The 72,089-nt window shown below is 43.6% G+C and overlaps 1 protein-coding gene across 7 annotated transcripts; it reads left to right on the top strand.

The window, feature by feature from the left end:
* Positions 1-41,317: 41,317 nt before the first annotated feature.
* Positions 41,318-69,756, top strand: LOC148055478 (endogenous retroviral envelope protein HEMO-like). Of its 7 annotated transcripts, XM_087760407.1 has the most exons (5): positions 41,324-41,353; positions 41,620-41,861; positions 51,754-51,866; positions 54,086-54,223; positions 57,025-58,946. In XM_087760407.1, exon 5 carries the CDS (start codon positions 57,195-57,197, stop codon positions 58,368-58,370), a length of 1,176 nt encoding a protein of 391 aa, XP_087616533.1. In that variant the 5' UTR covers positions 41,324-41,353; positions 41,620-41,861; positions 51,754-51,866; positions 54,086-54,223; positions 57,025-57,194; the 3' UTR covers positions 58,371-58,946. The 7 variants fall into 7 exon arrangements, 5 of the variants coding, with proteins under 5 accessions (XP_087616530.1, XP_087616531.1, XP_087616532.1 ...); XM_087760404.1 differs by lacking the exon at positions 41,620-41,861 and having other exon boundaries at positions 41,318-41,353; XR_015705365.1 differs by lacking the exons at positions 54,086-54,223; positions 57,025-58,946 and adding an exon at positions 68,895-69,756.
* Positions 69,757-72,089: the final 2,333 nt, after the last annotated feature.

Raw genomic sequence — 72,089 nt, 5'->3', positions numbered from 1 at the left:
GACAGTTCTGGAAGTTATTAGCTCACCATTAATCTTCAGTGCTGTATATTTCATTTTCCTGCCTCACTGCACAGTTTTACCAGAAGTTTTACATTATTTTCTCTTCATCTATATAACTACAAACCATTTGCCAAAAAATTCCACACAAGAAGAGGCGCTACCAACATCACTGATTGATTGATTGGCTCATCTTTGGCCAGTGGCGGGTCTGTCTTGGAGCCAGCTGGAACTGGCTCTGTCCAACATGGGGGCAGCTTCTGGTGTCTTCTCACAGAAGCTACCCCTGCAGCCCCCCGGCTACCAAAACCTTGCCACGTAAACCCAATACAGCCTTTCATTCCATCCTCAGGTAAATTCATTGTAAAGACATTCCACATAGAATAGCTCCTGTGTGTTTTTAAATTGGTGGGATATATTCATTGTTTTTAGGTTTAAGATGTTAATGTTTAAGCAAAGTTCCTTAAGTAATAGTACCTACTTTTAAATATAATATAGTTAAATATGAATATAATTATTCTTTTTTATTTTATGAGCACTTTCTCAAAATATTTAACTTGAAAGTGTTTAAAATTCTGCCCGTCTGTAGAACTTGCTCTGATTTTCTTGTGTATTTTCCTAGATTTTTCCACAGTAGATAGGTTGCTAAATTCTTGCTATGGATGTTTTATGTTTATTTCCATTGCTTGTATGCTGAAGGGAAAAAAACTTCCACAAAAACACAAACTATTTTAGTAAATTTATGTATCTTAAGAACTAACCATACTTTCAAGTTCAGTTATGAAGATGTGAAATAGTTCATGACTGGAGCAGCCATAGTCTCCTGTCTCCAAACAACTTAAATGCTGATATGGAAAGGTACAGAACTGCAAGAAACTCCAGTTTTCGGATTACCACAAAAAGCATATATCCATATGAACTCCATACATAATAACTAGAAACAGCAGCTGCTTAGGTTAGGCTGCCCTATCCTAATATAAGAACTCTCAGAAGAGTAACAATGCTTCTCTGCCTCTCAGTTTCTCCATCTACATCATTGAGATTTCAATTTTTTTTAAAGCACTTTTTGAGTACTCTCTATTAGATGATAGCCTGGTCCCTACTCTGAGCAGGGGTTTGTACCAGATGACCTCCAGAGGTCCTTTCCAATATGTAAATTATTTTATGATTCTATGACTATACACCACTACCATGTCTAATCTGTGATACTTTCCTAACTGTAAAAAAGCCAGAAAAGTCTGTTTACTCATATTCTTTGCATACGAGAACCAGTAAACAAAGGGGAGGAAATGAAAGGAGACATCATTCATGGAACAGAAGTTGAGAGAGAGATAATAAAAGAAGAAAAAAGAATATATGCAAGACCAGGGCTGCATATTGTAGCACTTGAAAACTAAGACAAGAAATGTGGGCTCCATGACTTTGGGCTCCATCTGTGATGGTGGTCACTCAGGACAGGAGAGGTGGTGTGTTGCATGGAGTTATTGGGCACCAAAGCCAGCTCAGATTGGGTCACTGCTGCACTTGCACTGCTTCTTGTAAGGCTCATCCTCCATTGGTTCAGGTGGTTCCTGCTATAGCACTTCCTATGACATGCAACTCAAATCCCGGGTTACAACAATTTAAAGATATATCCAATACAATCTCCACCCCTGGCCCCTTTGGACCAGGTTATAGGGTTTAACATCGCAATGAACACCTCCCCTTGCCCCTGCTTTGGCATGGACTTATCCATGTACCACAGTCCCTTAGGGGAGTACCTGCTCCAATGTGGCCTTATCTATGAGCCAGTCTCTTCAGGGGTCTACCTGCTGCAACATGGACTTATCCACAGCCACAGTCACTTAGAGGTGTACCTGCTCTGGCATGGCCTTACCCACAACCACAGTCCCTTCAGGAGTAAACCTGCTCCAACATGGCCTTACCCATGGCCACAGTCCCTTCAGGGGTGTACCTGCTATGTTGTGAACTTATCCACGGCCACAGATGCTTCAAGGTGTTCCAGCATGGCCTCATGCACAGCTACTTACGCTTCAAGGTGTATGTGCTCTGGCATGGACTCATCCATGGCCACAGACGCTTCAGGGTGTCCTGCTCCCGTGTGGACTCATCCACAGGACAGTCCAGAGTTCCAGCCTGTCCAGTACAGCAGCACAGAAACAGCAGAGATGCCCTAGCCATCTGCCATCCCAGGCACATGGCCATTGCTGTTATCAGAATGTTCCCAGGCACAGCAGAGTAAGATGATAAGCAGTACATTAAGCAGCAAAAGCAAAAAGCAGCCACTAACGAGCACTAGACTCTAATATACAGTAAGGCAAGCAAGCCCCTTAGCAAGCACAGGAGCCTGCCGATTAAAAGCTAAACAGCAATAACAGCTATAAATTCGATCTAGCACATTCCAATCAAATCTGCCCTTATCCCAAACCCTTCGAGCCCCACGTTGCATGCCAAAAAGGAGTGTTTTGGGTTCAGCCCTGGCCAGCAACTAAGCACCACACAGCCACTCGCTCACTCTCCCCCACAGTGGGATGGGGGGGTAGAATCAAAAGGGTAAAAGTGAGAAAACTCATGGGTTGAGATAAAGACAGTTTAATAGGTAAAGCAAAAGCTGCATGCACAAGCAAAGCAAAGCAAGGAATTCATTCACTACTTCCCATTGGCAGGCAGGTGGCCAGCCATTTCCAGGAAAGCAGGGCTCCATCACACGTAATGGTTACTTGGGAAGACAAACGCCATAACTCCGAACATCCCCCTGTTCCTTCTTCTTCTCCACAGCTTTATATTGCTGAGCATGATGTCATATGGTCTGGAATATCCCTTTGGTCAGTTGGGGTCAGCTGTCCCAGCTGTGTCCCCTCCCAACTTCTTGTGCACCCCCAGCCTACTCACTGGTGGGGTGGTGTGAGAAGCAGAAAAGGCCTTGACTCTGTGTAAGCACTGCTCAGCAATAACGAAAACATCCCTGTATTATCAACACTGTTTTCACCACAAATCCAAAACATAGCACCATACAAGCTACTATGAAGAGATTTAACTCAATTCCAGCCCAAACCAGTACACCTAGCAGTCAGTAATCTTGTCACTTCCACCTTCTGCTTGTGAATGGTAACCAAGTCTCTATATAAATTGGTCTCTGTAACTTTTTCTTGCTTTTATTCACAAATAAAAGGAAATTCAAATTCAGAATGAAAGAAAATGAACATTTTCATTAAGAACATATAAGTTGTTTGAATGGTGGTGTTTGTAATAAATCTATTTTAAAAGTATCTCAGAACTGACAGACTAGCCTGCAGCTTTGAATTAATTCTCTGTAATAAGAGCAATTAAACAATTAAATATACTGGCCTGGATAAAGCTAGTAATATTGCTCCTATACTTTAAGTTTAAATATGTATTTCATAATATAACAGTCTGATTATCTGACAAATATTTTAAGACAAGTGGAAATATTTTAAGTTGAGTGATAAATGGCAGTTAATTCCCACATAAAGCATTGAAGATTCTAAAATAAAAATACCTTCAACCTCTACTCATTAAAGCTACAGGGATGTTTCTGGTGAACTTAGGTGCCAAGTGCAGACTCACTGCTGTAATTAGTGTGGAACTTAGTTGTCCTGGGACATTAGATATTTTTCTTTATTTTACCAGAGTGGAAAAACATATTGGAAACTAAAACTTAACTTTTCACTCTACTAATAATTAATTAATAATGCTTATGGATTAATTTAGATACTAAAAGTAACTGTCACAACTCCAAAATATTAACTCATTACATGCCGAGGTACTGCTTCTGAATATTGTCAAAGTTTTTAAGGACTAGGTGACCTTTTTTGTGTGGTTCCCCAAAACATGAATAATATTCATTCTCTCTGTTCTTTGTGTCATTTTCAAGTTGCTTCTGGCTTCTTTCTTTGTATCCCTTTCTTGAAAATCCATCTGGTGGTATTATTCTTCCATGTATCTTGCTTCATTCCATTTCCTTCCATTCCTTAAAATAATTTTTAATGAAGTATTTTGCCCGTTAGGCTAGGTATGAGGAACACAAGAACATGAACTTTAAGTCAGGGTGTCGTGGTTTAACCCCAGCCAGCAACTAAGCACCACACAGTCACTCGCTCACTCTTCCCCGGTGGGACGGGGGAGAGAATCGGAAGAGTAAAAGTGAGAAAACTCACGGGTTGAGATAAAGACAGTTTAATAGGTAAAGCAAAAGCCACGCGCACAAGCAAAGCAAAGCAAGGAATTCATTCACTACTTCCCATGGGCAGGCAGGTGTTCAGCCATCCTCAGGAAAGCAGGGCTCCATCACGCGTAACGGTTACTTGGGAAGACAAATGCCATCATGCCCAATGTCCCCCCCCTTCCTTCTTCTTCCCCCAGCTTATATACTGAGCATGATGTCACATGGTATGGAATAGCCCTTTGGCCAGTCTGGGTCAGCTGTCCTAGCTATTGTCCCTCCCAGCTTCTTGTGCACCTGGCAGAGCACGAGAAGCTGAAAAGTCCTTGACTAGTGTAAACTCTGCTCAACAATAACCAGAACATCAGTGTGTTATCAACATCATTCTCATCCTAAGTCCAAAACACAGCACTATACCAGCTACTAAGAAGAAAACTAACTCTATCCCAGCTGAAACCAGGACACAAAAAAAAAAAACCTGTGGGAAATAGGAAAGAAAAGGGGAAGCCAAAGAATATTCCATTTTCAAGTCAGCTTCTGTTGTGACTCATGTCTTACCAGTCTCTGAATTCCTTTGTTTAGGGTCAGTTCAGGCCTAGAGGAAAGAGATTTCAGAAGAATAAATAAATGAAAACATATGTAATTGCAGAAAGGAGCAGAAAGGTTGAGATTTCACTGTGCAACAACATCCTAATGCTAGTGCATGCTAAAAATTATATGTTCTTCTTAAAGTTTTGTGGCTTGCTAACCTCTTTGGTGCTATCAATTCATAACTGGTTATATCAGTCCTGTGGAAAGAACATTATCAGCCTCCATTTAAAAGGGCTGTCTTGTAGTTGCAAGACTTGAGCCTAGGAAGAGCTGGCCTTCAAGAAAACAGCTAGGTTTCAAATACTTTTGCTCCTAGCAAAAATAGCTGTGGTTCAATAGACAAGATTTTCTCCCCCTGAAGGGCATAAACCACAAGTTTTCCTCTCCACCTGTGATCTTATTCAGGCTCTCTAAAAATGTTGCATTGTAAATTTTTGATTTAACATTCATTTGATCCTCTGCAACTTTATTTCCACCTTAACCTTTTTGTTAATGCCTCTTCCGCTCCCCCACCTCCTGTGCACCTTCTCTTCCTGCATCATTCAGTCAGGGCACATAGCAAATAGCGGAACTGGTTTCATTAGGTGAGTGCATTCTGCCTTGCTGTTTAAATGTAATGAAAGATAAAAGCCATTGTGAATGAACATAGATATTTGAAAAATTGCTTCCTGAGAGTAAGAAGTTTTATGAGATTGAAGATAATAAAATGAAAGTTTGCAAGTCTCCCAATTTTGGGGACAGAGATAGAGATTAGTGTAGCAAATCTATTAGAATTGTTTTAATTTAAACAAAAATCAATATTCAGAGAAAAAACAGAAGACAGGACATAATTTTTATATATTTATCAAAAATTTACTGCTAATTTCCATCTCAGTTTTATGGCATTACTGTTGAACTGCTTGCTTCTACAGGAAATAAATACTTGAAATGAATTGATCTGTCAAATAGTAGGGTATGCTATCAAAGGTAATAAACAATTGCTTGGTTTTTGCTTAGCCAGAGAGCTCCTGTACTAGGTCTGGCTGGGATGGAGTTAACTTTCTTCATAGCAACCTGTATGATACTGTGATTTGAATTTGTGACCAAAACAGTGTTGATAACGCACCAATGTTTTGGTTATTGCTGAAAGGTACTTGCACAGTATCAAGGCTTTCCCTTTTTCCCACTCTACTCCCCTCAAGGAGTAGGCTGCAGGTGGGCAGGATATTGGGAGGGGACACAGCGAGGACACCTGACCCAAATTGATTAAAGGGATATTCCATACCATATAACATCATACTCGGCAATAAAAGCTGGGGTAGAGGAAGAAGAAGGGTGAGGGCATATTTGGCTTCCATGATAGCCATTGCTCAGAGACTGGCTGGGCATTGGCCTGTTTGTGGGAGGTGGTGACTGATTGCCTTTACGTTGCTTTTTTTCCCCCTCTTTCCTTCAAGTATTAAACTATCTTTATCTCAACCCACAAGTTTTATTGCTTTTGCTCTTCCTATTCTCTCCCCTACCCAGCTGGGGGGGAGGGCAGTGAGTGAGTGGATGTGTGGGTGCTTGGCTGGCTGGGGCCAACCTACAACAGCTGTTAATAATCTCTTAGCATCCTCTTTTGTTCTCACATACTCACTATCATCAGCGTATTACAGAAGTGATTGCCTCCTGCTTTTAATTTAAATGTTAATACCTGAAGAGTATATTTTTTGAATTTTAGTTTTATATTTCCTGGTCAAAGCAAATTCTCTTTAATTCTGTTTTAAAGAGATTTAGTGCAAGTTAAGGATTTTGAGAACAGAACAATTCTATTTACCTATGGCCTTGCTTAAAGGGGAATGACTTGATATGCCTGGTAAAATTATACATTCAGGAGCTTTGCCAAGATATCTGTTGACGTCCATCTTGTTTGAAAAAATAAAAAGAACCAAAGCTATAAAATTAGCCCAAGTAACTTTTGATGTAAAGAACAGATCACTCTTAATGTGTGCAGTTCCCAAAGAGTCCTTTTTATTCTCAGGAAAGACCTCCTATATTTTCAGTATAGGAATTCTAGTTATGATATGCATAACAGTGCATGAAAGTATAGTAAATTATATGAATCGCTGCAGTTCTTGGAAAACGCTTGATGGCAATCTCCCCCCAGATCTGATTAATTTAGACAGTGACCAAACCACCAGAACATGCAAGATGATAGGGGATTTCCACTTAATTAGATGTCTTTTCCTTTCACGCTGAACCAATATGCCCACTGAGAGTCTTTACACACACTCCAATCTGAATGCTGAGAAGACTGACATTTTTTCAAATTCATTGATGTGGGCTTTTTTGTAGCTATTCTATATGGAATTTCTTTACAATGAATTTACCTGAGGATGGAATGAAAGGGTGTATTGGGTTTACATGGCAAGGTTTTGGTAGCTGGGGGGCTGCAGGGGTGGCTTCTGTGAGAAGACACCAGAAGCTGCCCCCATGTTGGACAGAGCCAATTCCAGCTGTTGTCCCAAAAAGCAGGGTTCTTTTACCTGGTGTGCAAAGAGCCGAATAACACACAAAGTCGAGATATTTGTTTATTTCATGTCTGCACAGAGATGGGTGCTAGGTGGCAACTCCACAAAGCTAGCACACCTTGGTTAACATACAGTGACATTTTATACGTTCTAAGTATCTGTTATCAGTGTTTTACAATTCCTCATATTCATTCTTGCTTCTCTTGGTTCTCACAAGCCTCATCTCCACTTAAAGGTACAGTGTGTTTTAAATTTACAGAGCATGCTCAGTGGGTATGGGGTCTTTGCTTGGGCTGGGGGCTTTATTGCTGGGGGTGTGGTTTTTACTGTGTTAATTAGGATAGTTCACTCATGGTTCAAATGGCCTTGTTTTCTCATGCTTATCTTGGTATTTCCTTGCTTGACTGTCTTATGGTGTCCTCCTTGTTTCTTCTCTCAGGCCAGGTCTTGTTAACTGTTTACGGAGGTTGATTAACGTCCTCTGCCTTAATGTCGCTGACTCGGTCGGCGAGGCATGTGGCAGCAGCAACGGTAAGTCCTGCGACTGGGCACTAGATTGGGGTAGAAAAGGGGGTTTCCTGTGCCGGGGAACCTGATAAAGAGCCTGGTGGGGCCCTCACGCCAAAGAAAAACTGGCTGCTCTCGTGAGCGAGGCAGACAGGGCTTGGGCGTTGCTGGGGCAACCGCGGGAGATTTAAACGGGCCCCTAGGGAGCGCGAGCAACCAGGAGCGTGCCGACCAGGACAGGCAAACAGGGCATGGCACGTCAGAAAGGAGGTGGTGCGGCAGTTTGCGCGGCAGTTTGCGCAGGCAGAGCAAGCAGGCAGCTGGCGAGCTCTCCTTGTGGTCTACACCCTCCCGGAAGAGACTTAGCCATGGTTTCCACTCGGACAAGAGCCATCGCCAGAAGGGATGTTGCAACGCATACAGAGCTCCCACTAAAACATGCAGCCACCCAGGTCTCTGGCTGCAGGGAGTGCCAGAGCCTTGCTCTGATGACGGAGGGCTGCCAAGACAACACCTGCGTGAGGTGCGAGCAGGTGGAGGATCTGCTCAGCATGGTGGCAGAGCTGAAAGAAGAAATAGAAAGATTGAGGAGTATCAGGGAGCACGAGAGGGAGATAGACTGGTGGAGCCACTCCCTACCATCCCTGAGACAAGCACGTCAGATAGATAGAAGCATCAAGAGAAGGAGAGGCTCCCCTACCCTCTTGCCACCAGGCAGAAAGAGGGGACCTAAGAGAAGGAGGAAGATGGAAACAGATCCCTGCTCAGCGCAGCAGGCAAATCCTCTCCTGGCCTGCCTCGCCCTCCCAGGTGCCCTTAAACAATAGGTATGAGGCTGTGGAACTTGAGGGCCAGGAGGATGAAGATAGGGGCAGTGATCCATCCAAGGGGTTGACTGGGGGGAACCAGTCAACCCCACGCATTACAATGGCCACTGGTAAGAAAAAAAGAAGGGTAATTGTTGTAGGCGACTCCCTTCTGAGGGGAACAGAGGGCCCGATATGCTGACCAGACCCATCCTATAGGGAAGTTTGCTGCCTCCCTGGGGCCTGGGTCAGAGACATTACCAGGAAGCTCCATAGGCTGGTACAACCATCTGGTAATTATCCACTATTGGTTGTTCAGGTCAGCAGCGATGAGGTAGCTGATAGTGGCACAATGACGATCAAAAGGGTCTTTAGAGAACTGGAGTGATTACTTGAAGGATCAGGAGCGCAGGTAGTGTTTTCCTCCATCCCATCAGTAGCCGGGAGGCATATGGAAAGGAACAGGAAGACCCATTTCATTAACACATGGCTCAGAGGCTGGTGCCAGCAGTGGAATTTTGGGTTTTTCGATCATGGGGCAGTTCACATGGCACCAGACCTGCTGGAGACAGATGGGGTTCACCTGTCTCAAAGGGGGAAAAGGATCCTGGCCCAGGAGTTAGCAGGCCTCATTGAGAGCGCTTTAAACTAGATGCGAAGGGGGAAGGGGATAAAACCAGGCTTGCTAGGGATGAGCCTAGGGGTGGCATGCCTGTGTTGGTGAAGAGATCTATAGCCCAACTGAAGTGCATTTACACCAATGCATGCAGCATGGGCAATAAACAGGAGGAGCTGGAAGCCATTGCACAGCAGGAAAACTATGATGTGGTCGCCATCATGGAAACATGGTGAGATGACTCACGCAACTGGAGTGCTGCAATGGATGGCTACAAGCTCTTTAGAAGGGACAGGCTAGGAAGGAGAGGTGGAGGGGTAGCCTTGTACGTTAGAGAGTGTTTTGATTGTATAGAGCTCAATGATGGTAATGATAAGGTTGAGTGCTTATGGGTAAAGATCAGGGGGAAGGCTAATAAGGCAGATATCCTGGTGGGAGTCTGTTATAGACCACCCAACCAGGATGAGGAAACAGATGAAGTATTCTACAAGCGGTTGGCTGAAGTCTCACAATCCCTAGCCCTTGTTCTCGTGGGAGACTTCAACTTACCAGATATCTGCTGGAAATACAACACAGCAGAGAGGAAGCAGTCTCAGAGGTTCCTGGAGTGTGTGGAAGATAGATAACTTCCTGACGCAGCTGGTAAGCGAGCCAACCAGGGGAGGCGCCCCACTGGACCTACTGTTTACGAACAGAGAAGGCCTGGTGGGTCATGTGGTGGTCGGAGGCTGTCTTGGGCTCAGTGACCATGAAATGATAGAGTTTTCAATTCTTGGAGAAGTAAGGAAGGGGGTCAGCAAAACCGCTACCCTGAACTTTAGAAGGGCCGACTTTGGATTGTTTCGGAGTCTGGTTAACAGAGTCCCTTGGGAGGCAGTCCTGAAGGGCAAAGGAGTCCAGGAAGGCTGGACATTCTTCAAGAAGGAAGCCTTAAAGGCACAGGAGCAGGCCGTCCCCATGTGCCGTAAGTCGAGCAGGCTGGGAAGAAGACCGGCCTGGCTGAACAGAGAGCTTCGGCTGAAACTCAAGAAAAAAAAGAGAGTTTACTATCTTTGGAAGAAGGGGCAGGTGACTCAAGAGGACTACAAGGATGTTGTGAGGTTATGCAGGGAAAAGATTAGAAAGGCCAAGGCCCAGCTAGAAATTAAACTGGCCACCGCCGTTAAAGATAACAAAAAATGTTTTTTTACAAATACATCAGCAACAAAAGGAGGGCCAGGGAGAATCTCCACCCTTTGTTGGATGAGGAGGGAAACATTGCCACAAAGGATGAGGAGAAGGCAGAGGTACTTAATGCCTTCTTTGCCTCAGTCTTTACTAGTCAGACTGGTCATCCTCGGGGTTTTCAGGCCCCTGAGCTGGGAGATGGAGATAGGATGCAGAGTGAAGTCCCGGTTGTCGAACAGGTGGCAGTCACCGACATGCTCCTCCACCTGGATGCTCACAAGTCCATGGGGCCAGACGGGATCCACCCGAGGATACTGAGGGAGCTGGCAGAGGAGCTTGCCAAGCCACTCTCCATCATTTCTCAGCAGTCCTGGTCAACCGGGGAGGTCCCAGATGACTGGAAGCTAGCTAATGTGATGCCCCTCTACAAGAAGGGTCGGAAGGAGGATCCGGGGAACTACAGGCCTGTCAGCCTGACCTCGGTGCCGGGGAAGGTCATGGAGCAGATCATCCTGAGTGCCATTGCGCGGCACATGCGAGACAACCGGGGGATCAGTCCCAGCCAGCATGGGTTTATGAAAGGGAGGTCCTGCCTCACTAACCTGGTCTCCTTCTATGACAAGGTCACCCGCTTAGTGGATGAGGGGAAGGCTGTGGATGTTGTCTACTTGGACTTTAGTAAGGCCTTTGACACAGTCTCCCACAGCATTCTCCTGGAGAAGCTGGCTGCTCACGGCTTGGATGGGTGCACTCTGCGCTGGGTTGAAAACTGGCTGGACGCCGAGCCCAGAGAGTGGTGGTGAATGGAGTCAAATCCAGTTGGCGGCCGGTCACGAGTGGTGTTCCCCAGGGCTCAGTACTGGGGCTGGTCTTGTTCAACATCTTCATTGATGATCTGGATGAGGGGATTGAGTGCACCCTCAGGAAGTTTGCAGATGACACCAAGTTGGGTGGAAGTGTCGATCTGCTGGAGGGCAGGAAGGCCCTGCAGAGGGACCTGGACAGGCTGGATCGTTGGGCCGGGGCCAACTGTATGAGGTTCAACAAGGCTAAGTGCCGAGCCCTGCACTTGGGTCACAACAACCCCATGCAACGCTACAGGCTGGGGGAGGAGTGGCTGGAGAGCTGTCTGGCTGAAAAGGACCTGGGGGTGTTGGTTGACAGCTGCCTGAACATGAGCCAGCAGTGTGCTCAGGTGGCCAAGAGGGCCAATGGCATCCTGGCCTGTATCAGGAATAGTGTGGCCAGCAGGACCAGGGAGGTGATAGTGCCCCTGTACTCGGCATTGGTGAGGCCGCACCTCGAATACTGTGTTCAGTTTTGGGCCCCTCACTACAAGAAGGACATTGAGGTGCTGGAGCGCGTCCAGAGGAGGGCAACGAAGCTGGTGAAGGGTCTAGAGAACAAGTCTTATGAGGAGAGGCTGAGGGAGCTGGGGTTGTTTAGTCTGGAGAAGAGAAGGCTGAGGGGAGACCTTATTGCTCTCTACAACTACCTGAAAGGAGGTTGTAGCGAGGTGGGGGTCGGTCTCTTCTCCCTAGTAACAAGCGATAGGACGAGAGGAAATGGCCTCAAGCTGCACCAGGGGAGGTTTAGGTTGGACATTAGGAAAAACGTCTTCACCGAAAGGGTGGTCAAGCATTGGAACAGGCTGCCCAGGGAAGTGGTTGAGTCTCCATCCCTGGAGGTATTTAAAGGATGGGTAGACGTGGTGCTTGAGGACATGGTATAGTGATGGACTTGGCAGTGATAGGTTAACGGTTGGACTCGATGATCTTAAGGGTCTTTTCCAACCTTAACGATTCTATGATTCTGTGATTCTATGATTATAGATGTTTGCATTATAAACATAAATACATAATCCTTCTTGTCTCCAGCTGAACTCTTAAATTTGATGGCATTTTGAATTTTAAAGGTTAATTATACACTTTGCAAAAAAATGTTTTGTTACTAATTTAAAATTTTCTTTTCATTATTGGATACAATCAGTCCTAAAGTTCATAACTTCAGCTATTCACTCTGAAGATTCCCACACTTGTGAATTCCCTTTCCCTACCCCCCCCAGCGTGTCCACAACATAGTCCCAAGCAACATGTCAGTGTTACAATAGTCACTAAGTTATATCAGAAGGGAAGAAAAGTTCACCAAATCTGCAAGGAGAGCTGTTGTTTTCACTGTCCTCCATTGTGCTCTCTAGAAAAGATGATTAATTCAGTACTGAGAAATCAAAATGTATTGAGAAACTGTTGCCAGGCAAAGAGCTGCTACATTTGATTTTCATCATCACAGGACTGATGAGATTCACATTGAGCTGCACTTTTTTCCATTGGCACTGAGCCCCAGTGATAAGAATTCTTGTCTTTCTGCTTGTTATATTTTAACCTACCTGTTGATTTTCTCATTTGAGAAGTTAAATGGAGTAGACTTTGCAGGAAAGTCTGAAGTAACTTTACACTATTTCAAAGACTTATCTTTAGAGCAAACTGTTGGACACTTCTGCTGCTGTACATCCAACCCATTGATCGTTAACGCTTTAATGCTGTGACCAGTATCCCCTGTTCCTGACCCCTGTTAATATGGTTAGCATAACTAACACCATTTTATAAGGCAAGCGGCCATTCTCTGTGACCAAGCTGGTCATGTATTTGTTCCCTTTCCCCTCCTCATCAGGTCCTGAAGGTCCTGTGAACCAAGTAGACAAACCAAACAGTTTTCTTCCTCCCCTCCCTACCAGCCTTAAGATTCCTGGGCACCAGGCCGACTACTCCCCTTCTTACCAACTTTGAAGGTCCCAGGCACCCGGCCAACCAGGTGGTGGTGATGACCCCATCACAGAACAGGGAAGCGTAACAGCACACAGAGCACTGTCTATAAAATCAAGCAGTTACAGGTACTAAATGGGACTTGGACCATAACTGCTGCTGGACAGCAAAACCCGTGAACCCCTGGTGGCTCCACCATCGTCTGCTTCCTCCAAGGATTGAGTCGGTGACTCGCATTCTTTTATATGTTTTCAAGTCTAGATTAGGATTGTTATGCTGATATGACAAGCCAAGTATTAAGATTTGACCCAATCTGCAGAGGGTCCAGGTGATTAGAAACCATAAGCTAAGTGCTGCTATAAAATTCTGTGCTACGCTACTTATAAAATTGTACTACACTGATTCTACTTATAGAGATCTTGTGCTATTCTGATCATAAATTCTATGCTATGCTAATCATAAAATCCTGTTAAGAAAATAAAGCTTTAATTGTAACTACAACTTAGCGCCATCATCATTCTGCCAAGGATCCTTAAAAGAACCTGTCTGCCCCTTAATGTCGGGTGACAAATGCATGTAATTGACTTATGTAATGTGGAAAAATTAATTAACAGATGTTCTGGGGACTTTACTGCCTCATTTAAAGTGGACTCTTTCTGCAGATAAATGTACTGTGAAACTCAGAGCTTTCATGCAAGCTAGAGCAATGATCTCAGCTGTGGCTATATTAGCTGTCACTGGAAAGCTATTTTTAGACCTTCAGCTATTTAGATAATTGAAGCTTTTCCCATTTTCAGCTAATGCATTCTGTGTTGTGGAATTCAGCTGGCAACCAGCTTCGTGCAAGGGAAGTAGCCAAATAAGGCTCTGTGGAGTATGTTAGAAGAAATAACAAATTATCCCCAAGTTTGGGCATTTAGTGGCCATCAAAACAGAGAACTAGAGCAAATACATGTGTAAGTGTAGGTTTCATTAGGTAACTTACAAAGAGCTATGTCCTGGTTTCAGCTGGGATAGAGTTAATTTTCGTCTTGGTAGCCGGTATGGGGCTGTGTTTTGGGTTTAGGATGAGAACAATGTCGATGATGCACTGATGCTTTGGTTCTTGCTAAGCAGTGCTAAGCTGCTGCTAAATAGGTGCTAAGTGGCGCTCACACTGGTCAAGGACTTATCAGCTTCCCATACTCTGCAGGGTGCACAAGAAGCTGGGAGGGGGCACAGCCGGGGGGAGGGGTGTGCTGACCCAGACTGGCCAAAGGGCTATTCCATACCATATGATCTCATGCTCAGTATATAAGCTGGAGGAAGAAGGGGGGGGGGGGGGGGGGAGAGAGGGGGAGACGACGACACGTTGGGCATGATGGCGTTTGTCTTCTCAAGTAACCGTTACGTGTGATGGAGCCCTGCTTTCCTGGGGATGCCTGAACACCTGCCTGCCGATGGGAAGTAGTGAATGAATTTCTTGTTTTGTTTTGCTTGCGCGCACGGTTTTTGCTTTGCCTATTTAACTGTTTTACTTTATTTTACTTCAATTATTAAACTGTTCTTATCTCAACCTACGAGTTCTCTCCCTTTTACCCTTCTGATTCTCTCCCCCATCCCACCAGTGGGGAGTGAGCGAGCGGCTGCGTGGTGCTTTAGTTGCTGGCTGGGGTTAAACCACGACAGAGCTATAACACTGGATCGTGTTTACTTACAGCATTGTAAATGCATGAGTTTTATCGACTTTCTGTATAACATTACAAGTGTATTCAGCACTGCTAACACAGGAATTCAGAGATCTACAGTGGAATACTTAAGTGTTTAAGGGTGAATGGAATTATTTCAGCAAGCCAAACATCTTTAAGAAAGGGCCAGGTCCAAAACTGGAACTGGATTCTGACCAAATACAATATTTCTGTAACTTCTTTAACCTTTTTGACCTTTAACTTTCCCGTTTGAATGTCAGGCATGTGTAAGAAACACTTTCATGAGGTAGGGCTGAATTTCTTGGCACCCAAAATTAATCTGGGTCCAGAATTAAGTGTTGTTCTCTATAAGTAGCCCAAGGAATATGATGCGACAGGCATCTAACAAGATAAGGCTGACTAGAAAATGTGAGATTTTTTAAGGAGTTTTGTTATGTACACTAACCACCATGGATATGCTAAACACACGTTTAGTTCTCTCATCAGAATAACCTTTATCTCCTATAGTGTCCATTAGAGTTTAGTAAGATTATAAATTATGATGTACTGTTCTCCCTTTTTTTACAAACCTAAAATATTTGAGAACAGAATAATGAGTCATAAAAATTGCACTGGAAAACTTAAGTGGTTTAGTAATATGTGATATGGTTAGTTTCTCTCCTGAATGCTTAAATAACTCACTTGGAATAAAGGAAAGTACATTGGTTGACATAATGCTTCCTGTAGCAGTGTCATGGTTTAACCCCAGCTAGCAACTAAGCACCACACAGCCGCTCGCTCACTCCCCCTGGTGGGATGGGGGAGAGAATCGGAAGGGTAAAAGTGAGGAAAAACTCATGGGTTGAGATAAAGAGAGTTTAATAGGTAAAACAAAAGCCACATGCACAAGCAAAGCAAGGAATTCATTCGCTACTTCCCATTGGCAGGCAGGTGTTCGGCCATCCCCAGGAAAGCAGGGCTCCATCATGCGTAATGGTTACTTGGGAAGACAAATGCCACCACTCCAAACATCCCCCCCTTCCTTCTTCTTCCCCCAGCTTTATGTACTGAGCATGATGTCACATGGTATGGAATAGCCCTTTGGCCAGTCTGGGTCAGCTGTCCTGGCTATGCCCCCTCCCAGCTTCTTGTGGACCTGGCAGAGCATGGGAAGCTGAAAAGTCCTTGACTAGAATAAACTCTACTCAGCAAGAACCAAAACATCAGCGTGTTATCAACATTATTCTCATCCTAAATCCAAAACACAGCACTATACCAGCTACTAAGAAGAAAATTAACTCTATCCCAGCTGAAATCAGGACAAGCAGATTATATCCAAAATTCTTAGTTTTGTGTGTGGTATTTTTGATTTGTGGAATGTGAGTGTACTGGTTTGGGCTGGGATAGAGTTAACTTTCTTCGTAGTAGCTTGTATGGGGCTATGTTTTGGATTTGTAATGAAAAAAGTGTTGGTAACACACTGATGTTTTAGTTATTGCTGAACAGTGCTCGCATAGAGTCAAGGCCTTTTCTGCTTCTCACACCAGTCCGCCAGCAAGTAGGCTGGGGATGCACAAGAAGTTGGGAAGGGACTCAGCTGGGACAGCTGACCCCCAACTGACCAAAGGGATATTCCATACCATATGACATCATGCTCAGCAATAAAAGCTGGGGGAAGAAGGAGGAAGGGTGGACGTTTGGCGTGATGGCATTTGTTTTCCCAAGTAACCGTTATGCGTGATGGAGCCCTGCTTTCCTGGGGATGTCTGAACATCTGCCTGCTGATGGGAAGTAGTGAATTAAATACTTATTTTACTTTTGCTTTGCCTATTAATCTGTGTTTATCTCAACCCATGAGTTTTTGCACTTTTAACCTTCTGATTTTCTCCCCCATCCCACTGGGGGAGAGTAAGCAAGCAGCTGTGTGGTGCTTAGCTGCCTACCAGGGTTAACCCACAACAAAAGGTCAAACTTTAATATAGAGTTTTGTTTTCTGACTCAATTAGTACTAAAACCCAAGAGTTATATCAGCTTGGGTTTAGGTTTTTCTTTAATGGAGCTTCAGTGTAGTTCACAGTAGATGAGTATCTGTCTTCAGAAAAATCATCCCGGATTCCATAATGTAGCCACTCGGAGTTTATTCTGAAGGCAATGAGTGGGTATGACTGTCAACTCTGTCAGAACTTTAGTGTAGGAAAGCTCCTTCATCCTGCCTCAGTTTCCTGAATGCTGCTACTTCTGGATTTTATGAAGAGTGAACTGGTGAAAACTAATAGAGCCCTAACTGTATTCCTTTATTGCATTTTGTGGAGAAAAGGTTGTTCATTTCTGCTGGTGTTCCCCAGGGCTCAGTGTTGGGGCCGGTCCTGTTCAACATCTTCATTGATGATCTGGATGAGGGGATCGAGTGCACCCTCAGGAAGTTTGCAGATGACACCAAGTTGGGTGGAAGTGTCGATCTGCTGGAGGGTAGGAAGGCCCTACAGAGGGACCTGAACAGGCTGGATCGATGGGCCGAGGCCAGTTGTATGAGATTCAACAAGGCTAAGTGCCAGGTCCTGCACTTGGGTCGCAAAAAACCCATGCAACGCTACAGGCTGGGGGAGGAGTGGCTGGAGAGCTGCCTGGGAGAAAAGGACCTGGGGGTGTTGGTTGACAGCCGCCTGAACATGGGCCAGCAGTGTGCTCAGGTGGCCAAGAGGGCCAATGGCATCCTGGCTTGTATCAGGAATAGTGTGGCCAGCAGGACCAGGGAGGTGATAGTGCCCCTGTACTCGGCATTGGTGAGGCCGCACCTCGAGTACTGTGTTCGGTTTTGGGCCCCTCACTACAAGAAGGACATTGAGGTGCTGGAGCATGTCCAAAGAAGGGCAATGAAGTTGGTGAAGGGTCTAGAGAACAGGTCATACGAGGAGCGGCTGAGGGAGCTGGGGTTGTTTAGTCTGGAGAAGAGGAGGCTAAGGGGAGACCTTATTGCTCTCTAACCTGAAAGGAGGTTGTAGCAAGATGGGCGTCAGTCTCTTCTCCCTAGTAACGAGTGATAGAATGAGAGGAAATGGCCTCAAGCTGCACCAGGGGAAGTTTAGGTTGGATTTTAGGAAAAACTTCTTCACCGAAAGGGTAGTCAGGCATTGGAACAGGCTGACCAGAGAAGAATCTCCATCCCTGGAGGTATTTAAAAGACGTGTAGATGTGGTGCTCGAGGACATGGTTTAGTGGTGGACTTGGCAGTGATAGGTTAACGGTTGGACTCGATGATCTTAAGGGTCTTTTCCAACCTTGACGATTCTATGATTCTATCCTTATCTTATTCTCGTATATTTCCAACAAATCCCCCCTTTGAGACTTGAAGTCTCGCCTGAGATCCTTTAAGTCTCACTCACTTTTCATAACATAGTTCTTCTATCCTTTTCTCAAATTCTGCGGGGTTTTCCCATGCTAATAAATCTAGTTGGATATCTTCTCTGTTTTTCAGAGAGAGATTTTCAGGCTTAAGGGATTTATCTGTCTTTGTCATGAGCATGCACTTTTCGGGTGATTTCATTAGGGTTACTTGCTTAATGAAGTGCCAAACTTTAAAATACAATATAATTACAAGCAGCAAGCATAGACATGTTAGTGACAATAAAAAAGTCCCTTCCACTTTTCCTTCAATGGTTCATCTGGAGGGGGCACAGCCGGGGGGAGGGGTGTGCTGACCCAGACTGGCCAAAGGGCTATTCCATACCATATGATCTCATGCTCAGTATATAAGCTGGAGGAATAAGGGAGGAAGGGAGGGGGGGAGGGAGGGGGAGGACGGGGGGAGACTCACTTTCTTATTATCCCTATACAATTAACAAGGAGTAGAAAAAGGTTTAAAAAAAAAAAAAGAGAAACCTAATATATGGGGGTAGAAAGAAAACTGTATTTAAATGTCTTTCAACAGCACTCACAGAATATATCTTTTATGAAGAAAGCAAGGATATAGTTCGGTTGAATATTTTTATTCTTAAAAAAGTAAGATTTCAGGTCTCTGAAAAGCAAAAATAGCTGATAATTACTGATTTTTTTTTTGTTCCTTTTTTTCATTCTATCCAATAGTCTGTGGTAATGTTGTCCCAAAAACTTGGGTCCGTTACCCAGTGTGCATCGCCCAATTCACACACAGAGTCGAGGTATTTTCCTTTATTACGTAAATGCGCAAATACGGGTGCGTGGTACAAACCAGCACACCGTTGGTGTAAACTATCAGTTATTTATACAATCATCTAATACATATTCATTGTCACTTTGTTAAATGATTGTTAAAATTCTTTGCCTGCCATGTAAATTACTATGCATGCTCACAATGATTCTCGAGACCTTTACTTCCTTAATCTTTTGGGTCGGTGGGTTTCTTGAGTGGGTGGTCCTTGAGTCGGTGGTCGTGATCTCCCCCTGCCAGAATTACCTTTCCCCTAAGTTCACTTAACTTTGGCAACACTAAGCAGTCCCTTCACGGGCAATTATCGAAGCAAACTATCATTCACTTTAGGGTTCCTTGTTCTGAGACAGATATCCTGTTTCATGATGCCATAGTATTGTTAGGGTAAAATGGGCAAGGTTAATCTTTACCGACATCAGTAACGTGACAGTTACCTAAGAAGCAAAAATGCCCAGAAGTAAGCATTTGAAAATGGGTTCAAATTCAAACACTGTATAAGCTTGCCTTTGCACACAGGCTATATAGCTGTACATTCATATAATCAATTTTCATATCATATCTTCATCAGTGAACTATATGTACAAAAGATAGAAGGTGGTTTCTCTTCCATAAACTTCCCTTCAGTTAGCTGAAAAAATCTGACTCTTACCAAAATATATTATTTATCGGTTGCAATGGTCTTAACTTGAAGCTTTAGTTTCCAAAAACTAAGCTAAGCTAAAACAAAGGGAGGCAGAACAACGGCCTAAACTGAGCCTTCAGTCATGTTTTATGTACCCTTGAAAAGGAGAGAGGGATAAACCTTATTAAAGTCTTCCAGTGCATATCAACTGGAAAGTAGAGCCAAGAGAGGCATCCATCAAACCAAGATTTCTACAAGATATTCAGCTTTTTTTTTCTCTTCTCTAGTAAGATAACTTTATTATTGTTCCAAAGCTGAGATCTCAGACCATTTCAAACTGATAATCATGATTCCTTCTGAATCCTTGAGGGTTCACCTTCTAACTCTTGAAAACCGGAAAATGAAAGACTTCATTCATTCATTCATTTATTCATTTATTTATTTTTTGAGATTGATTAAATTCAAAGTCTATGGCGTCACTCTTGAAGTTAAAGGCAGAAATTCTGCTCTTGCATATTTGCTGGCAGGGATTGGCATGGAAATGGAGTAAATCCTCTCTGAGAAGCTTTGAACTGTATTGGTAGGTCACCAGTTTGAGGTCAGCAGTATCTTGCATAAAGCAAAACTCATAAAGATGACTGAGTCAAACTCATTTCCTTGATTTAGGGCACGAGAAGACTTTGTTACGATAACCCTGGATAGTTCACCTCCCCCATCCGAGTATGCAGAGTCCCAAGCACATCTTATCTTGTTGTTACAGTAACCTGGGATAGCTCCCTTCTTCCCATCGGAGTATGTAGAGCCTCAAGCACGTTTTATCTCATTGTCACAGTAACCTAGGATAGTTCACTTCCCCACCCATCTGCACCTACTTTTGCACAGGGGCCAACAAGGGCAGATCTCAGAATTTGGACAACAGCACCTGCATTACAGCGAGTTTGCTGATGAGCAAAGCAAGACTTTGTATATGTATGATATGTTAATCAGCACAAGTTTTATTATCCACCCCTGCTGTGCTTTCCTTCGAGCTTCACTCCCAAGCAGGGCTCCACTGTGTCAGATCCCCGTTTGATTAACGTTGGTGTCCCAGGGCTCCCGCTGTGGTAACACTATGCTTTCAATAAAGCCAAAGCTTTCACTTGCTGTGTGTTGTGCCTGGTCCCTGAGGGATCCGCACCTGCTTTTCGCTTGTAACACTCAACTGACATTTCATAAACATAGCGATCCTTTTGTGCTCTCCAAACTGACTGTGAACTATGTTAGCCAGCATAGAAACAAGGAAAAGGTAGCTGTATCCAAAAGCTCTTCTGGGAGGTGTTACAATAGAGAAAACATGATAGGTTAGATTTTTGGATAACAAGGGATTCTTTTGACAAGCTGTCAATCTCTCCAGTCCTATTCATAAATATTTTGTCATTCTAGAGCCTCTTGAAAAAAGAAGAACCCAGAAAGAGTGCTCTCAGTGCAGTTGCAGAACAACTGCACTCTATGAGTACAGTTCTATGGATGTTTCATGCAAGCAGTCATGTAAGAGGTTTGGGTGTGGGTCAGGAAATGCAAATAACATGCTGAGGCCCAAGCCTGATGATAGAATCTTTACTGAACAGCTCTAATTGCCTGTTGTGGACTAGTGATGTAGCTTTCACACACACTACTTCAGATCTCAGGCTGGAGCAGAGTCTGTAAAAATGTTCCTCCGGTGTTCTGCAGCCTTAAGAGCATTCCTGTTCTTTGTGATTAATGATCCTATTTTAAGTCTTTCATGATATTGACACTAAAAAAGGTATTGAAACATCACAATGTATTACTAAGTCTTTTTAGATAAGGGGTCATGAGTAAACTATAAACTGTGAAGGAATGAGATATGTTTGTCTCCTTATCTCCCTGACCTTACCTGCATCTTGTTCCCCCAAGAGATTTAGTCTTGCTGGAAGGCCAGAACCTCACACCCATGCTTTGCTTTTTGTGGAGGCTTTAGCCTGGGGGGTTCCGTCTTTCTCTATTATATGCTAACACAATCCCTCTCTTTGTTATTGAAAATAGTAACCAAGAAAACTCTCCAAACCAAATGATAGTTTAGAAAGCCAACATTGGTTTATTGCAGCACTGGGTGCATGGGGGATCTCTCCTCCTAACATGAACACCGAACAGGACTTCCAGCAAAGCTCATTCTCTTTACAATGATTGGTTAATAATTTGCATGGTGAGATTATGGACAAGTTTCTAAAGCCTCAACCTTCCAAAACTGGTTTTAGGCAGACATGTAACTATTCCTTCAGACATGTAATCATTCCTCCCTCCTCATCTCATTGTTTCAGTTCCTCCTTATCACATCCTGCTTTCAGTCTGTCAGGCTTTACAACCCAGGAGATACTACTATTGAGACCTTTGACATACAGACTCCTTTATCTTACAAAGTTTACACCTTACAAAATTTACACAAAAGGACAAAAGGGGCCTGATCTTTTACTAAATTGTTTAAGTCTTTGGTATCATCTGCAACCACTCCTCTGCCAACAGCCATGGTTCCCACCCTTGCCACTGCTCTGTTTTATGTAGAATCATAGAATTATAGAATCGTTAAGGTTGGAAAAGACCTTTAAGATCATTGAGTCCAACCGTTAAACTAACACTGCCAAGTCCACCACTAAACCCTAAGCGCCATGTCTACACGTCTTTTAAATACCTCCAGGGATGGGGACTCAACCACTTCCCTGGGCAGCCTGTTCCAATGCCTAACAACCCTTTTGGTGAAGAAATTTTTCCTAATATCCAATCTAAACCTCCCTTGGTGCAGCTTGAGGCCATTTCCTCTCGTCCTATCGCTTGTTACTAGGGAGAAGAGACCGACCCCCACCTCGCTACAACCTCCTTTCAGGTAGTTGTAGAGAGCAATAAGGTCTCCCCTCAGCCTCCTCTTCTCCAGACTAAACCACTCCAGCTCCCTCAGCCGCTCCTTATAAGACTTTGATACAAAAATTCACGGATGCTTCTCCTCACAGTCCGAATCTCCCCAAGGGAGAAACGGAGTATTCAGAGAGTCCCTGAAATGAAACTCAATAGCAACGAAGTTACTATTAAGCAGGTATCCTTTATTGCAGTGCTGGGCAGCACTGGGGATTCTCCACCATAAGTGCTCCAACGAGTCAATGAATTTTTAGAGAATATATGCTATACAATCATACATATTCATAGGGTTTCTGGGATTTCATTTACATAAACATGAGATTTCCCGGAACTTATTAGCATATGTAAATATCCAATTCACATGCGCAGTCATCTCCCGTGGTGGTCTTCAAGTGGTCTTTGGGGGTCTTCGGATGAAGGCTCGTAGTCTTCTTCACTGTGCTCGCTGATTGACCCTTGCTTCTGCACAAACTCAGTCCTAGGATCATGTAAATGTTGTCCTTCAAGACTATTGTTGCCATTCTTCTGTGTCTTCCTATCTTCATGGTTCCGTGCATCTGTTCTCCCAAGGCCGAGTTGTCTATTAACGAGATTATCCCAGAGCCCCCCTTATCTTATAACTATTCTTCTAGCTACTCCCTAAATCACATCAAACTGTAAGGCATTCACAACACCCTTAAATCACACCAGGGTGTCTTCTGATCTAATTAAGTGACTAAGTTATTTACAACATCTTTCTTGCTCTTGTGGTTTTTAACCCTTTCAACTTGTTCTCTAGACCCTTCACCAGCTTCGTAGTCAAAGGAAGGAGATGGGGAGCATGACCTGCTGACAGTTTCTCCCCCTCTCCGCTGCTGGAGCAGAAGGATGGTCTGGTTCCTCCTCCTCAGTCCTGACAAGCTGGTGGTAGGGCCTGATGGAGCAGGTAGGAGTAGGCTTAAGCAAGACCAGTGCAGGGAAGCACAGAATCCGGCACAAAGATGGTATCATGGTTACTGAGACACTATAAGAATGTGAAGCACCATCTTAACATACAACAATAGTGATAGAAAATGTTTTGAATCATTATATTAGCAAGATCTCTCCATCACCTATCATAAATTCCTCTCCCACTAGTCTGCTATCCCACTATCTAGACAGTATTCATGCTATCAAGATTTTGGAGCAAGTACTAGTCTTTGGAAATTAGATTGGTTTGTTGGCACCAATTTTATTCAGTATAATTAGAAGAAGATACCAACAGTCTCCAACACTATCAATGGAAAAAAATTTTTTCTGCTAGATTTGTATTATAATTTATCAAAAATGTATATAAAATTGAAGCTAACTTGTTTTTTCAAAGCATGCCATATTATTCTGTCAGAATCCTATGCAATAAAGTCTTTATATATGCACTAGATGGCTACATGTTATTATTTCTATGGGATCAACTCATTGCGCATAGCAAGGGCTTCTTGTTCTTTGTTCTTCCCCTCCCTCTCCTCCCAACCTCTGTGTGCCACTGTCTACTTCCCTTGAATTTCAAGAACGTACTGCAAATCTCACATTTCTTGCCAAAATTTTAGTCTAGATTTTGTGCTTAGTCAGTGTCAAGGCTCTCTGTTTCTCTCATCTCCACCACTCTGAGGTTTTTATATATTCCTCTGCCTTTTTGCCTCTTTTTGCACTTCCCCGCTCTCACTCCTTTCTTTTTCTTTCTCCTCTCCCTCTTTCAGAATGTCCATATTTTCACAAGTATCTTAGAAAGATGACAGAGCTGAAATGAAACTATGTTGAAAAAACATAGAGTTTGAATTTTTGACGATCATATTTGTATTGGGAGCCCTGTGGAAGACACTGTATTCGAGGAGTTAGTGATCTTGAACAGGCCATGTCTGCTCCACTGGGCCTTGTACTTAAGGCTTGAGAAGCCTGTCTATTAGCATGAGTAGCCACTATAAGGGAATGTGCTGCAATGCTCCATGCTGGCCTGTGCTGCCCACTGGTGAATGTTATGAAAGAGATAACATTCCAGCCTGTCAGGAGAAGATACATGGTTTTGTTTTTACACAAGATAAAAGTCACCATGGCATGGGAGGGAAGAGGAACTTCTCCACGGATGGGATCTGTGCAGCGTGCCATGGGAAAGTCCATCTGGGGTCCATCCAATGATGTACGAAAGCAGGGTTCCCAGCATCTGAAGGGACATAAGATTTACTCACTATATATATTCCTCTTTGTATTCTATCTTATTAAAATAGTGATTTTATTACACCATTTGTTGTTGTGCCTTTCTTATTGAGATCCAGAAAGAACCCTGCACTGTGCTACCTCCCTGGTGCAGAACAACATTCCAGTGGATTCATGTCTCCACCCTGTCAGGTTTCTGATTTTCCCAACAACAGCAATAGAGTTTTGCCCTTTTATTTTCTCTGAAACTTTAGAAATTACTGAGTACATGCGACATTCATAAGCCATCGTGTAACATCCAAATGGAACGATATCTTTAAGTTAAGTATAAAACCTTGCAAGCTCAGTCAACAATACCAAGAAGTTGACTTAGATTAGATAATTTTGTCAGATGAGGGTAGATCCTGAAAACCTGGTAGCAATTATTGTGTCAGTGTTGATGCATCTTCATCCTGGGGATTCCAGGGAACTGAATGGATCATCACAGAATCATAGAATACCAGATTGGAAGGGACGTCGAGGATCATCTGCTCCAACCTTTCAAGCACAATCTAGACAAGATGGCCCAGCACCATGTCCAGCTGAGTATTAAACATGTTCAGTGTAGCGGAGTCAACCACATCCCTGGGGAGATTATTCCAATGACTGACTGTTCTCATTGTGAAAAATTTACCTCTCGTGTTGTCGTGGTTTAACCCCAGCTAGCAACTAAGCACTACGCAGCCGCTCGCTCACTCCCCCACCAGTGGGATGAAGGAGAGAATCGGAAGGGCAAAAGGGGAAAACTCGTGGGTTGAGATAAGAACAGTTTAATAACTAAAGTAAAATAAAAATAGAACAGTAGTAATAGTAATAACAATAATAATAAAAACAAGTAATAATAGTACAATAGTAATACAAAGCAAGCGATACACTCTACAATTGCTCACCACCCGCCGACCGATGCCCAGCACGTCCCCCCAAGCAGCGATCGTTGCCCCTCCCCTGGCCAACTCCTCCCGCTCATATACTGAGCATGACGTCATGTGGTATGGAATAGCCCCTTAGCCAGTCTGGGTCAGCTGTCCTGGCTGTGCCCCCTCCCAGCTTCTTGTGCACCCAGCAGAGCATGGGAAGCTGAAAAGTCCTTGACCAGTGTGAGCGCCACTTAGCACCTATTTAGCAGCAGCTTAGCACTGCTTAGCAAGAACCAAAGCATCAGTGCATCATCGACATTGTTCTCATCCTAAACCCAAAACACAGCCCCATACCGGCTACCAAGAAGAAAATTAACTCTATCCCAGCTGAAACCAGGACAGTATCCACCCCTTATTCCATAACATTTACGTCATGCCCAGGTCTCACATTATCCAACACACCCTCATTAACCACGACCCCCTTCCTTTCCTTTGATACAATACACGGGTATCATTCCCTTAGTCTATATGCTATCCCTCTAGAACATTTGTTGAGTTCATTTAGTTTATGACTTTGGGATTCATCTGTCATAAGGGTCTTTCTGGGCAGGAGAGGTAGTGTGTGGTGTTGGACTGTTGCATGCTGAATCCAGTTCTAGTTCTATCACCTCTGCACTTTGCTTGGTTTCCTCAGAGTTCATTCTTCATTAGTTTGGGTGATTCTTGCTGTATACTGTTGATATGTCATATAGTAATCACAGAAGTGATGACATACAGCATTATATAGCAACAAACATTATATATTTCAGTTCATTGGCTATTTTCACCCAAAATCAAATCTCCTTGAGGTACACATCGGACTTCCCCATCCTTCCACATCACCCACCAAGTGCACCCAGATCCTTGAGCAAAAGCAATCCCACGAATGGGTTTACCTTTGCCTGAGGCGGGAGTAACCCAGACTGTCTTCCCCAGCATATTTTTTATGTGCACTACAGGGACTTTATCCCCTTCTACAGTACGCAAAAGTTTTGATTGGTCAGGGCCAGCTCGATTGGCAGATCCCCTAGTGTTGACTAACCAGGTGGCCTTTGCTAAAGGGGTATCCCAGTGTTTGAATGTCCCACCACCCATTGCTCTCAGTGTAGTCTTTAACAGTCCATTGTATCATTCGATTTTCCCAGAGGCTGGTGCATGATAGGGGATGTGATATACCCACTCAATGCCATGCTCTTTGGCCCAGGTTTTTATGAGGCTGTTTCGGAAATGAGTTCCGTTATCTGCCCGGAGTGGCCCAAGGGCTATTGCATGAGCTACCTCCTGTTTAATTTGTTCAAAGGCTTGTCGTTGCTCAGGGCCCCATTTGAAATTGTTCTTCTTCCAGGTCACTTGATAGAGAGGGCTTACGATGAGACTGTAATTTGGATTATGCATTCTCCAGAAACCCACAATGCCCAAGAAAGCTTGTGCTTCCTTTCTGTTGATTGGTGGGGACATGGCTGTTATTTTGTTGATTACATCCATTGGGATCTGATGGCATCCATCTTGCCATTTTATTCCTAAACACTGGATCTCCTGTACAGGTCCCTTGACCTTACTTTGTTTTATGGCAAAGCCAGCCTCCAGAAGGATTTGGACTATTTGCTTCCCTTTCTCAAAAACTTCTGCTGCTGTGTTGCCCCATATGATGACATCATCAATGCCTTGCAGGTGTTCCGGAGCCCCACCCTGTTCCAATGCAGTCTGGATCAGTCCATGGCAAATGGTGGGGCTGTGTTTCCACCCCTGGGGCAGACGATTCCAGGTATACTGGACCCCCCTCCAAGTGAAAGCAAACTGTGGCCTGCACTCTGCTGCCAAAGGGACTGAGAAAAACGCATTAGCGATGTCAATGGTGGCATACCACTTGGCTGCCTTTGACTCCAGTTCGTATTGAAGTTCTAGCATGTCTGGCACACCAGCACTCAGCGGCGGCATGACTTCGTTCAGGCCCCGATAGTCTACTGTTAGTCTCCACTCTCCATTAGGCTTTCGCACTGGCCATATGGGACTGTTAAAAGGTGAGTGAGTCTTGCTGATCACTCCTTGTCTCTCCAGTCAACAAATCAACTTATGGATGGGAATCAGGGAGTCTCTGTTGGTGCGATATTGCCGCCGGTGCACCGTTGTGGTAGCAATTGGCTCCTGTTGTTATTCGACCCTCAGCAACCCCACAATAGACGGGTCCTCCAAAAGACCGGGCAGGGTAGACTGCTGTTTCATTTCCTCCATCTCCAAGGCAGCTATGCCAAAAGCCCACCGGTACCCTTTTGGATCCTTGAAATACCCTCTCCTGAGGTAGTCTATGCCAAGGATGCACAGGGCCTCTGGGCCAGTCACAATGGGGTGCTTCTGCCACTCCTTCCCGGTTAGGCTCACTTCAGCCTCCAATTCAGTCAGCTGTTGGGATCCCCCGTCACTCCAGAGATACAGATGGGTTCTGCCCCTTTATAGCTTGATGGCATTAGGGTACACTGTGCACCGGTGTCCACTAGAGCCTTATACTCCTGTGGGTCTGATGTGCCAGGCCATCGAATCCACACAGTCCAGTAAACCTGGTTGTCCCTTTCCTCCACCTGGCTGGAGGCATGGCCCCTCTAGTCCTGGTCCTAGCATTCATTACTCACTTCTTGTAAATAAGAATCAAAAGTCCCTTTATTAAGATCGGAAACAAAATCAGCCCTTCTACCCTGTCTGGGGAACTGCTCCCTGGAAACTGGAGCAGCAATTTTCCTGGGAGAACCACCTTTTGTAATTGTTTTTCCTTGCAACTCACGTACCCGTGCCTCTAGGGTCGAGGTAGATTTTCCATCCCACGTACTCATGTTCTCTCCGTGGTCACGCAGGTGACCACAGGGTGACCACAGGGTGGCCTGTGGTGTGTATCCACTAAATCTTCTCTCTTGAACAGAGGGACACTTAGTCCTAATTGCTGAGATACTGGTCCGTACAGGTGAGGAGTAGGATCTATCCTCTTTGAATCGCTGGAATTCCTGGGACAGGTTTTCCACAGCCAAGATGCAGGCCCGTAGGGAGGAAGAGAGACTTTCTTCGTATTGTCGGAGTTGGCCAGCCATTTCATCCACCATCTGTTCCTCTTCATCTTTCCAGGTCATTATTGCCAATGAGTTGGCATGCGACAATGGCACGCTCTGTACAAACTTCCACCACACAGGGTCATATGCACCTGACTTCATCTGGATCTTTGGGTAACTGCTCGTTCTCCAGGTCACCACAAATCACCTCCAGCATGGCTAATTCCCTCAGGTACTGGATACCTCTCTCCATGGTGGTCCACTTGCCTGGGTGACATATAACATCTTCCTTGAAGGGATACCTTTCCTTCACACCTGACAGGATTCGCCTCCAGAGGCTGAGGGCTTTTGCCCCTTTTCCAATTGCTTTGTCAATGCCCCCTTCCCTAGAAAGGGATCCCAGCTGTTTGGCTTCCTTACCCTCTAATTCCAGGCTACTGGCCCTGTTATCCCAGCATCAGAGCAGACAGATGACAATGTGCTCGCCTGGATGATGGCTGAAATCTTTTCACATGTCTCGCAGCTCACTCAAGGACAGGGATCGGGTGGTTATCATCTCATTTATGGGTTCTGCCTCTTCCTTCTCCTGTTCTCTTGATGGCCCTGGTTCATCTTCATTCCTTACTAAATGAGCTGATTTCCTTGTGTATTTTTTCTTCCGTATAGGGGCAAGTGATACTGGCACGGGTTGGTTCTCTGGTTCAGCCGCAGCGCCTATCGCGGGGGCTGGCACAGCCGCAGTGCCTGACACAGGGGCTGGCATAGCCGCAGTGCCTGTCGCCAGGGCTAGCGTAGCCACAACGCCTGTCGTTTTGTCGTCAGATCCAGAAACCTTCTGTTCCCCTTGAGGGTTCTGAATAGTGTTTAATATGGCTTGGTAGGCATGGGCCAGGCCCCAGCACGTTGCAGTGATTTGTGTGTCCCTAGAATTTCCAGGGTGACAGCATACTTTTTCCAAATGTTCTACTAATTTTTCAGGATTCTGCACTTGTTCAGGGGTGAAGTTCCAAAATATTGGAGGGGCCCACCGTCCTAGGCATTTGCCCATGCTCTCCCACACACCCTGCCACTCACAACTATCCAACCTTGGGGCAGATCTCTGGATGATATTCTTAAGCTGCTTATTAACCGTAGACAAAATCAAAACAAAATTCCCAAGATATACCAATAGATATATGTTAACTACCCAAGGATGTTCAAGATACTGAAAAGTTGTTGTAATGAAGGAGGAAACATCATAGAAGAAGGCAGTGAAGGTGCCATTCTGTATTTCCTCCATAAAAAGCCTCTCAGAGGAAGAGGTATAATTGCTAATTGTCTCCATGAGGTAGTACCCGAACTACACAATTGGCTTCACTACAGAACCCAAATACCAGATAATGCTCAAAGTTAGTGTTTTAATAACAAATCTCCCAGGCAAAACATCACTAATCATGGCAGAGCACAGCAAACTGCAAAACCCAACACCAGTCTTTAACACATACTGCAAAAACAAGAGCATGGTGCAGATCAGGTAGACTAATACCGAGAACAGATGAATCAATATTATGACCGGCAACTGTTAACAGATACAAATTCCTTAATACACTCTGGTTAATCTGTTATTATCTCAAACCCTTCGAGCCCCATGTTGGGCGCCAAAAAGGACTGTCGTGGTTTAACCCCAGCCAGCAACTAAGCACCACACAGCCGCTCGCTCATTGCTCCCCCCCCGGTGGGATGGGGGAGAGAATTGGAAGAGTGAAAGTGAGAAAACTCATGGGTTGAGATAAGAACAGTTTAATAATTGAAGTAAAATAAAGTAGAATAATAGTAATAGTAGTAGTAGTAATAATAATGATAATAATATAATACAATAATAATATACAAAGCAAGTCATACACAACACAATTGCTCACCACCCACTGACCAGCCCGTCCCCAACCATCGATCGCTGACCCCCGGCCAACTCCCCCCAGTTTATATACTGAGCATGACAGTCTGGGTCAGCTCTCCTGGCTGTGTCCCCTCCCAGCTTCTCACTGGCAGGACAGGGGAAGCTGAAAATTCCTTGACTAGTGTAAGCACTACTTAGCAACAACCAAAACATCAGTGTGTTATCAGCATTGTTCTCATACTAAATCCAAAACACAGCACTGTACCAGCTACAAGGAAGAAAATTAACTCTATCCCAGCTGAAACCAAGACAGTTGAGGTACAGGACTTTGTATATGGTGATGTTTAGCTATTTCACAGAAACGTTGACTAAGTATCCACATGTCAAAATATCTAATACTTTGCAAAATCTGTAATCAGTTATTGGTTTTGTTCTGCATCTGGTGTAGAATCTACTTCAACTCTAACAATTCTACATTTATAAGCAATAAATAGCTAAACAAATACAAGAACTGAAACAGATACTAACCTCTTCACTCTGGGGAAGCCAGATAGAAATTCACTGTAGGGAACCAAATTCACTAATTGGACTGCCTAACAAATTGGATACCTAGCACGTGATGTGATATGTACAAGTGCTTTCTTTTTAAACAATTGTTTATTTATCATCAAAATCTCTGTATTGCAAAACAAAGGTATTTCTTGTGAGATTCAGGGCTTCTCTTCAGAAAAAAACAGTGTGAATCTTTGAGTAGAAATTTAGCGTTACAGCCTTTGGCTTGGATGCTACATAATGTATTGGGTTTACGTGGCAAAGTTTTGGTGGGGGGGGGGGGCTGCAGGGGTGGCTTCTGTGAGAAGACACTGCCCCCATGTTGGACAGAGCCAGTTCCAGCCAGCTCCAAGACAGGCCAACCACTGGCCAAACTGAGCCAATCAGCAATGCTGGTGGCACCTCTGTGATAAGATATTTAAGAAAGGAAAGGGTAACAAATGCTGTGCAGCAGCTGTGAGAGAGAAGAGTGAGAAAAATGTGAGAGAAAACAATCTTGCAGACACCAAGGTCAGTGAAGAAGGAGGGGGAGGAGGTGCTCCAGGCACCGGAGCAGAGATTCCCCTTCAGCCCGTGGAGAAGACCATGGTGAAGCAGGTTGTCCCCCTGTAGCCCATGGAGGACTACAGTGGAGCAGATATCCTCCCTACAGCCCATGGAGGACCCCACGCTGCAGCAGGTGGATATGTCCTGAAGGAAGCTGCAGCCCATGGCGAGCCCACACTGGCATAGGCTCCTGGCAGGAACTGTGGCCTATGGAGAGGAGCCCATGCAGGAGCAGGTTTTCTGTCAGGAACTGTGGCCTGAGGGACCCACGCTGAAGCAGTCTTATCCTGAAGGACTTTACCCTGTGGAAAGAACCCATGATAGAGTAGTTCTTGAAGAACTGCACCCTGTGGGAAGGACCCACATTGGAACAGTTCGGAAAGGACTCCCATAGGAGGGACCCTACACTGGAGCAGAGGAAGAGTGTGAGGAGGAAGGAGCAGCAGATACAATGTGTGATGAGCTGACTGCAACCCCCATTCCCCATCCCCCTGCGCCGCTCTGGGTGGAGAGGAGGTAGAAGAGCTGGGAATGAAGCTGAATCTGGGAAGAAGGTGTGGGGGAAGGTGGCTTTACATTTGTTCTTATTTCTCACTATCCTACTTTTTTAATAATTGCCAATAAATTAAATTAAATATTCCCCAAGTCGAGTCTGTTTTGCCTGTGGACGATAAATGGTTAGTGATCTCCCTGTCCTTGACCCATGATCTTTTCATCATATTTTTCTCCCCCTGTCCTGCTGAGGAGGGGGAGTGAGAAAGTCGCTTGGTGGGCACCTGACAGCCAGCCAAGGTTAACACACCACACATAAATAGGTACATCAGATGATACATACAGATCAACAGTTTGTTTTTATAACCCAGTTCTGTTTTCAGATAAGTTAATGGAGTGCTGGGATGGAGGGCTACAGGCTGTTCAGGAGGGATAGGCAGGGCAGGAGAGGTGGAAGAGCATGTAAGGGAGAGGTTTGACTGTACAGCCCTTACAGTTAGGGATGATGTGGTTGAGAGCCTCTGGGTGAGGATTAGGGGGATGGAAAACAAAGCAGATATCGTAGTGGGTGCCTACTACCGATCGCCCAGCCAGGATGATAGCACTGATGACTTATTCTATAGGCAATTAGGAGAAATCTCTGGATCAGTAGCCCTGGTCCTTATGGGAGATTTCAACTTCCCAGGCATCAACTGGGAATACCATACTGCTGTGACAAGCAAGTCTGGGAAATTCTTGAAGTCTGTAGGAGATGAGAGAACTTCTTGTCACAAGCACTCAGGGAGCCAACTAGGAAAGGTGCCCTCCTAGACTTGTTGTTTGAGAATAGAGAAGGACTCGTAGGCGATGTGATGGTAGGTGGCTGTCTTGGCCACAGTGATCACGAAATGGTTGAGTTTAAAATTTTCAGTGTAATGAGAAAAAAGGTCAGCAGAGTTGCTACCCTGGATTTCAAGAGAGCAAACTTTAAGGTATTCAGAGAGCTAGTTAGCAGTGTCCCCTGGGAATCTGCTTTTGAGGGCTGAGGAGTCCACAAGTGCTGGTCAGTTCTTAGGAACCATTTAAAAGCACAGGAGCAGGCAATTCCATTCTGTCACAAGTCAAGCAAGTGGGGCAGAAGACCAGCTTGGCTGAACAGGGAAGTCCTCGTGGAGCTCAAGAGGAAACAGAAACCGTATGATCTCTGGAAGCAAGGTCAGGCTTTGCAGGAAGATTACATGCAAGGAGAAGACACGAAAGGCCAAAGCTCAATTAGAGCTGAAACAGGCCAGTGTTGTGTCAGACAACAAGAAGGGCTTTTTTAAGTATGTCAATAGCAAGAGGAGGTCTAAAGAAAACATTGGACCGATATTTGTTGAAGATGGTCACCTGACTAATAGGGATGAAGAAAAAGCAGAAGCATTCAATCGCTTTTTTTGCCTCAGTCTTTAATAATACTGATCGACCTTGGGCTGCCCAGTCCCCTGAGTCGAAGGACCACAAGTGTGGGAACAGTGCCTTTCCATTTGTGGACACTGAAATTGTAAGGGACCAGCTGTATCAGCTGAATGTTCACAAGTCCATGGGGCCTGATGGGATTCATCCCAGAGTACTGAAGGAGCTAGAGGATGTTACAGCAGGACCCCTCTCAATCATCTACCCAAGGTCTTGCGAGTCTGGGGAGGTCCCCTCTGACTGGAAGCTAGCCAACGTTATTCCAATTTACAAGAAAGGCATGAGGGAAGACCCAGGAAAACACAGACCTGTTAGTCTAACCTCGGTTCCTGGAAAAATTATGGAGAAGATTATACTGGGGGCTATTGAAAGACATTTAAAGAGCAATGCAATCATCAGGCACAGTCAACACGGGTTCACAACAGGGAAAGTCCTGTCTGACTAATTTGATATCCTTCTATCCACCTTGTGGATGAAGAGGTGGTGGTGGATGTAGTTTTTCTGGATTTTAGTAAGGCTTTTGATACTGTCCCTCAGAGCATCCTTCTGGACAAGTTGTCCAACTGTGAAATGAGCAGGTACACGGTGCGCTGGATGAAGAACTGGCTGAAGGGCAGGGCTCAAAGGGTTGTAGTGAATGGGGCTACATCTGGCTGGCAACTGGTCACTATCGGTGTTCCTCAGGGCTCAATTCCAGTGCCAGTCCTGGTTAATATTTTTATCAACGATCTGGATTCAGGAGTTGAATGCACCATTAGCAAGTTTGCTGATGACACTAAACTGGGAGGTGCTGCTGACTCTCTTGAGGGACAAGAGGCCTTGCAGAGGGATCTAGATAGATTGGAGCATTGGGAAATCATCAATGGCATGAAATATAACAAGTCAAAATGCCAGATTCTGCACCTGGGACGGAGTAACGCCAGGCACAAGCATAAATTGGGAGAGGAGTGGCTGGAGAGCAGCCCTGCAGAAAGGGATCTGGGGGTGCTGGTTGACAGCAGGCTCAACATGAGCCAGCAGTGTGCCCTGGCAGCCAAGAGGGCAAACCGCATCCTGGGGTGCATGAAACACAGTATATCCAGCTGGTCAAAAGAGGTGATTATCCCTCTGTATTCAGCATTGGTGCGGCCTCACCTTGAGTATTGTGTGCAGTTCTGGGCCCCACAATTTAAGAAGGATGTGAAGGTCCTTGAATGCGTCCAGAGGAGGGCAACAAAGGTGGTGAAAGGGCTGGAAGGCATGTCCTATGAGGAGCAGGTAAGGACTCTGGGTTTGTTTAGTTTGGAGAGAAGGAGGCTGAGGGGCAACCTCATTGCTCTCTACAGCTGCCTGAGGAGGGGAAGTGGAGAGGGAGGCGCTGATCTCTTCTCCCTGGTATCCAGTGACAGGATGCATGGGAACGGCTCAAAGCTGTGCCAGGGGAGGTTCAGACTGGACATTAGGAAGCATTTCTTTACTGAGAGGGTGGTCAGACACTGGAACAGGCTTCCTAGAGAGGTGATCGATGCCCCATGCCTGTCAGTGTTTAAGAGGCATTTGGACAATGCCCTTAATACTGTGCTTTAACTTTTGATCAGCCCTGAAGGGGTCAGGCACTTGGACTAGATGATCGTTGTAGGTCCCTTCCAACTGAACTATTCTGTTCTGTTCTGTTCTGTTCTGTTCTGTTCTGTTCTATTCTATTCTATTCTATTCTATTCTATTCTATTCTAACGGGACTTTTGCTCCTGGTGATGCTACGGATCAGTTGTAGGCTACAGGAACAGCTGTCAAAGGCAAGTGCTGCAGTATGTATGAGGGGAAAAAAGCTGTAAGTAGCTCTACCATATTGACTAAGAGAATTGGGATTGGAATCGGAACATCCAGAGGTCCCTTGCAATCTAAATTATTCAATGATTCGGTCATTGTTTACAGCTGAGTAGTGGAGAGCTTCTGCTTTGAAGGACATATTGTATTAGTGATTGCCTTTAAACTGATCGAGTTCAATTTATATACAAGAGCCTTGGTATCTTTCTAATTTTCTGAAAAGATCATAGTTTTAAGACTGGGGAATAATGAATGACACACGTGAGGAGAAAAATCTGTCCAACATATTTCTCTTTGGTTCCTTGGTCGAATTGGTAGTTGCATAAATGCTTCAGGTTTCTTAGGTTCAATTGTGCCCATATCTTCATACCATTCTTTAAAAATCTCCATGTTTTTGAGAGCTTGTCCCTTTATAGAGACCAAAAAAGACAGTTGGTCTTTTGGTGAAATAGCTGGCAAAAATACAAAACTTTTTGGAAATACATCTGTAAAATAGAACATTCAACAAACATGCAAGTGTTAATTAATCTCCAGAAATATCCACACCTGTTTCATCCTTGAAGAACCACCTGCCTTCCTACTGGAAGGCAGAGCTGTAATGATGTTTCATGTCACAACTTCATGACATCATTAGAAAAGCAATTGTGGCCTAAGAAGAGGCCTCTATAGCTGTAGTTAATTTTTTTTTTTTTGTGGGAGCTCAGAGTTTCTTATTTGGGTATTTAGAACTGTGGGCATTCGCTTTTAACAGCAACCACTGGAGTTGTAGATATTCGTTCACGTGGGAGATGTATAGTTATTGTAGCCATGATGAGTCGCATGATTCTGAACACGGTCATCCTTAGCATTCCTTTCACCAGTATCAGGGCTAAGAAGGGGACTTTTCTTTATCTGTGAGTATTGTGTACAATTGTTTACTTCTTGGCCATAGTTCCAACATGCTCTCCAGCTATTTTGGCTTTCATTTCTTGTTATTGTTTTAGCTTAAACTTTGTTTTACTTGGACATTATATTTATCCCAGACTATATTCTATCATATAATATGGTAGGGTTCAGCTAGATAGGGCCAAAATATGCAAAGTCTGTCATATTTAGTGATAACTCTGGACTGTAGAATGAGTATCCAGGTAAAGAATTCAGCTGGTTAATTACAGAAGAATGGGGAAGTGATTTTGCCTCCTTGACACTTGTATATCATAACTTCTATGATAAGAGACTATAGTAGGGAAAATGAATTACAGAAGAAAAACATATAGAAGAAATCTGCTGCAAAACCAGGAAGAAATTATGATTAAGGTAGTATTACATGATGTTTAACGTCACACTGTTAGATGACTAAAGTCCTATACTAGCTTATTTGCATATGTGTGCAGATTGAGAGCTGGAGAAAGACAATAGTTGTTTCCTTGACTGTAAATGTCCCTCATTTTTGTGCCAATGTTTGTTAGATTTATCTTCCTCACTAAGAAAGAGGAAGATTAAGCCAGTAGATTTTATACTCAGTGGATTTTTACTCTTCTGTTGAGAATTATATGGGTTGGAAATGACGGTATTAGTTGTTTGGATGTTGAAGTTAACATTTCTGCCAAGGATAAATGCACAGCAGATGAAAGAAAATGGAGAACAGCTGGCAGTGACTCAACAGACTCCTCCACCCTATCCCATTGGAGAATATTTTCTTAGGCTTTGTAACTTGGTTTCCAGTATGTTAAGTTCTATTTAAGATGAACATAGAAATATGTAGTGGTTTTTTTTCTTTTTAAGTCAAAGAAAACATTGAAGAACAAATTGTGAAATTTCATTTAGCAGAGGTTGCATCAGTGGCTTTCCTCTCAGCCTCAGGAGATTTCATAACATCTGACAACATCATAATGAGTGTGAGAAAGTTGACATTTCAGAAAGAATTTAAGAATGGGAAAAATTAAATTATTAACCATTAAATTTCAGGGATGTGAAATGACTGGACCAATGATCACAGACTGCTTAAGGAAGTAATGATCATGCACAAGCTGGAAATAAGATATTAAGATTCTTATGTTCTGTAAAAAGACAGTCCCCATTTGCTCCAACATTTCAAGACTTCAGGAGCTGAGTATTTCCTGAGTATCAAATGTGCATATATCACACTGAATTTCATCTGCCATTTTATTGCTCAGTAATGTAATATTAAGAAGTCCTCTTGTAGCTCTTTATAATTGGCTTCATTTTCACTCTCCTGAATTATTTTTGTATTGTCAGAAACTGCTGTCATATCACCATTGATTCTTTTCTCTAAATTGCTTATGAATATGTTGAATAGCAGAGGTCTTGATGATAACCTTCTCCTATCATGGAAAATGACTTTATTCCCCTTCCCTTCATTTCTTATCTTCTTACTATACCTTAATCCATAAGAGGACCTTCTCATTTATCCCATGATGGTTTAGATTTATCCTTAGTTTGTGATAGCTGTAAATCCTGTTTACCAATATTGCTGATGTAAAATTGAATATTATGTAGCACAAACTTTTCTAGCTTATTTCTTTATGTGTGTGTGTACATATTTTAGACAAGTGTCTTAATTATCTTGATCTGCAGTTTTATGTTATGTTGCTGTTTGAAAGAGGGAGCAGTAATAACTACTGTAATGTCTAGATATCCAGAAAATGATCTGCTAATGCTGAAAACCATATAAAAATAAAGACAGTATAACTTAATTTGTCCATGAAAATTTATACTTCTGGATAACTGGTACTGTAACGTGAAGCTCATTTATCTTGGTTCACTTGGTTTGTGTGATTTTGATGGGGGGGGGGGCAGTATTTATTTTTTGCTAATCTTTTGCCTTTTATTCTCTTTAGAAAATTAACAGTTTGTGAATTAACTTCTAAGCAGACCAGACTGAACAAAGGAACCAGCAGATTTTCCTCTTAGGAGACCATGATTGGTTTTGAAAAAGCTGTCTAATTGCAGGTTGTGATGGGTTGACCCTGGCTGGATGCCAGGTGACCACCAAAGCTGCTCTATCACTCCCCTCCTCAGCTGGACAGGGGAGAGAAAATATAGCAAAAGGCTCATGGGTCAAGATAAGGACAGGGAGAGATCACTCAGTAATTACTGTCATGGGAAAAAACAGACTCAACTCAAGAAAAATTAATTTAATTTATTACCTATCAAATCAGAGTAGGATAATGAGAAATAAAAAACAAACCTTAAAACACCTTCCCCCCACCCCTCCCTTCTTCCCGGGCTTAACTTTACTCCCGAATTCTCTGTGTCCTCCCCCTGAGCAGCGCAGGGGGACAGGGAATGGGGGTTGTGGTCAGTTCATCACATGTTGTCTCTGCTGCTCCTTCCTCCTCAGAGGAAGGACTCCTCACACTCTTCCCCTGCTCCAGCATGGGGTCCCTCCCATGGGAGATAGTCCTCCATGAACTTCTCCAACGTGAGTCCTTCCCACGGGCTACAGTTCTTCATGAACTGCTCCAGCGTGGGTCTTTTCCATGGGGTGCAGTCCTTCAGGAACAGAATGCTCCAGCGTGGGTCACCTGTGGGTTCACAAGTCCTGCCAGAAAACCTGCTCCAGCATGGGCTCCTCTCTCCATGGGTCCGCAGGTCCTGCCAGGAGCCTGCTCCAACGCGGGATCTCCACGGGGTTACAGCCTCCTTTGGGCACATCCACCTGCTCCAGCGTGGGGTCCTCCACGGGCTGCAGGTGGACATCTGCTCCACTGTGGACCTCCATGGGCTGCAGGGGGACAGCTTGCCTCACCGTGGTCTTCACCACGGGCTGCAGGGGAATCTCTGCTCTGGTGCCTGGAACACATCCTCCCCCTCCTTCTTCACTGACCTTGGTGTCTGCAGAGTTGTTTCTCTCACATATTCTCACTCCTCTCTCTTTGGCTGCAGGTTCCCGTGCAGTTTTTTTCCCCCCTTCTTAAATATGCTGTCACAGAGGAGTTACCACCATCACTGATTGGCTCAGCCTTGGCCAGCAGCAGGTCCGTCTTGGAGCTGGCTGGCATTGGCTCTATTGGACCTGGGGGAAACTTCTGGCATCTTCTCACAGAAGCCACCCCTATAGCCCCCCCCCTACCAAAACCTTGCCATGCAAACCCAATATACAGGTATACACTGCAAAAACATAATTTTATTTTATCTCTAACAATTCAAGAAAAAAAAAATAGAATATCAATGGGACTGACTTAAGCACCTACTACCCTTTTATACAAACATGTAGGCTTTCATATGTTTTCTTTTCCTTTTTTTAGCAGTAGAAGTTTTTTTGGGAGATGAGGAAGGCAAAATCAGGAAAATTGGCCTTTTTATCCATGACTTCAAGTCATAAATCTCAAACAACAGTAAGGCATCCCTGGATACCTCAGACTCTTCAGCAGATGTTTTGTAATTTGACGCTCAAACATGTTATATTTGCCTGGTTTTTAGAAAATTGTTTTAGGTTTACATGGAAAGTTTTGTGTAGCTGGGGGGGCTGCAGGGGTGGCTTCTGTGAGAAGAGATCAGGAACTGCCCCAATGTTGAACAGAGCCAGTTCCAGCCAGCTCCAAGACAGGCCAACCACTGGCCAAACTGAGCCAATCAGCAATGCTGGTGGCACCTCTGTGATAAGATATTTAAGAAAGGAAAGGGTAACAAATGCTGTGCAGCAGCTGTGAGAGAGAAGAGTGAGAAAAATGTGAGAGAAAACAATCTTGCAGACACCAAGGTCAGTGAAGAAGGAGGGGAAGGAGGTGGTCTAGGCGCTGGAGCAGAGATTCCCCTGCAGCCTGTGGGAAGGACTGACATTGGAGCAGTTCGGGAAGGACTGTCTCCCATGGGAGGGACCCTACACTGGAGCAGGGGAAGAGAGTGAGGAGGAAGGGGTGGCAGAGACGTGTGATGAACTGACTGCAACCCCCATTTCCCATCCCCCTGTGCTGCTCTGGGTGGAGAGAAAGTAGAAGAGTTGGGAGTGAAGCTGAGCCTGGGAAGAAGGGGTGGGGAAAGGTGGTTTTAGATTTGTTCTTATTTCTCACTATCCTACTTTTTTAATAATTGCCAATAAATTAAATTAAATCAAATCAAATCTTCCCCAATTTGAGTCTGTTTTGCCTGTGACAGTAATTGGTAAGTGATCTCCCTGTCCTTATCTTGACCCACGAGCTTTTCCATACTATTTTCTCCTCCTGTCCTGCTGAGGAGGGGAAATGAGAAAGTGGCTTGATAAGCACCTGGCAGACAGCCAAGTTTAACTCACCACAAAATAATTTCCTATTAGTAAGATGAAAGGATCTGTTCAGGATCGTTCTGTGCTGTGCTTAGATTGACATTTGAAATTATTATGATTTGAGTAAATTTCTAGTATTTTTCTTAGAAACAGCTAATTCATACAAAAGCATTTAGCTATGTTTTAAGATCACGCATTGCTGGTGAAAAATGAACTGAATAACAAAAAGATAATAGAAATCTTCTACGTGAGTAATTCATTTAGCCAGCTAGTAAAAGATCAACACATTTCACTTAACATTCTGTTTTCCAAAGATTTAAACAAATGTGTTACTTTATCTACATGACTAACCTAATTAACTACAGTGTGACTACTTACATATGTTGCATGAAGGCATATGTTTATGTGGAGGCGAGGCTAAAAGAATGTAAATGGAATCATTTATGGCCTTGTACTTTTCATTCATTTACTGTCCTGGTTTCAGCTGGGATAGAGTTAATTTTCTTCCTAGTAGCTGGTATAGTGCTGTGTTTTGGATTTAGGATGAGAATAATGCTGATAACACACTGATGTTTTGGTTCTTGCTGAGTAGAGTTTACACTGGTCAAGGACTTTTCAGCTTCCCATGCTCTGCCAGGTGCACAAGAAGGTGGGAGGGAGCATAGCCAGGACAGCTGACCCAGACTGGCCAAAGGGCTATTCCATACCATATGACGTCATGTTCAATATATAAGCTAGGGGGGAGTTGGTTGGGAGCGGGGGACCGCTGCTTTGGGACGGGCTGGTCATCAGTCGGCAGGTGGTGAGCAATTCCATCATGCATCACTTGCTTTCTATATCGTTATTATAATTATTATTGGTTTTATTATTATTACTACTACTACTATTTTACTTTATTTCAGTTATTAAACTGTTCTTATCTCAACCCATGAGTTTTCTCACTTTTACTCTTCTGATTCTCTCCCCCATCCCACCGGGGGGGGGGGGGGGAGGGTGAACGGCTGCGTGGTGCTTAGTTGCTGGTTAAACCATGACATTTACTCATTCATTTGTGGTCATTCCTAGCTGGATCTCTCTGACTTACAGAAGTTGGGACTAGCCATTTCTTCTGTGGAAGGCCACTAGACAGAACAAAGTTGCTACAGGATAGTCTGTTGATTCACTGGATACTCTCTCCCTTCTGAGTAACAACTGAATCATAGGAGAAACTGAGGAGGGAAAAGACTGCTTGTCATACAAAACTCTGGCTATTTTTAGTGCTGTCCTTATATCCTGGTCAAAATTCCCTCTCTGTAAGACTTTCTAAGGTAAGTTATGCCCTTAAATTGCATTAGAATAATAGAATCATTTAGGTTGGAAAAGACCTTTAAGATCATCAAGTCCAACCGTAAATTAGTAGGGCTGCAGGTAAAATTAGAATGCTTACGGTGCTGCAGCTCTGTATTCATATGTCAATTACTACAGAAAGGCAATTGCTGATCCATACTAAGGCTTATTTTTACTAAGATGAAGTGAGCTCTTAAGATTTGCAGACATATGTATAAATCCCTATATCAAGAGAATATTTTCTGAGAGAGGACAGATGTCCTCATTAGAATGACCCAGAGATGATAAGAGAATGGTTGTGGAATTTTTCCTCAGCCTCTTTCCTTCATGCTCCATTCAGCCCTGATATACTGTTGAACAGAGTTTATGATATTTCTCATGCTATTTCTCACTGAAGGAATGTTATTTAGAAAACTTGCTTAGAAATATAAACATATAAGAGTTTTGAAAGTTTGGGAATTTCAGATAATTCCAATCATTTTGTACATTTCTTAATGCTGTAAGGGGTTGGGAGAATAATCAAAGTGAAGTACAAGCTAATATAGGAATCATTGATCAGCCAAGATAGTTTATGACTGAAAATTTGTAATGTGACAGTTGTTGGGTTTTTTTAACATAAGGATGTGCTAACTAAGATCTAATGAAGTGTAATTTCAGCTTTTTAATTAACTGTAGTATAAAAATCACTAAATAATAAAATTCAGTCTTCCTGGCTTATTTAGGATTTCTCTGGTTCTGTTCATATATGTCTTTTGGGGATGAATAATGCACATCATTTGGGAATTCTAAGCCTCCCCTAAATATTCTTCATTGTCTCATTATCTTTGGGAACTAACTACAGTGCATTCCTCAATACATATGAGTCCATGCAATGATGACCTGCTATTAGTTTGTATGTTTTACATGTCATACTTTTTGACATCTTTTTCTCTTGTGAGAGAACTTGCTCTCAAGACAGCTATTTGTTAGCCATTGACTGGCTATCTTAAACACAAACTGAAGACTCTTCTTTTCCTGAGCTCCTCTTATTTATGTTTGTGGTTTGTACAACCTAACTTTGTTAAACATGGGATATTGTGTAGCGTTCGTTACATATCAAGGTTATACCGGCGGATCTCCAGCCGACCCGGGCTGGGGAAGGAACAGTCAGCACACACAGTGTGGGTGTTCAGCTTCCTCATTTATTGCGCAGTAGTTTACCTTTATACTCTCAGCAGTAGGCGTGTTATATTATAAGGGGTGGAGACAAGGGAGGGTCGACCCTTAACTCTTTCCGTACAGCGCGTGATCTTCCGGTTGCCAGCCCTTATCTTTACTACAATATTGTACCCTATAAAATTTTTAACTGATCCTGTAGATACTGCTTGGGGCAAATAGTCTCAGTACTGGGTGGGGGTAGAGGAAGGAAAGCTATGGTCATTTAGGTAAACTTAGTATCTGAAGCTTTTTACAAAGTAATAAGAAGTACATAACAATGTTACCTATTTTTTTCCAAGTTAAAGAAAAAATTCTCCTCCAGTTTTCCCTGTATTGTTTCTACTGTTCTCTTCAATGACCAAATTTTTCCCATTTGCTGAGTAGGACTGAAGTGAACTAGCTTGTGGTTAATTTACTTCCTTGTTTGTTCATTGGGATAATTAATGATATAGTTTGCAATCCCAAGAACAGTACCAACTAATTTTTTGGGCATTAACGACATGTTTACTTAAATGCCAACTGAAGAGGTAGGGACAAATCCTGATGCCATTGCTCAGATTTTATTCTGCCCTTTAATTTACTCAGCATCTTCATGAGGGCTTTTCATTAATAGAGATGACATGAAAACTGAAAGCAGATTGTCTGCTTGCAAGGTAATACTGAGGAAGAGGGACTAGCAAGGAAAAATGTCCACGAGGATTCTCTTCTGTTGCTGTTTTACTAGGTCCTCCTTTCAGCTCTGCTGCCCATATCAAGGCCTGCATATTTTGACCTTCAGCGTTTCATACTGAGCTCCCCAAACTGTTAAACTCTTCTTCCCTTACCTTGGGATATGGTTCCAACATAAATTAATCCTCATGTTTATCTCACACCTTTCCTGTGTTCGGCCATTGTGCATAACTGCTTTCCCTTAGTGGAAGAGCTTTTGATCACTTGTTGCAAATATCTTTTTCCCCTCCATATGACTCAGAACAAGATGGAAATACAGATGGAAAACAGCAAAAGCAAGCATGCATAACATCAGGAGCCATGTTCAAGTTGTTGACAGTGACCTTCCTGTTTTTTGCTGGCTTGCTTCACAAGGGGGGGGGGGGTTGTTTTCTGAAATTGTGGATCCCACAGAGATTTTTACAAAAGTGAATGTCTGCTTTTGTATTTAGGTTTCCTTTTAAAAGAAAAATCCTACTGTGGAGGTTATTAACTAAGCTAAGCTTTATTTACCTAAGAGATAAGGAATTTTATTGCTTGCAAGGTTATTTATGACATTAGGGAAGACAAACAGAAGGATGAAAGGAAAGATCATATTTTTTAATTACCCAAGGGTATACATTAATGACTAAGGAGTTTAATAAGTGCCAAGCTGATTATTTTCTCCATTTCCTTCTCCGGGAGTGGAATTAGAGGATCATTAGTGTATGAAGATATGGCCAGCATTTGCTAGACTCCATATTTTTGTTCATCTGCTGAGAAAATTAAAGGCAACTGACAGTACCAATCAAATACTTTGGGGCAAGTAGCATAGCCTTAGTGATGAATTCATGAGAGGGGATAACTTAGGATTTTCTTCTCCCAGTTGTGTCCCCTGAATCAATGCAAGAACATATTCTTGCTGAGCTGGGGACAGGGCAGAGACTTGTTAAGGACAAAGACCAGAGTGTACTCTCTGACACTGAGTAGGATATGAGTTTCTTGGGCGGCACTGATGTAAATACATTTGGGGGGGAGGTTTAAGATATCAAATGTAATTCAAATGAAGACTGACAGAATTTCATATATTAATTAAAACGCATTTGATATTACAACTGAAGCTTCCAGATGTCTCACTTTTCAATGCATGAACACCCTGTGACAGAGCACCTCTTACTAATTATTCTGTTCTCTTGCACAGGGCCAGTTCTAAGGGTAGTTGAAACAGTAGGTTAGGGAAGGCAAAAAGATAAATTTGAAATATTTACTACTTTCCAGAAATGTTTTTCTGATAAAATCAACAAGGGTGAGGAATATAATTCCTTTTGTATTTTATTGGGAAATAAAGAAGTTAACAGCAAAATGTAATCCAAGAAAATAAGATAAGGATGGTTCAGCTCCTTTTCTTTTCTCTTTCCCTTCTCCACCTCTTTCTTTCCAACTCCTCCACATAGTTTTCCTTGAATACTTCTCGTAAGCAGCACATTCTCATTGCCGCTTGTTCTGCTTCCTATTAGTATTTATTAGTTATGTGTAACATAATCAGTATTGCCAACTCCAGCCATTCAAAAGAAATAAGAAAAATAGGATTTTCTTAAAAAGAATAAGATTGAAGTTGATGTGTATGCATGTAACTGGAGTGGAAAACATCAATTTTTGATGTCAGAGTTCACTTTGGTTGTCGAGGAAGGTTTGAAAACAATGCACTAGCTATTTACTTTTATTTTTTAATTGTTGTCAACTGACTTGAGGTACTAGGTTTATCAAACTTATAGCTATCACAAGATATAACTGAAATCAAAGATCAAAACTCAGAATGGTGTTCTATACTCTGATAACAACATAATAATTGAAATCAGCACTTGTATATTTTGCTTTTCAGGTTTTTTTTTTTTAAGTATGAACAATATATTGTGTATCTGCCTCACTTCATCACACCTAGGACAAAAAACTTTGCCTTCCAGCTTTGAAGTTGTTTCTTCTGCTATGTTTAAACAATTCTCTGCAGCAGAGTCCAGCCTGCAGCTTGCACAGTTTTCTCCTTCAATAAGCAACCTGTCTGTATCTGGAACACTGATGTATTTGCCTGGCAAGGTGCTAAAAGATATAGAAACTACATGGATCTCTGGTCCATGCAGTGGAATGAGTTTGTGATGTGTCACTTACTTCCCACCTATAATATGAGGATAATTCAACTGTTTATCTTTGAAGCCTATGAGGATGAATTAATGAATTCACTACCATGTAGTTGGTATAGGTTTAATAATAGCCAAGTGAGTATGGTGCACTGTTGCAATCAGTTACTTCATCCTGCTGCTGCTTCTTAAAAAAATACAGCCTACAGAAGTTTTTGCTTAAGAAAATGACAAAATCAAGTTTTTTTTAGCTGGAATTGCTTCCCCCTCCAACTTCCCTTTCCTGCTAGCATTACTGAGAAGTTACGAGAAATTCAGTCTTGTGTGCTATCAAGACAATTGCTATAAACAGCTGTTCTCAATTATCCCGGCAGTGGAGGGATATGTCAGGACTGAGATGACTCAGAAATAACAAAAAAAAGAGGATGGAGAGAGAAAGGGGGAGAAACCATGCATTGGTTCACATAAACATGACCAAGCTTCTGTTAAGTAAGCAAGCCTTCTGTTTAAGCGTGTCTTGTCAAATCATTACATAGCACATTTAATGGAGTATTTTTCATTTTTTTTCCTGGCTTGTCCACTTTGATTTCCTGTTTACAGTGTTCTAAGTAGTGTAATCTGCAGGAACAAAACTTGTTAGAATACCGTGTAAACATAAAGGCCAGACCCTGACTTCACAAGTAGCTTTGTGTCAGAATGAATTTTGCAGGATTTAGCTTTAGAGCTGACCCAACATTTTTTCAGTACTCAGTGATCATTAACTACAGTTGTAAAGTCCCAGATTGTCAACAAGAATCCATTCTGCAAAATTTACTGTTGTTACACACTATAAATTATGTGTGATTTAAGAGAGACTTCTGTTGTCATGTGAATATATAATAATAAAGAAATAATAGAGGGAACAACACTAAAAACAAGGAATATTATAACTTTTATAAACTTTTTTTCAATTATCTTTAACAATAAGCAAGGTAATTTCATTCAGGCTGCATTTGTATGTTCTAGTATGCACGCATCAGCTATCTTCCTGCTTCTCCATTCAAATCCACTTTCCAAACCTGACTGCTCCATAAATCCATAATAAGCATGTGTCATTTACTAGGTCTTTCACTTTTAATGCACTTTTTTCAATGTATTCATTCAATAACTGTGACCTTTAAAAGCTTTTCAAACATATGACTTGAATGACATGAAGAAAATAGAAGTGGGAAAATTGGTGCATTGCATGTGCAAATGTGCTTTGGGATTTATGGCACAAAACTTATCAAATACATGTCCTGCCTTTGCAAAACAGATAATAGAATAAAGGGACATCTGAATCTATTTACCTTACCTCCAAAATCATCTTTCATTTCTTGAATACATGCCAAAGTCTGCATATTCTACAAAAATTTGCAGAATTTGAAATTGTTAATATCTATTATGATAAACTCTGCAATAATAGAGTAGTCTGTCAATTAAGTTTTCAGTATCTGTCCAAATGACATGCACGTATATGAAAATAGGAAAATAGGATCTTTCATATGCAGTCATACAACCTGAGCTCTACATCATATATTCTGCCAGATTAACTTCAATAAACATTTTTTTTTTAAATGTAGCCCAATATAAAACAGTGTAAAACATTTTTTGTAAGGAAATAAGTTTTAGTTTTAAGCCTCCAGAGGATTGTTTATTTTATGGGGGAAGAAGGAAAAGCATTTTAAATACGGAAAGTAAATTGCTGGTATCTTTTTTTGTTTCTTTGTTTGTTTGTTTGAAAAGCATCCTATTTTTTAATTAAACCTTAACATGAAATCTTTCTCATATTTTTTTCCTGTCAAATTATTTTATGTAGTCTTCTAGTCTAGAATTACTGAAATGCGTTGCTGATTATAGCAATTGCCTAGTCTTCCTTTACTTAAAAAGAAGCACATGGAATTGAAGGAAATAATTTGGGTAGCTCTCCTTGGCACAGAATCCCTTGTCTTTACAGAAAGTGCTGCATGTGTGTTTTACGATTCACTCACATGAAACTTCATTCAAGTCCAAATCTATTTGAGGCCTCACTTTTAACATTTTATGGTCATACTGTAAGATGTGGGAGATATTGAAACTATGTGGAATATATTGCCATTTAAAGTTTCTAAGCCTGCTCAGCTTGGAAAATCTAAAGACTCCACTGAGATTATAATGGAAAAAGTATATGAAGGCAGGAAAGTAGTCTTCAAAATACTTAATATTATTTTAAAGACTTTAAAATGAGATCACTGAGATGGTTTTCAAATACTAAGTCTCCTGGATACTAAGGCTTTTATGGCATAAGAATTACTCTGGTTTCACAAAAAAAAGTCTAGGCTTAGATGTTGTACTTTGAAAGTAAAAATGATCAAGGTTAAACCTTTGGTAGACAGTTGACCTAGTATATAGCTACAGCAGTTGAATTAGATAGTGCCATCTAAACTTTTTATATCTGTCTGTAATGGTTGCTTAAAAATCTGGTCTTCAAAGACACAGGTCAAGTGAGACCAAATTTGAGTTTTTGTTTTCTCTGATTTGAGAATATTTATTAACTCCATCATACACTGAATATTCTCAGTAATAAATAAAAAGTTTTTCTTAAACAGAAAAGCAGGTTTCCAATAAATAATATTAATGTTGAATAGTTCTTAAAGCTTTGACCCTGAGAATGAATGAAAGGAAAGGATAGGCACCAAAATGGTTATACTAAATGGAAGACCACAACTGTAGTTTATATTAGTTAACCTTTCCTGGTTGTCACGGTCACAACCTATGAGGGCTACCTGACCCACGGGTGTGTAAAGATTGCAACCATGGGTTCATAGGATTCCATAATACACAAGGACACAGAGACTTTGTTTCCATTAATATTTTTTTTACAAATTACTACTAGTAAAGTAAGTGTATATTACAAGTTGCTACAAAATTACCACCAGTAAAGCAAGTATATACTTATGATCATTTACCTATATGTGCGCCTATATATATTATTTGAGGTGTTACCAGCACGACACTCACCAAACTGCTCCCAGGAGTGAGGCTAACTGACAACGGAAAAGTCTCTCTTCATAGATGATCTGCATCACAGAGTCTGGAATCAGCCAGACATCCCCAGTGAGGGTCTGGTCTGTTCAGGAGATCTTGTGCAGAGAAGCTCTCGCACAGAGAAGCTCTTGCAGAGATATTGGGAAGGTGCTAGGAGAAACTATTCCATCTGCTCCTCTGGCCCCACCATCGGGAAATTAATGGAGGAACTCCCAACCTCTAGCCCAGGGAGTTCCAAAGTTCCGATGACCCATCCCAAGTGAACGAAATTTTTGGAATTAATATTAGTAAAAGCCCTCTTATACCGTTGGTGGTGAATGATAAATATTCTGCCCCTTTTCTCACGGACACAGAAGGCTCAAAATCGATGATTAAAGCTAGGGACACCCCGGCTTAATCCAGAAAACTCAAGAAAGGGTTTATATAACAGGGATTGCCAGAAAAAGACAATGGCTCCCAGTAGCTAGGATAAAGTTAACCCTGGCGAATGGAAGAATGTTAAGACCCATAGTGGCGATAGGGCCCTTAAATATATTAGGCATGGATATATTAAAATTCCAAACCATTAGTACTCCATTAGGCACTTGCATGCCAAACCCTCAGATACAAAACTCTGCAATCTCTATAGATAAAATATCAACTGAGGGGGTCTACTGCCTTTTTATTACAAGCTGCACCTAAACTACCCAAAGTGCCTTGACTCATGTATGACAATATCATATTAGTCCTGAAGCCTCACTAGGCATAGCTACACTTATTCAGGATTTGGAACAACAGGGTATTATTCAGAAAACTCATTCCCCATATAACTTCCCCATGTGGCCTGTCTGTAAACCTAACCACACCTGGTGTTTGATGGTAGAATATCACACACTGAATCAAAATACTGGACCCTTACACGCTGCCATCCCATCTATCACGGATCTTCTTTTCACTAAAGAGCAAGTGGCCCATCCTTGGATGGTGGCCCTGGATATAAAAGATATGTTTTTCATGGTTCCATTGCAACGTGAGGATCAAGAGAGATTTGCTTTCACTTAGGGTACACTTTTACCCAGTTACCCCAAGGATTTAAACATAGCTCTACATTGTCACATCAGGCTTTAGCTTGGGAATTAGAACAAGTCCCACAGGAACCAAGGGTGACAATATATCAGTATATAGATGATATTTTAATTGGAGGAGATTCCTCCAATAAGGTCCAGAGAATGCGTGATCGCATCCTAGCCCATCTGGAAGGTAGGGGGATTACTATCCCTGAGGCTAAACAACAGGGATCTAGCCAAATGGTTTGATTTTTAGGCATAACTTGGCAAAGTGGCAGGTGGTGTTTTCCCTCTGATACCTTGCAGAAAATATCCAAGTTGAGCTCACCCTCCAATAAGAAGGAGCTCCAAGAAGTCCTAGGAACTTTAGGATTATGGCGAGCCCATATTCTAGGGTTTAGTATAATTGCTTGACCTTTATACGATCTGTTGAAGAAGCACGCTACCTGGGAATGGACAGTTACTCATGAAGAAGCGCTTTGTTTGTGTTTTAGAATATCTAACACAACATTTTAGAATATCAGGCTATGGGCCCAATAATACCAGGGACCCCCTTCAGCCTACATATAGGACTTGCAGAAAAAGGATATCAATGGCAATTGCGGCAATGAGCTCCCCATAAAGCCCAATTAACTCCCATACAGTTTGGGTCAAAGGGCTGGCAAGATTCACAGTTACAGTATTTGCCTTGGGAAAAATCACTACTGGCTACTTACAAAACCCTATTAGATACTAAACCCATCACATTAGATGCACCCTTAGAAATACGAACTCCGTTCCCTATCCTCAAAAGAATCAGCGTCTGCTCCCGTTCTACATTCCAGTACAATTCAGAAGATGGTAATGTACATAGCACATCACAACTGGGTCGAGGGGAGAACAGGGCTTACAGGGAAACTGACAGAGTACAACATCTAATGGCAAGGGGGTGCTGAACCACCCCTTGATATGCTGCCCTCATCCATTCAAAATGCACCACCCCCATCCGATTTACAAAAGGATACTTAAACTTGGTCTAGTGTCTGGTTTACAGATGGATCAACCCAAAGGATTAAAGGAGAGTGAAAGGGAAGGGCTGCCCTCCAGCAGTCCTTGGATGAGACATCCAAAACACAAGAGAGAGATGGATCAGCTCAATTGGCTGAGCTCCAGGCAGTAGTGCTAGCTGTCAAACAGTGTGCCAACACAATGTATACTGATTCCTATGGGGTATGGGCTGGAGACACTCAATGGGTCCCATACTGGAAAGCTGAAGGATGGAAAATTACAGGGAAGTCTGGGGAAAAGAAGTATGGGAAAAGCTATATTCAATAGCTCGAGCAAAGCAGGATGATGGGAATTCTCTTCAAATAGGGCATGTATCAGCACATACGAAGGGCACAGATTTAGGATCCAGATATGCCAGCCTGATGTAACCCCATTTACTATAACCCTTTGAGCCCGACCTGTCAGCCAATTGCTCACCCATTGCATTATGTATTTATCCAGCTGTATGCTGGACATTTTGTCCAGGAGGATACTGTAAGAGACGGTATTAAAAGCTTTACTGAAATCCAAAAAGATTACATCGACTGGCTTCCCTTGGTCAACTAGGTGGGTAACCTTGTCATATATATAATTACTGAAAGTCTATCAAGCCTTCGGAGCACTTATGGTGGAATTATCCCCAGTGCTGCCCGGTGCTGTAATAAAGAATGCCTGCTTTCTAAAACTCCAAAATTAAGTTTTAGAGAGTGAATTATTTTGCTGCTTTCCGGTAACAGATTTTGGCGACCCAGGTGGGAACCTGCTCTTGAAAATCGACGGATCCAAGGGATTCTCGGGGAGAACCTCCGATCCCCGGACCGAAGAGTTCTGAGCAAGGACCATCAATAAGGTAAAGGCATTCTTTCAGTATTATTTTCTGTTGCCTGCCGGTCAGTCCTGGCGAAAGCTGAGCAGGGTTGGGCTGTATCCCTGGGGCAAAGGGAAAGAACCCTTTGATCAAAATTGAAGGATGAGTCTCCTTCCTGAAACCGAGGCTCGGGAGTTTGTCTGATCTGCAAATTTGAATGCTGAATACCGTGGGGACTGTAATTGGGTGCTTTTGTGTGTTTGTTGCCCTAAGTGTTCGTAATTGTGTGTTGCTGTTGTTGTAAAAGCTTGGTTTAAATTGTTTTGTGCCTTGTTTTTAAAATGGGAACTGAAACTTCTAAAGGGGAAGACGATCTTAAAGAAATCTCCTCTCGGGTGCATTTTACACAATTGGAAGCAAATAGCAGGACCCCCGGGAGGAGTCGCAAAGAAAGCTGATCTAATCAAATATTGTAATCAGTGGTGGCCATTGTATAAGCTGGAGGATGGAGAAAAGTGGCCGGTTAATGGAACTTTGAATTATGATACTTTGTTGCAATTGATGTTATTTTTAAGACGGGAAGGAAAGCAGGATGAAGTATTGTATGTGGATATGTTTTTCACTTTACGTTCACACCCTGAATGGCAGAAGTGCGGGATAAATTTGGCTCCCTCAGATCCTTTGGTGCTAGCACTGGAAAAAGATAGTAAGAGCAATGGAAAAGGGAAAGGCTTGAAAAGATGTTGTTCTGCTTGTAGTATTGGACAGAGGTGTTTAAAATCAGTTCAGGATGAGCCAGAGGATGACCCAGAAACGTTGGTTGCTCCCGGGTTGAGACAGAGATTGCAGAACGATAGACCTGAGCCCCTTGAAGCGGGCAACTCTGCGAACAGAAAGACAGAAGCGACTCCGGTAGCTGAGAGAACTCGTAGTCGGCAGGGAGCAGTGCTGCAAGCTCCCTTGAGACAGGCTGTTGGAAATGAAGGACCGGTGATTGTGAGGGTGCCGTTTTCAATTGCTGATTTAAATAATTGGAAGCAGGTGGCGGGCAATTATAGAGATATTCCTGATAAGGTGGCTAAAGCCTTTGATACAATGATCAGAACTACTGATCGGAAGGATATTGATGCTATTATGTTGGTATTGTTTGACAGCACAGAAAGAGAAATGATCTTTAGAATGGCAAGAACTCAAATAGAGGGACAAATTGCTACAGGACAATTGCAGGGTCGTGGGAGCAACATTTACCTCCTACAGATCCGGATTGGGATCCTAATGACAGAACGGAAAGGGAATTAATAAAACGATACCAGAAACTGATTTTGTTTGGAGTTAGGAATGCTATTCCCAAAGCGATAAATTGGTCAAAGTTGTATCAGATTAAGCAGAATAAGGAGGAGTCGCCGACTGAATTTTTAGATAGACTAAAAGAAACTGCACAAAAATACACCGCTGTGGACCTGGAATCGGAAGAAGGGAAAAATCAGTTAGTGTCCCTCTTTATAGGACAGTCAATAGACGCTATTCGGAGGAAATTGCAGGAGTTGCAGGGCACAGATGCCAGAGACTTAGGAAAATTGTTGGAAGTTGCATGGATAGCTTTCAGAAACAGGGATCAGGTGAAAGAAAAATATGATGCTCGGTTGATAGCAGCTTTAGAAGGATTGCAAGTAAGTAGAGGAGGATTTCGAGGAGGTAGAAATGGAGTCTGAGGAAGAGGACGGGTTAGAGGACTTCCTAATCCTACAGTGGGGAGAAATCAATGTGCTTATTGTAGACAGGAGGGACACTGGGAAGCGAACTGCCCTTCCTGACAGGGAATGGAAGGAACCGGTTCTGTTTTGAGAACAATAAATGCAGTTAACAATGAGGAATGAAGGGGATCGGAGGTATCTTCCCCAGCAGAACCTCTGGTTAAAATACAGCTGGGGGAAGATCAAACTGAAATAGAATTCCTGGTAGACACTGGAGCAGCTTATTCGGTTTTGAATGAAAAAGGCTTTGAATTTAGTAATAAGAGAATCAAAGTTGTTGGTGCGACTGGTAATGCTGAAACTAGGCCATTTTTCAAGCCTTTAACATTTAAAATTGGAAAACAATGGGTAACACGTCAATTCCTGTATTTACCGGGAGCTCCGAAACCTTTACTAGGGCGAGATTTGCTAGAAAAATTGGAAGCGGAAATACGATTTAAAGATGGGGAAGTCGATGTGTTAATTCCTGAATCTAAACTTGTACAAGTGACTGTGTTCCTATTGCAGGAAGATAAAACTTTAGGAACCAGCATCCCAGCAGAAGTGGAAAATACAGTGATACCCCTCGTATGGGCCGGAGAAGTCCCTGGTAAAGCTAAGAACGCTGAACCGGTAAAAATTGAACTCAAAGCAGGAGTAAAGCCGGTAAGGCAAAAACAATACCCTTTGAAACTAGAAGCTAGAATCGGGTTAAAGCCCATTATTGAGAAATTTATAAAATATGGTCTGCTGAGGGAATGTGAATCAGAATACAACACCCCTATCTTGCCAGTAAAAAAGGCAGATGGGAAAAGTTACCCATTGGTCCAAGATTTAACAACTATTAACCAAATTGCTCAGGATATTCATCCAGTAGTTGCAAACCCACTTTACTGACAATGATAAATGAAAACCAAGAATGGTTCACAGTTATAGATTTGAAAGATGCCTTTTTCTGCATACCTCTCGATCAAGAAAGTCAAAATATATTTGCCTTTGAGTGGGAAAATCCAGAAACTGGCCGTAAATCACAGTACACTTGGACAATGTTGCCACAGGGATTCAAAAATAGTCCTACAATATTTGGAAATCAATTAGCCAAAGAATTGGAAACCTGGAAAAGAGGATACAAGACAGGGACTGTGTTGCAGTATGTTGATGATATTCTAATTGCAGCTGTAACATTGTAAGAATGCTTACAATTAACAATTGATCTTTTGAATTTTCTGGGAATGAATGGTTACTGAGTTTCAAAAGAAAAGGCTCAAGTCGTTCGAGAATCTGTCAAGTATCTGGGATTTGAACTTTTGAAAGGACAAAGAAGACTGGACACAGAAAGAAAGGAAGCTATCTGTCAACTTCCGGAGCCCCAGAATGCACATGAGCTGTGGACCTTCCTGGGAATGGTGGGGTGGTGCAGGCTGTGGATTGCAGACTATGGACTGATTGTGAAACCTTTATATGAGCTACTGAAAACTTCACCGCCTGGATATTTGGAATGGGACGACAGCACCAGGAATGCTTTCAAACGAATAAAAAGAACTCTGATGAAAGCACCATCTTTAGGACTTCCTGATCCAACTAAAACTTTTGAATTGTTCATTCACAAGCGACAAGCTATAGCTCTGGGAGTGCTCTCTCAGATGCTAGGAGGCAACAGACGCGCTGTGGCCTATTTCTCCAAGCAATTGGACCATACCAGCAAAGGATGGCCAGGTTGTCTGAGAGCTGTAGCCGCTACTGTGCTGTTAATTCAAGAAGCCCGGAAACTGACACTGGGACAGAAAATGACTGGTTTTGTACTACACATGGTACTCACTGTCCTGGACCAAAAAGGTGGGCACTGGTTGTCTCTGAGCCGGATGTTGAAGTACCAGATAGCACTTCTTGAACAAGATGATGCTGTTTTAAAATCAACTGCAGTAGTAAACCCAGCAGTTTTCCTGTCATCTCGACAACTGGAAGAAGAAGAACCCACGCATGATTGTTTACAGACCATCAAGGAAGTGTATTCCAGCCAACCTGACCTGAAAGACACCCCTCTGGAAAACCCAGACTGGGAGCTATATTCGGACGGGAGCAGCTTTGTGAAAGAAGGGATCCGGATGTCGGGATATGCCGTGACCACAGTGGATACTGTTGTAGAAGCAGAAGCTCTCCAATCAAAAACGTCAGCCCGGAAAGCAGAACGGATTGCACTAACCAGAGCTTTAGAATTAAGTGAAGGAAAGCGAGTGAATGCATGGACCGATTCCAAATATGCATTTGGAGTATTACACGCACACGGAGCGATTTGGAAAGAAAGGGGACTATTGTCATCTCAAGGGACCAGAATTAAACATGCGGAGCAGATTCTAAAGTTACTCAAAAGTGTACAGAAACCAAAAGAAGTGGCTGTTATGCACTGCAAAGCTCACCAAACCAGCCGCACCCCACAAGAAAGAGGCAATCAATTGGCCGATTTGACTGCTCATAAGGCTGCAGAAAAGGGTAAAGGAATATTGGCAATAATACCTGAAAAGAAAATAGAATTAGGAGAATCTCCTAACTATGACAGTCAGGACAGAAACTTAATTGAAACATTAAGAGCTGAGATAGATACAGAAAAATGGATGGGCTGTTACTCCTGCGGGGCAGGTAATTCTAACCCCAATTTTGATGCATGAAATAGTAAAGAAAGAACATAATAGTGTTCATTGGGGAACCGAGAATTTACTGAAACATCTACAAAAGTCATTGGTGAGTCGTAATATGGTAGAAATTATAAGGTCCGTAGTTGAAAGGTGTGAAACATGTCTTAGAAATAATCCAAAGACACAGAATAAAATTCAGTTTGGATCCCCCAAAACAGGAACTACTCCGGGAGAGCACTGGCAGATAGATTTCACTGATCTGCCAAGAAAAGGAGGGTTAAAATACCTGTTAGTATTGGTGGATACTTTTACAGGATGGCCTGAAGCCTTCCCATGTCGCACCAACAAGGCCAGGGAAGTTGTCAAAATCTTACTTAAAGAAATAATACCACGACTTGGTGTTCCTTTAGGGATTTCCTCTGATAGGGGGCCACATTTCGTTGCAGACATTGTCCAACAAGTAAGTAGAGTATTACAAATAACATGGGAGCTGCATGCCCCCTATCGCCCACAATCTAGTGGACGGGTAGAGCGCATGAATCAGACCTTAAAACTGCAATTGAGTAAAATTTGCCAAGAAACCTCAATGACTTGGATACAAGCACTTCCACTTGCTCTGTTGAGAATTAGAATTCAGCCTAAGGGAAAACATCGGTTAAGCCCTTATGAGCTGTTGTATGGGAGACCGTACCAAATTCCTAAATTACCAGAAGAATTAAACATCAGAGGTGAAACAGATTTACAAAAGTATCTAATATCCCTAGGGACAGTGATTGATACAAGAAATGAAAAAGACTGTGATTGTAAACAAATCTCTGAATCTTGATTCCCCAGTACATCCGTTCCAGCCCGGAGACTGGATATACCTGAAGTCGTGGACCGGAGAACCCCTGCAAGAAAGGTGGAAAGGACCATTTCAGGTTTTACTGACAACATACACAGCCATAAAACTAGATAAGAAAGGGCCCTGGATTCATTACTCGAGTCAAAAAGGCTCCTAAACCATGGACTTCCGAGGAGACAGCTCCTCTCAAGCTCGTTTTCAAACGACAACTTTAGTTTCTGTGTTATTGATAAGTTCAGAAGTGTTTGGGAAGAAACTAGGAAGTCCATGGCACGAGAATGCTCATGTGCAATCAGTAGCGGAAGTAGCTTCAGCTATTAATGCAAGCAAATGTTGGATTTGTGCTAGATTCCCAAAGCATAGTACTCAGCCCGATGTAACACTAATTGGCCTACCAATTCCTTTCAATACCACTTGGAATAATCCTTGGGACAGTCCAAAAGTTTATTTTAAAGCTCAGAATAATAATCCACAAGTTTGTAAAATCCAAACTCCCCAATTGACAGACAAGGTTAAGTGCATTACTGACCGGAATTCAGAACAAAAAGGAAACTACTCCGTAGGGAATTATTCGCAATGTGATTGGTACACGCAATTACAATTGAGGAAAAACCAACAGAAATATCGAGGAAAATTTTGGGAAGTGCCCAAAGGAACGGGATGGTATTGGCTGTGCGGAGACCAAGCCCTTAAAGTACTACCTCCCTGGTGGATAAGTTCTTGTACGTTAGGGATAGTGTCCCCAGACATTAAAGTAATAACACATCTCCATGGAATGGGGGGAATTAAATCCCCAATTGGAAAACAAAAAAGAGCAATGGATAATCCATTGATTACTCGGTCTACTACCTTTCACTCATTTGTAAGATGGTTAATCCCAGCGTTAGGAGTCAGCGAATTGGAAAAAGCAATAGTAAACATATCAGGAGTCATTGAGAAAATCGGGAATGCCACATCCGATGCTATAAAAGCTTTACAAGAAGAAATTACCAAGCTTTCAAAAGTTGCATTACAACACAGGATGGCTTTAGACATGATGTTGGCTTCCCATGGAGGAGTAAATTCAAGCTGCTGTACATACATTGATGAAAGTGGAAGGATGTCAGAAGATTTAAAAATCATACATGACCAAACAACAATCTTGCATGAAGTAACTAAAGATAATACGTCTTTTGGGTTTGAAGAGATTTGGAATACTCTCACTTCTTGGTTACCTAATTGGTTATGGCTGAAGAGATTATTTTTATTAATGATTTTTATTATTGTAGTTTGTATTCTTGCCTGCATAATGATCCAATGTTGTAACTGCTGTACAAGATACAAGAAGTTTGTATAGTGAGAACTGTAGCATATAAGCTACAAGCCCTCAAAAGAAAAGGAGGGATTGATACCAGCGAATATAGATAGAAGCTCCCGAATACTCCCCTTTACCAAACAAAAGGAAATCTTTGTGAATAGTTAAGACACTTGTAAGATAAGAAGCTCCTGAATACTCCCCCTTTAGACAGCTAGGCCTTGGGAGAGCAGATATGCGGAACCATGAGGATAAGAAAGTTGCAAGATGACCATTAGACCAGAACAAACCGACCTTGAAGGACATAGCGTACGTGATCCCAGAACTGAGTTTGCGCGGAAGTAAAGGTCAGTCAGCGAACACAGTGAAGAAGACTACGAGCCTTCATCTGAGGACCCCCAAAGACCACCTGAAGACCACCACGGAAGATGATTGCGCATGCAGATCGGACATTTACATATGTTAATAAGTTCCAGGAAATCTCATGTTTATGTAGACAAATTCTCGGAAATCCTACGAATATGCATATTTTCATAGTATATAATTACTGAATGTCTATCAAGCCTTCGGAGCACTTATGGTGGAATTATCCACAGTGCTGCCCGGTGCTGTAATAAAGAATGCCTGCTTTCTAAAACTCCAAAACTAAGTTTTAGAGAGTGAATTATTTTGCTGCTTTCCAGTAACATGTGGGTTGCCAAACTGTTAAGGGAGCAGCAGCCGCCCGAGCATTCACACACCATCCAGGGAGTCGCACACACACCACCCAAGACTTTAACTGCCAGGACCGGAGTCCCTTCGCAGCGGGCAGCTCCACTGAGCTGACGGGCGCCCCTTTTGGACTCCTTGCTCACACACACACTCACCCTCATAGAATCATAAAATCATAGAATCATTAAGGTCGTAAAAGACCCTTAAGATCATCGAGTCTAACCGTTAACCTGTCACTGCCAAGTCCACCACTAAACTAGGTCCTCGAGCACCATGTCTATCCGTCTTTTAAATACCTCCAGGGATGGGGACTCAACCACTTCCCTGGGCAGCCTGTTCCAATGCCTGACTACCCTTTCAGTGAAGAAGTTTTTTCTAATATCTAACCTAAACCTCCCCTGGTGCAGCTTGAGGCCGTTTCCTCTCGTCCTATCACTCGTTACTAGGGAGAAGAGGCTGACCCCCACTTCACTACAACCTCCTTTCAGGTAGTTGTAGAGAGCAATAAGGTCTCCCCTCAGCCTCCTCTTCTCCAGACTAATCAACCCCAGTTATCTCAGCCGCTCCTCATAAGACTTGTGCTCTAGACCCTTCACCAGCTTCGTTGCCCTTCTCTGGACACGCTCCAGCACCTCGATGTCCTTCTTGTAGTGAGGGGACCAAAACTGAACACAGTACTCGAGGTGCGGCCTCACCAGTGCCGAGTACAGGGGCACTATCACCTCCCTGGTCCTGCTGGCCACACTGTTCCTGATACAGCCCAGGATGCCATTGGCCTTCTTGGCCACCTGAGCGCACTCCTGGCTCATGTTCAGGCAGCTGTCAACCAACACCCCCAGGTCCTTTTCCACCAGACAGCTCTCCAGCCTCTCCTCCCCCAGCCTGTAGTGTTGCATGGGGTTGTTGTGACCGAAGTGCAGGACCCGGCACTTAGCCTTGTTGAATCTCATACAGTTGGCCCCGGCCCAACGATCCAGCCTGTCCAGGTCCCTCTGCAGGGCCTTCCTACCCTCCAGCAGATCGACACTTCCACCCAACTTGGTGACTTGGTGTCATCTGCAAACTTCCTGAGGGTGCACTCAATCCCCTCATCCAGATCATCAGTGAAGATATTGAACAGGACCGGCCCCAGTACTGAGCCCTGGGGAACACCACTCATGACTGGCCGCCAACTGGATTTAACTCCATTCACCACCACTCTCTGGGCTCGGCCGTCCAGCCAGTTTTTAACCCAGTGCAGAGTGCACCCATCCAAGCCGTGAGCAGCCAGCTTCTCCAGGAGAATGCTGTGGGAGACAGTGTCAAAGGCCTTACTAAAGTCCAAGTAGACAACATCCACAGCCTTCCCCTCATCCACTAAGCGGGTCACCTTGTCATAGAAGGAGACCAGGTTAGTGAAGCAGGATCTCCCTTTCATAAACCCATGCTGGCTGAGCCTGATCCCCCGGTGGTCCCACACGTGCCGCGTAATGGCACTCAAGATGATCTGCTCCATGACCTTCCCCGGCACTGAGGTCAGGATGACAGGCCTGTAGTTCCCCGGATCCTCCTTCCGACCCTTCTTGTAGAGGGGCATCACATTTGCTAACTTCCAGTCATCTGGGACCTCCCCGGTTGACCAGGACTGCTGAGAAATGATGGAGAGTGGCTTGGCCAGCTCCTCTGCCAGCTCCCTCGGTATCCTCGGGTGGATCCTGTCTAGCCCCGTGGACTCTTCCTCTCCCTTCAGGCTCAACCCTAGGTTTCCCCGAAGCAGAGTCTCTGACATGACGTACGCCAGGAGAATTTATTGAGTGGTACAGCAGTGAAGAGCAGCTTGAGCTGGGTGTCTCCAGAGAGGGACCCCGAACAAAGAAATCCCTGGGCAATTATACCCTTACAGTCTAAGTTCCCCTCCCTTCATGCGAACGTTCGGTCCAATAGTAATATTTGGGTCTGGGGTCGTCTTGGTCCTTATTAGATCCTTTCCCAGTCTCCAGGCAGGTCATTCTTTTTCCTGTCTTGATTAGGTGCAGCTTCTGCTGATGGTTTTGGCTACCTTATCTTCCTGATTTGCACCAGTTTCAGGGCCTTCCTTCATGTAGCTAGGTAGGAGTTCAGCATACAGTCAGCGTATCTGGGTGAAAGTTCACAGCTTGCAGTCTAAGGCTTCAGCAGGCCTTTGGATCCTTATTTGAGCTAAAAATGACTTCTACAACAATAAAACTATTCCAATTGTTTAGCATGTTCTCTGTGATAAGAGTTTAGTGATATTTTTCCAAATCATTTCCTGTTTGAGGTGGAACAAGGACTTTTATTAGAAAAATTAAGTCTTGATACACAGGGATGGAGAATCCACACAGCCTTCAGTCACCTTTCATTGGCTAGCTATACTTACTGTTGGACACATACCTGCTAACTGGCTAACTTAATCTTTGATATTTTCATATACCTTTGATAGCTGATTTTGAAACATATTTGTCTCTTTGCTCTGAAGTATTTCCATTTGAATTGCTCCCCAAGGAGTTGTGGGGTTTTTTTGAGCAAATCATACGTTAACCTTCCATGTAATAGATTAAGCAGAACGAGTTCTTTGGACTACTTAATTTTAAAGTCTGTGTTTTCAGGTTTCCTGTAGAGCCAGAGAGATCTTACTGTGCCATGCTTTGGTCTCTGGAATGGCATATTATTTCAGTGTGGTATCATCCATGGTGGATCCGAGGTGAATGCCTGTGCTCCGTTGTGGGAATGTGGCACTGATATACCTGCTGGCTCTGCTTAGAGCTGGCTTGGGCCACACTGACAAGCTGCTCCTGATCTGAGCAGGTTCAGGAAGCAGGGTAGTTGTGTTTGCTCAGTGTTGTGCCTGGCCTAATGAACCCTGAATGACTTGACTGTCAATGCTTGTAGCCAGCCTGCAATTTCTCCATTGGAAACAAAGTTCACCTCAGTCCAGGCAAGCTGCCCTTGGAAAACCTAGAGGTGACAGTGAAGAAATAATAGTCATCTTATTTGGTTCCGGTAGATATATTCAGGGACTAAATTAGCCCACTACATAGCATGACTACAGTGTCATGCTATAAAGCTGTGTTCAGCAGGCTGCCCACCATGTACCCTAAGTCATTATTCTTCCAGTCGGCAGGCATTCTTTGCTCAAATATGGAAAAATTGTCATTTGACCTCATTTGCATCCAGTTTATCAAGCTAGTTTGATTCTTCTGTTAGTTTCTTTATAATTCACTGTCCTAATCCTTATGCTGTCTACAGATTTCAGTAGCTAATTTATCATGCTTACATTTAATGAGTGCCACGTTTACTTATTTTATTGTAGTATAACAGTCAAATTGTAGTATAACAGTCAAATTATCTAGTGGTATGATGTCAGATGCAGATGTGTTATACCAACGTTACCTTTTAACAAACGAGTCAATGATCTTACTGAGATCAAATCAATTTGTGTTTATTTTTAGTTTATACTAGTCAAGGACTTTTTTCAGCTTCCCATGCTCTGCCAGGTGCACAAGAAGCTGGGAGGGGGCACAGCCAGGACAGCTGACCCAGACTGGCCAAAGGGCTATTCCATACCATGTGACATCATGCTCAGTACATAAAGCTGGGGGAAGAAGAAGGAAGGGGGGGACGTTTGGAGTGGTGGCATTTGTCTCCCCAAGTAACCATTACGCGTGATGGAGCCCTGCTTTCCTGGGGATGGCTGAACACCTGCCTGCCGATGGGAAGTAGTGAATTAATTCCTTGCTTTGCTTTGTCTGCATGTGTGGCTTTTGCTTTACCTATTTAACTGTTCTATTTTATTTTTCTTCAGTTATTAAACTGTTCTTATCTCAACCCACGAGTTTTCTCCTTTTACCCTTCCGATTCTCTCCCCCATCCCACCAAGGGGGGAGTGAGAGAGCGGTTGTGTGGTGCTTAGTTGCTGGCAAGCATCTAACCCTTTAGTAGAAAGACCAATTTTCAACAGTTTCTATGTGCGATGTGTCCAACTTTGGGTATTTTTTAATTAGAATGAGCTATTGTTAACATTTCTACTACACGTGAAACTGCCCAAAATGCTACTATAGATGCTTTAAAGAATCTGCAATCTGAAATTAATTCGCTCTGAGAACTAGCTATCCAAAATCGCTGGGCCTTAAGACTATCTTTTAGGCTCACAAGGAGATGTTTGTGTGTTAATAAATACTACCTGTTGTTTTTACACTAACAAATCTAAACAAATCTAATATGATGTAAATATCATTCAACAACATCCGTACCTTTCACCAAATAGCTCAAGAACAATCTCTGATCGGGGATCTGCTAGCTGACTGGTCATGGCTATGGTCTTCACTACCAGACCTCAGAACACGGGCACAGGCAGTTTAATTATATTAGCTCTCATTTTAGCTGTCAGAATTGTGCTTTTTTGGATTATATCTTGTATCAAATCACTGTGTGCATCACTACTATCTAGACTGGTACTGTATGTTCATGTCTTAATTGACAAACCCTCTCAGAAGTTAAAAAAACATTAGGCTTGATGCGGATATAAGTCTCCTCTGCCTCACACATTAGGAGGCAAGAGAGACACACCAGATGTGGTGTAGTCTCACTAGTAATGACTCATAAGTGGCCATAGGTCAACTGGTGGAGTGACAGAGCTGCCACTAGGGTGACCCCGTTGTCCTGGTTTCAGCTGGGATAGAGTTAATTTTCTTCCTAGTAGCTGGTATAGTGCTGTGTTTTGGATTTAGTATGAGAATAATGTTGATGATAATACATTGATGTTTTGGTTGGGAGAGAGCATAGCCAGGACAGCTGACCCAGACTGGCCAAAGGGCTATTCTATACCATATGACGTCATGCTCAGTATATAAGCTGGGGGAGTTGGCCGGGGGGGCAGTGATCGCTGCTTGGGGACGGGCTGGGCATCAGTCAGCAGGTGGTGAGCAATTGCATTGTGCATCACTTGTTTTGTATATTCTACTACTATTATTATTATTATTATTATTATTATTATTATTATTATTATTAATATTATTATTTCCTCTACCTCTGCTGTCCTATTAAAACTGTCTTTACCTCAACCCATGGCTTTTACTTTTTTTTCCCTGATTCTCTCCCCCATCCCACCATGGCGGGGGGAGGGTGAGCAAGCGACTGTGTGGTGCTTAGTTGCCAACTGGGGTTAGACCACGACAGTCCTTTTTGGCGCCCAACGTGGGGCCAAAAGGGTTCAAGATAACGACAGATCTGACCAGAGCATGTTAAAACAAATTTTTGATAAGCATTCATTATATTAGTTTAATAGTCGCTGGTCGCAATGTTGATTTATTTGCTCTCAGAGTTGTTGGGCTTGCTCTGAGAGTTGTGTTATGTAACATCTTACTTGCCATATGCACTCCCTGCGGTGCTGTTTATCACCTCTGGGAGTTGGATTAAAGTTATTGCTTTGCTGTACTGTGTAACACTGGCTTATGGTATGATAAAATTATTGGTCATGAAATTGTACTCAGCGCTGCCGTCATCCCCGTACTTCAGGAGCCATCTCTCAGAAACTATTAATAATTACACTTTTTACCTCTTCTCCTCGGAGAACCAATCTATGGGGGAGACGGGGGGGGACACCTTTCCTTGCTCCTTCATCTTCCCTTTCTCCTTCAGGCTAGTTACACCAGCTCTTGAGAATTTTGAATATCCTTGGGATGTTCAAACCAGCATGTTCCTATTGCTATGTCTCCTGAATGTGGTTCAGGTCTCGTTTAGGGTTAAACAACTATTTAAGAATACCATCCAAAGATCTACCCCCACGACGGCCACTGCGGCTACTCAAACACTGACGACAGGTACTGCAGTTACTCCAACCCCTGCAACAAACACTGTGGCTACTCAAACCCCAGCGACAGGCATTGCAGTTACTCTAAACCCCAGCAGGAGGCACTGTGGCTACTCAAACCCCGGTGACAGGCACTGCAGTTGAACCAGAGAACCAACCTGTGCTGGTATCAGTCGCCCCTATACACAAGAAGAAATCTTGGAAGTGAAAGTCAGCTCGTTTAGAAAAGGATGATGAAAACACAGGGCCATCACAAGGAGAGGAGGAGGAAGAAGAAGAACTCGTAAACAAGACAGAAACCACCCCATCCCTATCCTTGAGTGAGCCCCGAGATATGCAAAAAGATTTCAGCCGTCGTCCAGGAGAGCACATCATCACCTGGCTGCTCCGATGCTGGGATAACAGGGCCAGTAGCCTGGAATTAGAGGGTAAGGAAGCCAAGCAGCTGGGATCCCTTTCTAGGGAAGGGGGCATTGACAAAGCAATTGGAAAAGGGGCAAAAGCCCTCAGCCTCTGGAGGTGACTCCTGTCAGGTGTGAAGGAAAGGTGTCCCTTCAAGAAAGATGTTATATGTCACCCAGGCAAATGGACCACCATGGAGAGAAGTATCCAGTACCTGAGGGAATTAGCCATGCTAGAGGTGATTTATAATGACCTGAACAATGAGCAGTTATCCAAAGATCCAGATGAAGTCAGGTGTACATGACCCATGTGGCGGAAGCTTGTACTGACTGCACCAGCGTCATATGCCAACTTGTTGGCAATACTGACCTGGAAAGATGGAGAGTGACCAACGGTGGATGAAGCAGCTAGCCAGCTATGGGAATACGAAGAAAGTCTCTCTTCCTCACTTATCATGGTTGTGGACAAACTGTCCCGGAAGGTCCAGTAACTCGAAGAGGATAAGTCCTACTCTCCACCTGTACAGACCAGTATCTCAGCCACTGGGAGTCAGCGTTCTTCTGCTCAAGAGAGAGGATATAGAGGGTACACACCACGGGGCACCCTGTGGTTTTATCTGCGTGACAACAGAGAGGACATGAGGGGATCCCAACAGCTAACTGTATTGGAGGCAGAAGTGAGCCTAACTGGGAATGAGTGGCAAAAGCACCCCACTGTGACTGGACCAGAGAGCAGGGTACGGGTGGGCTTTTGGTATAGGTGCCTTGGAGAGGGAGGAAATGAAACAGCTGTCCACCTTGCCTGGGCTGTCAAAGGACCCTTCTGTTGTGGGGTTGCTGAAGGTCGAAGAATGACACATGCTGATTGCCACCACAACGGTGCACCCGCAGCAATATCGCACCAACAGAGACGCCCTGATTCCCATCCATAAGTTGATTCGTCGACTGGAGAGCCAAGGAATGATCAGCAAGACTCGCTCACCTTTTAACAGTCCCATATGGCCAGTGCGAAAGCCTAATGGAGAGTGGAGACTAACAGTAGACTATCGGGGCCTGAACGAAGTCACGCCGCTGCTGAGTGCTGGTGTGCCAGACGTGCTAGAACTTCAATACGGAGTCAAAGGCAGCCAAGTGGTATGCCACCATTGACATCGCTAATGCGTTTTTCTCAGTCCCTTTGGCAGCAGAGTGCAGGCCACAGTTTGCTTTCACTTGGAGGGGGGTCCAGTACACCTGGAATCGACTGCCCCAGGAGTGGAAACACAGCCCCACCATTTGCCATGGACTGATCCAGACTGCACTGGAACAGGGTGGGCCTCCGGAAAACCTGCAATACATTGATGACATCATTGTGTGGGGCAACACAGCAGCAGCAGTTTTTGAGAAAGGGAAGAAAATAGTCCAAGTCCTTCTGGAGGCTGGCTTTGCCATAAAACAAAGTAAGGTCAAGGGACCTGTACAGGAGATCCAGTTTTTAGGAATAAAATGGCAAGATGGATGCCGTCAGATCCCAATGGATGTAATCAACAGAATAACAGCCATGTCCCCACCAACCAGCAAAAAGGAAGCACAAGCTTTCTTGGGCGTTGTGGGTTTTTGGAGAATGCATGTTCCAAATTACAGTCTGATCATAAGCCCTCTCTATCAAGTGACCCGGAAGAAGGACGATTTCAAATGGGGCCCTGAGCAATGACAAGCCTTTGAACAAATTAAACAGGAGGTAGCTCATGCAGTAGCTCTTGGGCCAGTCCGGGCAGGACAAGATATGAAAAATATGCTCGACACCATAGGCGTGGAGAATGGCCCTACCTGGAGCCTCTGGCAGAAAGCACCGGGGGAGACTCGAGGTCGACCCCTAGGGTTTTGGAGTCGGGGATACAGAGGATCTGAAGCCTGCTATACTCCAACTGAAAAAGAGATATTGTCAGAATATGAAGGGATTTGGGCCGCTTCAGAAATGGTTGGTAATGAAGCACAGCTCCTCCTGGCACCCTGACTGCCGGTGCTGGGCTGGATGTTCAAAGGGAGGGTCCCCTGTACACATCATGGAACTGATGCTACATGGAGTAAGTGGGTCGCACTCATCACCCAACGGGCTCGAATAGGAAACCCCAGTCGCCCAGGAATCTTGGAAGTGATCATGGAATGGCCAGAAGGCAAAGATTTCAGAATATCGCCAGAGGAGGAGGTGATGTGTGCTGAGGAGGCCCCACTGTATAATAAAATACCAGCAAATGAGAAGCAATATGCCCTGTTCACTGATGGGTCTTGTCATCTTGTGGGGAAGCATCGGAGGTGGAAGGCTGCTGTATGGAGTCCTGCACGACAAGTTGCAGAAACTGCTGAAGGAGAAGGTGAATCAAGTCAGTTTGCAGAGGTGAAAGCCATCCAGCTGGCTTTAGATATTGCTGACTGAGAAAAGTGGCCAGTGCTCCATCTCTATACTGACTCATGGATGGTGGCAAATGCCCTGTGGGGGTGGTTGCAGCAATGAAGCAGAGCAACTGGCAGCGCAGAGGCAAACCCATCTGGGCTTCGGCATTGTGGCAAGATATTGCCGCCCGGATAGAGAACCTGGTTGTAAAAGTATGTCACGTAGATGCTCACATACCCAAGAGTCGGGCCACTGAAGAACATCAAAACAACCAGCAGGTGGATCAGGCTGCTAAGATTGAAGTGGCTCAGCTGGATCTGGACTGGCAACATGAGGGTGGATTGTTTATAGCTTGCGGGGCCCATGACACCTCAGGCCATCAAGGAAGAGATGCAACATATAGATGGGCTTGTGATCAAGGGGTGGGCTTGACCATGGACACTATTGCACAGGTTATCCATGAATGTGACACATGCGCTGCAATCAAACAAGCCAAGCCCCTCTGGTATGGAGGACGATGGCTGAAATATAAATATGGGGAGGCCTGGCAGTTTGATTATATCAGACTCCCACAAACCCACCAAGGCAAGCGCCATGTGCTTACAGTGGTGGAAGCAACCACCGGATGGCTGGAAACATATCCCGTGACCCATGCCACCACCCAGAACACTATCCTGGGCCTTGAAAAGCAAGTCCTATGGCGACATGGCACCCCAGAAAGAATTGAGTCAGACAAGGGGACCCATTTCCGAAACAGCCTCATAGACACCTGGGCCAAAGGGCATGGCATTGAGTGGGTATATCACATCCCCTATCACGCACCAGCCTCTGGGAAAATAGAACGATACAATGGACTGTTAAAGACTACACTAAAAGCAATGGGTGGTGGGACATTCAAACATTGGGATACCCCTTTAGCAAAGGCCACCTGGTTAGTCAACACTAGGGGATCTGCCAATCGAGCTGGCCCTGCCCAGTCAAAACTTTTGCGTACTGTAGAAGGGGATAAAGTCCCTGTAGTGCACATAAAAAATATGCTGGGGAAGACAGTCTGGGTTACTCCCGCCTCAGGCAGAGGTAAACCCATTCGTGGGATTGCTTTTGCTCAAGGACATGGGTGCACTTGGTGGGTGATGTGGGAGGATGGGGAAGTCCGATGTGTACCTCAAGGGGATTTGATTTTGGGTGAGAATGGCCAATGAACTGAATTGTATGATGTTAATTGCTATATAATACTATATATCATCACTTGCTATATGCTCTATCAACAGTATTACAGTAAGAATCACCCAGATTAATGAAGAATGAACTTTGATGAAACTGAGCAAAGTGCAGCAGTGATGGAACCAGAACTGGCTCCAACATGCAACGATCGACCACCACACCCCATCTCTCCTGCCCTGAAAGACTGTTATGACGGATGAAGCCCAAAGTCATGGACTAAATGAACTCAATGAATATTTTAGAGGGATGGTCCATAGACTAAGGAAATGATATCTATGTGTATATATCAAAAGACAGGGAAAGTGGTGGTGATTAATTGGAATGTACTGGAAAGGGTAAGACCTGGACATGACATAGATGGTATGGAATAAGGGGTGGATACTGTCCTGGTTTCGGCTGGGCTACAGTTAATTTACTTCCTAGTAGCTGGTACAGTGCTGTGTTTTGGATTTAGGATGAGAATAATGTTGATAACACACTGATGTTTTAATTGTTGCTAAGTAGTGCTTACACTAGTCAAGGACTTTTCAGCTTCCCATGCTCTGCCAGGTGCACAAGAAGCTGGGAGGGGGCACAGCCAGGACAGCTGACCCAGACTGCCCAAAGGGCTATTCCATAATGTATGATGTCATGCTCAGTATATAAACTGGGGAGAGTTGGCCGGGGGGGCAGCAATCACTGCTCGGGGACGTGCTGGGCATTAGTTGGCGGGTGGTGAGCAATTGTATTATGTATCACTTGCTTTGTATATTATTATTGTATTTTTTAATTATTATTATTGCTACTATTACTACTATTCTGTTTCATTTTACTTCAGTTATTAAACTGTTCTTATCTCAACCCACGAGTTTTCTGACTTTCACCCTTCCAATTCTCTCCCTCATCCCACTGGGGTGGGGGGAGTGAGCGAGCGGCTGTGTGGTGCTTAGTTGCTGGCTGGGGTTAAACCACGACATGGGGTTAAACCACAACAGTGTCGTACTGGTAACACCTCAAATAATATATATAGGCATGCATATAAGTAAATGATCATAAGTATATACTTGCTTTATTGGTGGTAATTTTGTGGTAAATTGTAAAATACACTTGTTTTACTAGTAGTAATTTGTAGTAATTTATAATAAAGGAATTAACGGAAACAAAGACTCCATGTCCTTGTGTATTACAAAATCCTGCGAACCCATGGTCACAATCTTTACACACCCGCTGGTTGGGTAACACTCATAGGTCGTGACTGTGACACTGGTACAACTTTTCCTAGATAACCATGCTCCCACCATGATTTGGTGAACCTAGAGTTCAGTTAGAGACTTAGAGAAAATTCATGTCCATAAAGATCCCAAGGGTACTGATCCTTTTCCCAGAGCTCCCACCAACCCACTTACCATGGTGTTCTGACTCTTGGCACTAGATGAATGCTCCATGAGTGATTATTTGATATATGTTGCTGAGTGTTGCCGAGTGTTGCCCTTTTGCCATAACTTGCTGCACTGGACCATATTATTGTACAAAAATCCATAGGTGAACCACAGCCATGCTCCTTTCATAGAAAGTGGCTCTATTTCACAGAATATAGCTGACACTATCTAGGTGTCTGAGTATGTATGGCTTTTCTCCTGAGCTAATCATTTAGTCCTGATGACTGTGAAGACACATTCTTCTTCTAGGTGTCCCCTAGAAGCCTTTTCCCTACTGGTACACTCAGTCATTAAGTAGTGTTAGGATAGTCACCTTTTGCTTGAAATCTGTATTGCACATTCATGGGTAATAAGCACCATAGAATCACAGAATCATAGAATGCTTGGGATGGAAGGGACCTTTAAAGGTCATCTAGTCCAACCCCCCTGCAATGGGCAGGGACATCTACAACTAGATCAGGTTGCTCAGAGCCCCATCCAGCCCGTCCTTGAATGTTTCCAAGGATGGGGCATCTACCACCTCTCTGGACAACCCGTTCCAGTGTTTCACCACCCTCATCGTGAAAAATGTTTTCCTATGTTTAGTCTAAATCTACCCTCCTGTAGTTTAAAACCATTACCCCTTGTCCTGTCGCAGCAGGCCTTGCTAAAAAGACTATCCCTATCTTTGTTGTAGGCCCCCTTTAAGTATTGAAAGGCTGCAATAAGATCTCCCTTCAGCCTTCTCTTCTCCAGGCTGAACAACCCCAGCTCTTTCAGCCCTTCCTCATAGGAGAGGTGTTCTATCCCTCTGATCATTTTTGTGGCCCTCCTCTGGAGCTGCTCCAATAGGTCCATGTCCTTCCTGTGCTGAGGACCCCAGAGCTGGATGCAGTACTCCAGGTGGGGTCTCACCAGAGCAGAGTAGAGGGGCAGAATCACTTCCCTCAACCTGCTGGTCAATGCTTCTTTTGATGCAGCCCAGGATATGGTTGGCTTTCTGGGCTGCAAGAGCACATTGCTGGCTCATGTCCAGCTTTCCATCTATCAGTACCCCCAAGTCCTTCTCCTCAGGGCTGCTCTCAATCCCTTCATCCTCCAGCCTGTATTGAAACCAGGGATTGCTCTGACCCAAATGCAGGACCTTGCACTTGGCCTTGTTGAACCTCATGAAGTTCACAGGGGCCCACTTCTCCAGCTTGTCCAGGTCCATCTGGATGGCATCCCGTCCCTCAGGCGTGTCAACTGCACCACTCAGCTTGGTGTCATCTGCAAACTTGCTGAGGGTGCACTCGATCCTGCTGTCTATGTCATTGATCATAGAATCATAGAATACCAGGTTGGAAGGGACCTCAAGGATCATCTGGTCCAACCTTTCTAGCACAATCTAGACGAGATGGCCCAGCACCATGTCCAGCTGAGTCTTAAACGTGTTCAGCATAGCAGAGTCAACCACTTCCCTGGGGAGATTATTCCAATGATTGACTGTTCTCATTGTGAAAAATTTACCTCTCGTGTCCAATCGGAATCTCCCTGGGAGTAACTTGTACCCCTTGTCCTCACCATGTGACTCCTTGTAAAAAGGGAGTCTCCATCTTCTTTGTAGCTACCCTTTAGGTACTGATACATGGTGATGAGATCACCTCTAAGTCTCCTTTTCTCAAGGCTGAACAAACCCAGCTCTCTCAGCCTATCCTCATATGGCAGGCTTCCCAGACCTTTGATCATCTTGGTGGCCCTTCTCTGGACCCCCTCCAGCCTGTCCACATCTTTTTTGTATAACCAGGGACCAGAACTGTACACAGTGTTCCAGGTGTGGCCTGACAAGCGCCGAGTAGAGAGGGA

Source organism: Nipponia nippon, unplaced genomic scaffold (assembly GCF_047370975.1).
Source record: "Nipponia nippon isolate SJK-2023a ecotype South Korea unplaced genomic scaffold, ASM4737097v1 scaffold_22, whole genome shotgun sequence".
Classification (NCBI taxonomy): domain Eukaryota; kingdom Metazoa; phylum Chordata; class Aves; order Pelecaniformes; family Threskiornithidae; genus Nipponia; species Nipponia nippon.
Note: the sequence above shows the minus strand (reverse complement) of the source record. Positions and strands in the feature narration are given on the sequence as shown.

What these genes read in the sequence shown, in the direction of transcription:
- LOC148055478 (XM_087760403.1), top strand. Translation starts at nt 54,961, where the DNA reads ATGGTGGGGTGGTGCAGGCTGTGGATTGCAGACTATGGACTGATTGTG. An exon ending in TCATAAGGCTGCAGAAAAGG is followed by an intron (nt 56,048 to 57,024) that starts GTAAAGGAATAT and finishes TTGATTCCCCAG; the next exon opens with TACATCCGTTCCAGCCCGGA.